Here is a 72089-nt window from a genome sequence, read left to right on the forward strand (position 1 = left end):
AGTTCAAAGAAAAAATGTGGTGTGTGAGAAAGATTTAGCAGCTAAAAGAAAAATAAGTTACTATAAGAAGGTCATCAACCCCACCCTAGAAGATCAAAAGTATCTCTCTATTCTAACTAGCTCAAAGAAGAAAATTAATATAGCGAAGATTAGAACAAACTCTCATGAGCTCCATACAGAAACAGGCCATTGGGCAGTTCCTAAAACACCGTGGATGGAAAGGATCTTCCATGTCTGTGAGAATAGGAACATCGAGGATGAAAACCACTTCCTCATAGAGTGCCCCGCATACAACCACATTAGATCTCAGTTTCATAATCTCTGTCGCAACACTGACCTTCTTAGCCTTTTACGATGTCAAAATTATAGTTAGCTCGGGAGGCTTCTCTCCAAGCTTTTTGAGCATAGGAATAAAATCTTAAATCGAACTAAATAATTTGTTTCTTTAGGTCTGATAGACCATAGTTTGGTCTCAGTGGACGTTAACCACCACCACCACCATCATCATCATCCTATATATTACTTTACATTAATATATATAATTTTTTATAATTAAATTTATTAAATATAGTTCTAATACAATAATAAGTTATCATAAATTGAAAATATGGAGAAAAAACTATCATTCATAAAAATGGAATAATAGAAAAAGAGAAAAATAAAATAAAATAATGAAATAAAACAAAAAATTAATAACTAATAGAAATAGAAGCTACTAAAAAACTCATAATAAGACCTCAACGAATCACCTTGCAAATAAATAAATTTGAATAATAATAAAAGATAACAAAAATTGAATTCTCAATGTTAAGTGATGGATACACACCATAAATTGTTGGTCAAAGACAAACTAATAGGCATTCTAAGGCAAAATTGAATGTGTAATACCATATCACAGATAATAACATATTAATCATATGGGAGAAAGAAAAAACATATTTTAAAATTTTAAAACCAAAAACAAAATTTGGAAAAATATATATATAATAAATAATAAATAAAACATATTATAAATTAATTTATATATATATATATATATATATATATATATATATATATATATATTATTTAAAAAATACAAATAAAAAATTAAAAAACTTTTCACACTTAGCAACTTTGCAGGCTCCCAAAAAGTATTTTTTTATTATATATATCTTGTAAATTGAAATTCTTTCAGTAAAAAATCACATGAAAATTTGTTTGTTTATGTGTTTCGAACCATCTAGTATGGTTCATCCTCGGGATGAACCATGGATGATTCGAAATCCGTAGACTCAAAAAAAATCATGTGATAAAAATTCAATTTACAAGATAAGAATCACAAAAGCCCGAATTCAAAAATATATGCATCTTTTTAATGAGATATTTTTTTGTTTTCATTTATTTGTCTTTTTAATTTTTAATTTTTTAATTCCTTCCCTATTTTTATTTTTTATGTGTGATTTTTTATGAATTATTTTTTGGTATTACTTATTCATGGTATTTTCTTTGACTATGTATTAGTTTGTCTTTGACCAAAAAATTCTGCCACTTATCCATAGTTTAACGTTGGGAATTCAATTTTTGTTATATTTTATTATTATTTAAATTTATTTATTTGTAAGGTGATTGGTTGAGATCTTATTATCAATTGTTTAGTAACTTCCATTTCTATTAGTTACTAATTTTTATTTTTATTTTTTTCATTTTCCTATTATTTCCATTTTCATGAATTATAATTTTTTTTTTTTTTTTTTTTTTTTTTTTTTTTTTTTCCGTATTTTCAATTTAAGATGACTTATTATTATATTAGAAACATATTTTAATAAATTTAATTATAAAAAATATATATATATATATATATATATATATATATATATATATATATATAATAAAAAATAAAACACACATACACACATATATAAAATAAACATATATATTAAATTACATATATGTGGTGAATTGGATAACAATCTTGGTATCTGGCAATGAGTGAAGAGGATGGCGTGATTGCACCCACTCTACAACGATTCTGAATTAGGGGAGTGCAACTAGATTTCTAATCAGTTATTGTGGTGAAGTAAAATTATAACTGTGGACACAAACAATTCCTCTAGCCTGATAGCGGGTCTAGCCACTAACAAGACATTCTATGGAATATTTCTTTAGGTTATAACCAATTAAGAGGGCCTGCCTCTTAGTACGCTTATCCCGTTTGGTCATGACCTTGCTTAAACACTCCAGCTATCTCCCGTTTCCTTCTTCGAACACTTGAAACAAGTAAACAACAAGAAACAACAACCATGATAATAGACAAATTGTAATTCAACCTACTTAACAAGTCAAGAAACATTAAGCCATAAACATGTGAGATGACACATTATGTAGGAAATCAATCGATAGTTGCATATATATTAAATCAAGAAGAGATTACAACCATTCTCTTGAGGTTGTTGTTCTCCTCCGACAAAAAGCAAGTTCCCACACACTTCTGTTAGCATTCCATGATGGCCTCAACAATGATAGTTTTAAGGCTCTTCCCTCTAGTCTTCACACTAAACCAAATTCACACTTCTCCCTCACAAACAACTAGAGAGCTACAACTATGAATAGCATGTTGTTTACTCCAAACTTAATTAGCACTGGCACACCAACATTAACACTAGCTTGTACATGGGAAAAATGGAGGTTTATATAGCATGAATGGATGGGAGATGGTTCCTCTTCTCATGGGAGAAGGTCTTATCTCTTGAGGTAGTTCCATCCTTATTGGGGAAAGGAGCCCAAACTGACATCCTTGACTCCATCTAGTCCAACCATTTACCGGACTTCCGTTATGAAGCTTCTAGAGTTGGAAGCTTTGGCTCCTTATTTAAAAAACTTTCCAAAAGAGGATCGGCGCGACTGAAACAAGGCTCAGTTGCTCTGGTTGACACAAGGGATAGTTTTAATCCTTGCATATCAGCATGAGGAGGACACTAGTCATTAGCGTCGGTCTTGTAAAATGGGAAAAACAAATGATTTTTGGGAAATGATGCAAAAGGGAATTGTTTTGCTCATGAAGAGGGACACAATGGGAGTTTATTCATGAAGGGGAAGCATGTAGGGTTCACTGTAGAGGTCCTCCAGGATCATGGAACGGGGAGTATAGGGACAGTGACAAAATGTTGTGTAACGGATGCCCCTAAAGCATGAAGGTCGAACTAGAGTGAGGGGTGAAATGCTTTATGAATCAATGCAGGGAACCGGAGTCTGTCTTCAGAAAAACTACAAGCAAGTACAAATACATATGAATTACTTAAAACTCTATCAAATGATACATGAATCATGGTATGGACACAACCATCTAGAGAATGATTATGTAAATGGATTTAGGCATGGACACAACCATCCAATGAAGAGGATCGTATCGAAACCAAGGTATGGTCACAGCCATCCAATAATGAGAAGGATCACATATGATAACTCATTGTATGGTCGTAGCCATCCATTTGAAAGAGACATGTATATCAACATGATCATGTCACACCGCCTTGCAACCTGGACTTTTGTAATCTGGGCCCAGGGTCTTGCGCTCCAACATGACCCAATCAAAGTACAAACTCTAACATGTGAATAGATGTGTTGACGTCAAACATACTAGAAAATAGCTTGATTACCAGTCGATGATGTGAATTGTTAACAAGCGCGAGAGAAACCACCAATAATGGCAATGGTCCTCAAGGTACTATCAGCACAATTCATGGAATGTGAATAGAGGAACTAAAGTCGAACACCCATGAAATCACTAAATCGAAAGCCAATGATGCAGACTTGTCGTTGAGTGCGAAGAACTTGCCATTATGACATGCAAGCTCTAAGGTACTGGAAGGGAGTCTCTCGGTCAACTTCCTGGATAATGAGTTGAAGTCGAAAAAAAGTGACCGTGTTGAAGGAGGGCCATAATGTTTCCCACATCATCGACACGAGACAAAGGGATGCAAAATGATTTTTGATGATACAGAGAATTAGGGGTAAGTGTAACTGCAGAAGGACAACTCTTGAACATATCGGCGACATGACTAGAATTTTGGCAGCTTTTGGATCGATAGGATCGGTGGTCATGATGGTGTGGCAGAGATCAAATGGAAGGCAAAAATGAATATCCCAACCCAGGAAGGTCAATGATAAAAAGGAGGCTATCCCATCTCGAAACGAAGCAGAGAATGTCATGTTAGAGAGTGAGTTGCTGACACAACTAATTAGATTTCCAAAATTTCCCCCACCATTCCTGGCAGGTACTCCAATTTTTTTTAATCGCAATCTAGAAGGGGATAGCATATGCTTGCATTGTAAGTTCATCCTTCAGATGAATCCGACCTAGTAAGTTTAACGAGCCCTAGGAAGGAGAAGCTCATGTTCGTCATGATGATGAATCTGATGTCGTTTAATATTTTAACGAGTCCGACAAAGGTGTAACTCGGTATCTTTTTCATGTTTAGAGAGTTTGAAAAAGGCACAAAAAAGAAAACTCCACATGGTCCCTTTTTATGCATTTGTGTCTCTTGAGCCTGAAAAGGTAGAAAACAATACTTGAGAGAACCGCTTGAATATTTCAGTCAAGGAGTACCTTTTTTGTAAATAGTGCATCCCAACCCAAAAAAGGGGTGAACATATAATGGGTGCACGACGTTTCACATCCTTTAACAAGTTTAAAATGATAAGAGCTCAACAATCTTTTCATGTTTAAAAGGTCGGAAAAGCGCTGAAAGCAGACCTTCTTGTTAGGTCCCTATACTACTAGTGTAACCCCTTATTGTTATTAGTACAACCCCCTTGTTATATTCTTGTGCCCATGTAGTCCCCATATTGTTATTATTGTGCCCCATAGACGCCCACTATTATTATTAGTGTGCCCTTAGATTATTATTGTTATGTCAGCTCTGATTATATTATGACCCCTTTAGACTCCTAAATATAGAAGGAGGTATTGTCATTTGTATCATCCAAGAATTGTTCATTTGTGTAATGTAAAGGAGGTTGCCCCCTCGAAGAGGATTATTTCTAAGGCATTCATCTATATTTTCTATCTTTTTGTGAGTTGGTTTCATAACATTTGGTATCAGAGCTTTGGATTCTAGGGTTTCGCTACTCCAAATAGGTCATCGTTGAATTTTCGCTATAACTTTCTTTCTGCTATGTTTCAAAAGCAAAACAAAAAACCCATTTGAGACAAACTCGTGCTAAACCTTAGGTCTGAATTTCAGAGCTTGTCTCACTATATTTTCGTAGATATGATCTGAGCAAGTTAGGGTTTTTGCAAGCTCCAACTAAAACAGGTCATTTTGGTATTTTCACTATAACTCTTTCCCTATAAAGTTTCAAATGCTAAAACAAAAACCCATTTGAGAAGAATTCGATATGAACCTCAGCCTCGAATTTCAGATCCTGTCTCACTACAGTTTCGAAGATATAGTCTGAGGAAGTTAGTGTTTTTACAAGCCCCCAAATTACATTCCAAACAGATCACCTTGGGAAAATCGTCATAACTGCCTCTCTGAGCATCAGATTGAAATTTCATGAGAAGTTACAAAAAGAGGACATACTGTATTTTCTTTTGTATATTTTTCAGATCCAAAGGTCAAAACAGTGACACGTGGCACTTCATACAAGTTCGCTCTTCTGAAAAGGTATATAATCAGGTCATCTTGGGAGATTGTTGATAACTCTTTGTTGGAGAATCCAATTTTGATTAGACTGGTGGCATTGGAAAGATGACACAGAGGGCTACTTCAGGTCATAATTTTAGAACTGGAAGAACTGAAATTACATATTTATAGTCGTTTCAAGATCAAGCTCCTAAAATCAAGAAAAGACGATATGAGGAAGTTTGATGGTAAGGATCCGATAAATTGGATACGACAAATGGAGCAATATTTTGATCTACATGAGGTGCAACTGTTACAAAAGGTACATATTACATCTTCATATTTAGAATCGGATCAATTTTTATGGTATAAAGGGCTTTGTTCTTGTAAACCACTTGTTATGTGGTCAATTTTCATGAAGGAAATGATAGCACATTATGAGGATACAAAGAGAAACACCTTCTTTAGCCAATTGATAAATCTCAAGCAAAAGTGTTCAATGGAAAAGCACATTGAGGACTTTCAAAAATTGAATATAAGAGTAAATGATATTTCAAAGAAGCAAAGGATTGATGTCTTCATAGTTACTTTAAAGGGTAACATTCAACATGAGGTTCATCTTTGGGAACCCGATTCATTGGAGAAGGCATTCAGGTGGGCAAGAAAAATTGAAAGTGAAATTATGGAGACAAGGAATACCACCACTCACGACTATAATTATGGAAGTGTTTCTTCTTCTAGCCTTCCACAACCTACAAGATTTACACCACAACAATTGGAAGAAAAAAGAGAAAACGGGTTTTGCTACAATTGTGATAGCAAATGCACTAAATGTCATAAGTGTGCTGAGAAGAAATTAGTTTACATAGAGTATGAAGAGGAGGAAGAAAAGGATCAAGAAACATCAAAAGAAGAGGATATACGCCAGGATCCAACCCCAGAGAAAGAAGAAATGAATTTGACCATATCTTGTAAAGCATTGGCAAGAATTACCACTCCTCAAACTCTTAAGATAGAAGGACATATCAAGAAGAAAAAGGTTCAAGAAGTGAAAGATCACATCAAGAAAAAAGAAATGAATCCAACCATATCTTGTAATGCATTGGCTGGAATTACCACTCCTCAAACTATCAAGATAGAAGGACATAACAAGAAGAAAAATGTTCAAGAAGTGAAAGATCACATCGAGCATCAAGAAATGAATCCGACCATATCTTGTAAAGCATTGGAAGAAATTACTACTCCTCAAACTCTTAACATAGAAGGACATATCAAGAAGAAAAAGGTTCAATTAGTGAAAGATCACATAGAGCATCAACAGCAAGTTCTCCAACTTTTAAAGGATAATGCCACTTTGGTGCAAAATCAAATGAAACAACAGGTAGATCAACATCGTAGTGAAAAAAAAATTGACGTAGGTGATTGGGTATTTTTACAGCTACATCTAAAGCAAGCTATTTATGAGAAGTAATGTTGGCAATACTACATGCACTTAAGAAATGGCGACCTTATCCAATGGGAAGACACTTCAAGGTAAAAATGGATCATGATAGTCTTAAATGCTTTTTAGAACAAATATTATGTTTAGAAGAACAGAAAAATGGGTCACAAATATGTTGGGTTATGACTTTGACATTATCTACAGAAAAGGGAAGAAAATTTTTGTTGCGGATGCACTCTCAAGAAAGGATGAGGATTTCGAAGCATTGTTTTGTGTTATTTCTATTATCGAACCAGATTTGTTTGGATGAATGGAAGAAGGAAAAAGAAGTTTGGCCACTCATTCAAAAGTTGCAGAATATCCCAATTCAAACAATATTGCCAGAACTTGAAGAGGAAGGAAAAATCATATTGGAACCTGGAGCAGTCATAGAAACAAGAACCCAGCAGCTATGAAATCGATCGATTTCAGAGTATCTCATCAAGTGGAAGAACTTACCCGTTGAAGATTCCACATGGGAGGACAAGAATTTTATACAGAAGCATCAAGAACTACTCAAGCGATGAGGACAACACTTTTTGAAGGAGAGGGGCATGTTAGGCCCCTATACTACTAGTGTAACCCCTTATTGTTATTAGTAAAACCCCCTTATTATATTGTTGTACCCATGTAGTCCCCATATTGTTATTATTGTGCCCCATAGAAGCCCACTATTGTTATTATTGTGCCCTTACATTATTATTGTTATGTCGGCTCTGATTATATTATGACCCCTTAGACTCCTATATATAGAAAGGAGGTCTTGTCATTTGTATCATCCAAGAATTGTTCATTTGTGTAATGTAAAGGAGGTTTCCCCCTCAAAGAGGCTGAATTCTAAGGAGTTTATCTTTCTTTCTTTTCTATCTTTTTGTGAGCTGGTTTCATAACACTCCTCATTTTATTTTCTTTAACAAGACAAAAGGGAAAATACTTGGTGATATTTTCATCTTTTACGAGTCAGAAAAGAGCTTAAAGGCAACTCGTCCTGGAGGAATGAGTGGTATAAAGGGAAGAAACTGGTTCCGACGATGGTGGAACTTCTCAAAACATGTAATGGTCAAGAGGCTAGCTAATAAAACCACTCATCGTTGCAGTCCCTTAGGAAAGGAAAAACAACCAAGTGAAAGCATATGATCGGCCAAAGAGATGGTGGCGATGGAATAAAACAACCAAGGTTCATCTAGCAGTAATCAGCTGATAAAAACAGCAATCACGAGATGTAAATTGGGCATGGGTTGATTTTTACACAAGCTTGAACCATGGAGAACTCTGCTTGGATTCGGTTTCATGTTTACACAAGCTTGAAACAAAAAAATATGCTTGCTATAAGTTTTCATGCCCCCAGAATAATGACTCAATCAAGGTACATGCCCCCCAAGCTTCATTTTAGTCAACTAGGTGGATGGACTGAAGGTTCACTTTCGAGATCTTGGAAAGACTCGACTGGGATTTTACGAGATCTTAATCAAAGACTCAATCTGGAAAAGGGAGTTTCTTAATTTTTTAATGAGGTTGACACAGTAAAAGAACTATCCTCGAGACCCTTGTTTCATTTTTTAATGAGCTTGACACAAGACAAAGAACTATGTTCATACTCCGTTGTTGCATTTTTTAACAAGGTTGACATAAGACAAGGAACTATCCTCATGACCCTCTGTTTCATTTTTTAACGAGGTTGACACAAGACTAAGAACTATCCTCACTCATATGTTCATGAACCATACGACAACATGGCTACCAAGAGGTCTTCACTAGACGGAAGAACCACACTCCGGGAGGAATACATGTCATTTGGTACCAAAGACAGATCAGGTTCCAATGCCTCCAGTACATAATGTACAATACCATCTGTGTGATCATCAACAGATGCGAAGACGAAACGGGTAGCCACATAATTTACCTGTGGTGGGGAAGGTACTTCTTGCAAACAAGAGCCGATAGGGGATGATAGTTGCAAAGGAGGTGCCTGGTGACCAATGAATGACAATTAATCAATGGTCACTATTATTTCTTCATGCGGAAAACAAACCACACGGAAAAGGGAAGAAACAAGAGCTCCCATGACATAAACATAGTCACGTCCAAGGAGAAGAATGAAATCTAAAGGACCTTGGACTACCATCACGTCTATATAGACAGTCTTCCCTTCAAAAGTAATAGGGAAATTTGGAAGGACCCCTAAGGGCTGACTGGTTCCTCTGTTGAAAGCCAACAGATTCTGGGTGACAAGCACAAGCTGTGGGGAAACTAAAGCTTGCCAAGTGGTAGAGGACATGATGCTAACAGATGAGCCTTCATCTAATATAGTTCCATGCACTACCATATTATAGGCTTGTATTGTAATCTGGAAAGGCACATAAGATGGAAGGCGGAATGTAGTCAATGGACTCCAATCGAAAGAGACGACAAAACTACTTGGTGGGGGTATCATATGGTTTCCCCCATGATCTGCAGGAATATGAGAAGGATTTTCCTAAACAACTGGGACGGGAGGGTCACTCTTCGATTCATGAGAATCTGAGGAGACGAGAAGAACATGTGCAGTATGATCACCACTCTCTTCCGGAATGGGGTGAGCAACTAGAGGCAGAGCCAAGTTAACACTCTTTCCAACCAATGGTTAGTCGAAAACATACACAAGAGAGTCTTGCTCAGGAAGGGTAGGACAGGAAAGAGATGAATCCAAGTCAATCTCTTTACCAATCGGGAGAGAGTCAGAAGAAAGCCTCTAATAACCAACAGGAAGTTAGGGTTGAGGAGCTGCAAGGTTTTCCAAAACTTTGGAAGCTTTATCCATAAGAGGACAAAGGTGAAGAAGATGTTCTCCTTCATATAACCTACTGGGGAATCTAATCTTTCCTTTCTGGATAACCGAGGGTGTAGCATTGACATGATCTCTAGAGGTCAATGGGGATGATCAATCTAGATTTTGAGACCATACCTCTAAGACTTTGGGAATGCCAAGATAGTCTCGAAGGATATGGTCACCCTTACACAGCCTGGAAGGGAATTTTACCTTCCGCGAAGGATCAGAAGGTTTGTCGACGGCGGGTGCATTTGGAGTAATAGTTGCACAGTTGGCCTCTCACTTATTTGACTTCTTCTTATTCGTCTTCTTCTTCTTCTTCTTAGCCTCCTAGTTACTGGATTTCAAACTTTCACCAAGCAAAGTAGAAGAGGAGGGTGAAGAAATGGAAGAAGAAGGTGAGGGGTCAACCTTAGAATCATCATGATTCGAATGAAGGAGATGGCGGGGTAGGAGTTGGGACACTCGGGACCACTGAGGTTGAAAATAACCAGATAGGTAAACCAATGGTTAACCCAGGGAGGGACAACATTGCCATATAAGGAGCACCAACGTTTCCAAAAGAAGGAAAAGGACCAGGATTCCCATCCGAGGGGAACCCTTGACTGGTAGACTCTGGGAATGTTTCATTGGAATCGACCCTAAAGAATCACTAAGGAAGATAACTTTAACCAGGAATATTTCGTGGGTAGTTAATTTTAAGACACTGAAAAAAAACTTTGCCTTTTCATATTTTAAGAGTCGAGAAAAGGACGAAAGGTGACTCTAGTCGCTTTCAAAATTAATGAGCTCAAAAGGAAAAGTGCTTGATGAACTTTTCAAATTTAAAGAGTCAATAAATATCAAAAGTGACTACTTAGGGTATTCTAGGCAAATGGATTCCCAGGTAACCGTGAACTGTAGAATACCTCCCAGCAAAACAAGAAGTACAGGCAAGCAATCTCCCCGAATGCTGTGTTTGGTGTATCACGTTTACAAGGTAGCAGACTCGGCTTCCTATGGATAAAGGGTTTACAACCTAGTGGGGTATCCCTTTATAAACTTGACAGTATAGGGAGCACAAGTCTGTACTATCATTGTCTAGTGTTGAAGCTAATGACAGTTGCAAGGTTTAAAGACACTGGAACACATCTCTAGCCTAGATCTTCTAGATGTAATCGTTAGGTTTGAATGCTTCCTTAGGTTAATTCAATAAATTTTAACAATTGATCATTCGGTCTCATTTTCAAGGCCCTATCATTGTCATCTGACAAAACTCCTACATGCAGCTGTATGAGAAAATAGATCTTTGTTTGATGAAAGTTAACACTAATTGAGAGATAGGGAACACAAAATCAATGCAACAATCAAAGAATGATATCTTTCTCTAATAAATATCCTAAATGCACTTAATCTTCCCTTAACAACAAAAGAAGTTTCATTTATTTTCCAATGCTTATGATGATGCAATTCTAGCTTCTCAATGACGCTACTAACACAATACTTTCACTTAAGTAAACTAGAATGATGTTCTTCTTTTCATAAAATGCAAAATGAATCTTTCAAATAAAGCACTTTAATGAAAATTTTCACAATTATGAACAAACAAGCATCGATAAAACCCAAAGCATGATAAATGAAACTAAAAGCAACTGCTTCCCTGAATCGAACAGACCATACACACAAATGTTTCAATCGACAAACCAAGCAATGTAATCTATGCGTGGAATGAGAAAAGAGACACTCGAAATAAGAGAAAAAAAGAGACTCTTTCACTCATTCAATTGAAAATGAAGCAAACAAAGCATCCTAGTCACTTTTGGGTGGAAGAAGAGAGTCTGAAGGTCAAGACACACTAGCACTGGAATGGGAGAAACTCTAATTTTTTTCTTAACTCAGAGACTAGAGCGACTGACTAACTGACAACTAGTGTCGATAGGTACAAACAACATGACTGACCAGTAATACAACTAGCATTGACGGCTTGATCGACGCGACTGCTTAACTAACAACTAGCGCTGATCGAGTGATTCAAATAAAAATAAAAAATAACTTCACACAAGGCTAGACTTAACACATCAGAGGGTGGGCTGAACCAAGCAAGCACATAAACCAAGCTAAATGAAGCTTTCTAGTTAGGGAGAACACAGTTATAACAAGCTAAGAGGCAGAAATCAAGAGAGCAAGACACACTAGTTGGGATCTAGGGTGGACCCTAATCTTCACCTATAGGCATCAGTGCGACTGCCTAACTAACAACAAGCGCCAAAAGGGGATCGATGCGATTGTTTCTAAGTATATCGCATTGATCGGCGTGACTGTCAGTGAAACAAGCACGCTGACCGAGGATGCAAGGAAAAAAAATCAAAGTCTGAGACCAGACTTGCTACTGTAAATTTTAGACCCAAAGCAATGAACAAGGCAAAGCAAACAGAACTAAAGGGAAATGGTGATACTAGAAAATTTCACAAAAAACCATGAAATTACAAACAAATAAACAGAAATATTGGTTCCCAGTGGAGTTGCCAATTTGTGGTGAAGTAAAATTATAAGTGCGGACACAAACAATTCCTCTAGCCCGATAGCAGGTCTAGCCACTAACAAGACATTCTATGGAAGATTTCCTTAGGTTAGAACCAATTAAGAGGGCCTACCTCTTAGTATGCTTATCCCATTTGGTGATGACCTTGCTTGCTCGCTCCAGCTATCTCCCGTTTCCTTCTTCGAACACCTGAAACAAGTAAACAACAACAAACAACAACCATGATAATAGACAAATTGTAATTCAACCTACTTAACAAGTCAAGAAACATTAAGCCATAAACATGTGAGATGACATATTATGTAGGAAATCAATCGATAGTTGCATATATATTAAATCAAGAAGATATTACAACCATTGTCTTGACGTTGTTGTTCTCCTCCGACAAAAACCAGGTTCCCATACACTTCCATTAGCATTCTATGATGGCCTCAACAATGATAGTTTTAAGGCTCTTCCCTTTAGTCTTCACACTAAACCAAATTCACACTTCTCCCTCACACACAACTAGAGAGCTACAACTATGAGTAGCTTGATGTTTACTCCAAACTTAATTAGCACTAGCACACCAACATTAACACTAGCTTGTGCTTGGGAAAAATGGAGGTTTATAGCGTGAATGGATGGGAGATGGTTCATCTTCTCATGGGAGAAGGTCTTATCTCTTGAGGTAGTTCCATCCCTATAGGGGAAAGGAGCCCAAACTCACATCCCCGACTCCATCCAGCCCAACCATTTACCAGAATTCTGTTATGAAGCTTTTAGAGCCGGAAGCTTCAGCTCCTTATTTAAAAAACTTTCCAAAAGAGGATCAACGCAACTGGAACAAGGCTCAGTCACTCCGGTCAGTGCTAGGGATAGTTTTAATCCTTGTGTATTAGTGCGAGGAGGACATGGGTCATTAGTGCCAGCCTTGTAAACTGGGAAAAACAAAAGATTTTTGGAAAATGATGCAAAAGGGAATTGTTTTTCTCATGAAGAAGGACACAATGGGAATTTCTTCATGAAGGGGAAGCATGTAGGGTTCACTGTAGAGGTCCTCCAGGATCATGGAACGAGGAGTACAGGGACAGTGACAAAATGATGTGTAACAGTTATCCAAGGAGGCCATGATCCAACCTAGGGGCCTACGGTTGATACAGGAATAGAGGGGAACATACTTCTATCAGTACTGCCATTGCCCATACATTGACCAGAGAATATAGGGGCCTGACAGGGCCTAATTTCATGAATTTTCGAGCTACTACTAGTACCTTTTTCTCCAAAACAATCTTATGTATATATTTATTTTTGGACATGTAATTTTGTACATACTACTAGTATTCCCTACGAGGTTTTTTGCACAAGAACATCTCAAGTTGGTTCACCACAACTTATAGCATATGCTTCTTTAAGCATCTAAATACAAATATTAATGGAAATCACAATTTTTCCTTGGGGAAAAAATACAGTACATATATGTTAATATAAACCATATTAGTTAATCATATTTATTTTCTTAATTTTTGGTGATGGCATTCAACAATACAATATAATATTTTATTAGTTCTTTTATTTTTGTGACGAAATCTTTGGTTTTATTATTTTTTAGTTTAATTAAGCTATAGTTAAGCTGAGCGGCAGGTACTAGCTACTATGTAGCCCTTTTTAAATTTTTTAACATTTTTTTAATATTAATTTTTATTTATCTATTTATTTTTAATTTTATTTTTTTTTTGTTTTTTTTCATTTTTTAAGTTATTTATTTATTTTTTCACTTTCACTTATTTATCTAATTTTTTTTATTTTTTTTGTAATAGGTAGTGTGTTTTTGACTAACAAACTAACCCCACTCAATGTCAATTTGCTAGTTGAATTTTAACTTTTCGTTATAATGAATCAAGTCCGTCCCCACTATGTTTCAATTTCATGGTTGACTTTTAAGTTTTCATTACAATGGGTCAAGTCGATCTTTGGTGCATGTCAATTTGATGGTTGTTTTTAACTTTTGGTTGCAATGTGTCATGTTGTCTTATGTTAAGATTTTTAAAGAACTATACTTTTAGCATTTAAAAAATATATATTCTTCGTATAATGACTCTTTGATTTACATATTCATTTTTTAGGATTTTTATAGTCATGATATTTGGCGTTAATTCAATGGCGAATTTTTTTGAAATTTTAAGGTTTCTCAAAGTTGTGATATTTTATCTTTAACGCCATGGGTTAAAAATGTCAAAATTTTAATGTTTCTCGAAGTCATGATATTCTTCTTCAATGTCATGGTTAAAAATGGTTGGAATTTTTAGGTTTTTTGGAGTCATCATATTTATCTTTAATGCTATTGTCGAAAATTAATGAAAATTTAAGGTTTTTTGAAGTCATGGTATTTTATTTTTAATGCCATTACAAAAAATGTTGGAATTTTAAACCCAAGAAAAAGCGTAGATGCAACAACAACACTTTTCAATTTCGAGGTTTTTTTCACATTTATTGCACACAAAAAATAGTTTTTAATGCCATTGTTAAAAAATAATGGGATTTTGACCCAAAAAAAAAACTTTTGCTTTTTGGGGTGTTTTTTCATTCTTATCGCACAAAAATTTGGTTTTTAATGTCGATGTTAATTTTTTTTTAAATTTTAACCCAAAAAAAATTGATGTAGCAACAACACTTTTCATTTTCACGGTGTTTTTGTTCATGTTTTTTGTGCAAAAATAGGGGTTTATTGGGCTAGAGTTCTTGTTTTGAGGATATAGTTCTCGTTAAGTCAGTAACTTTGTTTCACGAAAACTTCTGCGACCTGCGCAACTTTATAAGTAGATTGAACATGTATAAAATGAGCATCCATCGATATTTTTTTACAACCATAACCAAATCATGATGTTTTCTGGTTTTTAGTAAATACATAATAAAATCTAATTAAATTACCTCTCACTTCCATTCTAGTATAGGCAAGGGGTCCAATAGTGTTATCAGGTGTTGGTGCTCCACCTTTGCCAGCTAACATTCTTGGTATTTTTCCAAGTACTTAGCTACCTTCTTCTTCATATCAGGCCTAAAAAACTCCTTTCTAATTCTGAGTTGTAATTATTTTCTTATAACCAGGTGAGATGAAAAGGGTTTGTTGTGGTGCTCATCCAATATTATTTTTTTAAGTCTTGCCACATCAAGATCATAGATTCTAGTTCTAAATCTTAGTAAACCATTTTTATTAATTTTGTATTCTAACGATTCTCCTTAATCAGTTCTATTTTTCAGTCTTTCATGAATTTGATTATAATATTTACCTTTTAAAGTTGTTGTCTTAATTTGTTCTATAAAAAAAAATTTAGCACTAATTATTGTTACCTCACAAATATGATTCAAACTTCAACTTAGTGTGTCTGCGACGTTTTTTCCTTCTCTTTTATACGCTTAATGTCAAAGTCATATTCACTCAAGAAATCAATTTTATGTGGCTTGCCTAGCATTCATGTCAGGTTGGCTGAAACAAAAAATAAACTTAAATTATTAGTAATTAAAGTAAACTTCTTACCAATTAAGTAGTGTATCCACATCTTATGTGCATGAATGATTACAACTAATTCAAGGTCATACACTACATAATTTCTTTCGTGATTCTTTAATTTTTGAGATTCATAAGCTACCACATAATTTTCCTACATGATTACTCCTCTCAAACCTTCCAAACAAGCATCAATACAAACAATAAATTTTTTATCAAAGTCTTTTATTTTTAGCACAAGTGCAACAGTGAGTAGATGCTTTAACTGTTCAAAGCTCTCTTGAAATTTCCAAGTCCGTTGAAATTTAACGCCCTTCTTTAACAGAGAGGTTAAGGGGTAAGCCAATTTATAGAACCCCTATATAAATATTCGATAGTATCCTATGATACCCATGAATGATATAACATTTTCCACATCCTTAAGGATTGGCTAGTTAAGAATGGATTTTACCTTTCTGGGATCTACTGCTATTCCATCCTTAAATATTGTATTTTATCTTGATAGAATTTTCACTTGTTAAACTTAACACATAATTGATGTCTCTATAGAGTCTGTAGCACTATTTGTAAAGGTTGTTTGTGCCCCTCTGCTGTCTTCGAATAAATTAATATATCGTCTATAAAGATTAGGATGAATTTAATTGCTTAAAACACTATTCATCAAACACATAAAGGTAGATGGTGCATTCATAATTCCAAATAGAAGTATTTTAAATTCATAGTGCCTATATCAGGTTCAGAAAGTTGTTTTAGGAATATATTCTTCTTTAATCCTTAGTTGGTGATATCCAGATATTAGATCTATTTTCGATAGAATAGTTTCTCCCCTTACTTGGTCAAAAAAATTATCAATTCTAGGCAGTGGGTACTTATTCTTAATTGACAATTTATTCAGATGTCGCTAATCAATGCATAATCTGAGTGTTCCATCTTTTTTTTAACAAATAAGACCGGTGCACCCCACAGTGAAACACTCAATCTGATATGCCCTTTATATAATAACTCTAATAATTGCATTTTCAACTCCATTAATTCTTGTACACACATCTATTAAGGTGCCTTAGATACTATCGCAGCTCCCTGTATTAATTCTATAGCTAAGTTTGTCTCTTTTAGGTGGCAAACTAGGAATCTCATCCAGAAATACATCGTAGTAAATCCTAAATGATTTCTATATCATCTAAGGATATAGCCTTTGTTTCCTGTGAATGGCCTTCCACTTGAATAGAAAACTACTAACATCCAACCCTCTTTAATTGTAAATCATATATTTGTCAAATTGAAATGGGTCTAGGTATGCCCTTTACAAACTGAATTTCTCCATTATCCAAGATACAGGTAACAATTTTATTCAAGAAAATAGCAATCGCTCTATGGCACTTCAACCAATCCAACCCCATTAGTATTACATATGAACCTAACGACATAATGTTCAGATTCATAGTGGTTTTATTCCCATTTAAATCAACATGACATTTCCTTACCCAATTAGTGACTTTCCTCTTTGTGTCAGTAGCCAACTGGAGAAGCCACATTTTTTTGTACTTTTCTGAATTTAACTCACATTTTCTTATTATCTGGGTACTAATGTAATTCAAATTGGAATCAGGATCTATCAAACAAGAAATAGGTTGGTTTTAAATTGTACCTTTTGTCTCCACCATGGTGGATTGATGTTTTGACTTACGCTATTCCAATGCTACGTCAATCTAAGGAATATTCCTAGCCACATTGTTTATAGTGGAGACCTTTTGAATATTCTGTAAATTTTGCACAAACCTTACATTATAGGGGAAATTCTGCAAAAGATGGGGTTCTCCACAACCCCAACATTCTAATGGTTCCCATTCCTTCCCACTAAGTCCTTTATTGTTCAATTATATTTATGTAGATCCAGTCCGAATCTGAGTCTACATTCTTTGTGTCTAATTATTATTTTTGTTGAAATTATGACTCTAGTTTCCCTTACCAAAATTTTTAAAAAGACCAAGTTTTCCTCCTTTTCCGCCATGTGCAAATCTGTCTTTATTTTTATTAGGCCATGTTTTCCCATTTTTGTTTCTTTGTTTAGCTTATTCATAATATATTTTTCTTTTCTAATGGCCTTATCCATCATTTTGGGGTTATCGTATTCAATTCTCTCTTTAAAATAAAGAGGAAGGCAATTAATAAAGTGTTGTTCTTTATCTTTTTCTTCTCGTATATACGACACATATCTCAGAAGATGAGTAAATTTCTTCACCAACTCATCCATTAACATTTGACCAAGTTTCAAATCATGAAATTCTTTGGCCTTATCATCGAAGTAATGTTCAGTTAGATATGTTTCCTTGAAAATTCTTTGAAATTCCTCTCAGTTAACATTCTTATTATCCAAATTATGCATTGTTCTAACTTCCTCCCACCATATGGAAGCTTTACCTTGTAACTAGCATGCAGTTAATTTAGCTTTTAATTCACTAAAATAATAATAGACTTGAAAATATAGATTAATATTAAGTATCCACATATTTTTTGCTTCTTCAGACTCTCCATTATAGGCCGGGGGTCTAATTTTCTTGAATTCCCCTTATAGTTCCATTTTTTTGTCTCTTTACTTGATTCGAATGCAATTTTGTTGAGTTGTGCTCCTCTTCATCCTCATATTTATCTTCCTTAATTTTAGCCACATCATCATAGTTCTTCCACTTGGAAGTCTCTCCTCAGTCCTCTTCCTCCATTATTGTTTCCACAATCTTAGGATTTGTTCTATATGTTAAATTTTTAATGAGATTTTCCTGTTATGTGTTGATTTTTAACAATTTTTCATGCCCTACATGAAGGCTAACTAGTTTTGATATCACATTATAAGGAAACGCCTTATTACCATCTCAGTTTTATTTTTGTATCATGAAACATTGTAACATTTTTCATTCTCAATCTCACTTGAATCCCATGTTGAGACTAGATATGGTGCTTCTACTTCTCTCGACTACTCCCTAATGCTCATATTCATTCAAAACATACTCTTTGCTAAGCTCAAGATCATTACCATGCAAGGTAAATGACCTAACACAAGCCCAAATATAATATATTTGATAGTTATTAATTTTTTTATTATTCAACATATCTAACCCATATGGTGGCATTATAATGACTATATTAATGATTGCAAAATATCACCATTATTAAGTTTACCTTGGTTCCACCTCATGTATTGGTTATACATATATGTTTTGAGTTGTGAATGTTTTAAGTGTTGAATTTCTATTGTGGCACCTTGGCTCATACATGGAGGGTGGCACTAATTTTCATCCATGTGATGGGGCCACACAGTAGGAGACCACATGTCAAACCACACCCAAACCACGTGATCCCGCACTTCAGATGGTGTTTATTGATTCTGAATTGATCAATGATGGATGAAACCAGATATTGTTAGGTTAACTGTATACCCTCTACTCCTCCATCAAATGTGTTATTTGTGTTTTTCCTTATTCGAGAGAAGAGCTCTACAACTATGGAGGAAACTTGGGAATATAAAGTATAACCATCTATTCACAAAGCTACCTCCATGGATTTGTTTTGTTTAAAGTTTTTTAGAAGGTGACTACATCTATATCTACTAAAAAAGGCAGAATTACATACCAGGTTCTTACTGACCATGTCCTTCCCTCATTTGCTCTCTGTTTTTCCTTAAAGTTATGTTTTTTGCATGCACTTGGCATAGAGTTAACCTCCTAATTCTAGTTGTATTTAATTTTGCAGAGGAATGTGGACTATTTTTCTGGGGTCTCAGTCACAACTACGATATTTTTCATGGTGTTCTAGCCTCGACCTCCCTTCTCATGACTTCTGGAAGGTGATAATACTTTAACTAGTAACAAATTTTTTTTTAAGCCATAGCTCTATTTTCTTCACAATGAGGTTTCTTTCTTTCTTTATCATGCATACTAAGTGTAAACCCATTTTTTGTCTTGGAAACAACAAGGGGATTTTCTTACCCTCTAATGGTAAGGCACTTGTTCTCTACATAATTTCATTTGTATCTCTTTAATCAATTCATCATGACGCCAACATCTAACTAAGGGTTAATATATTTTCAAGTTAGTTGTTGATTGAACTTTATTGGGGTTTCATTTGAAGAGACACACTCGCAATTTAATTACTAGTGAAAGTTGCTTGTTTCTATTATCACACTTCCAAGTACTCATTCCTTTTCATGCCTTTCACGCATCTTGAAGTATTTTCCCAAAATTTTGGGCTTTGTCCCATATAGCTAAATTATATATGTGAGGGTTTTTGAATAGAGAGCTTTAATATTTAAGGGTTTGTCCCATTTGATTTGTGTAATTTATTTGAGAAGTTTGATCAGATACAAAGCATAGGGCCCAACCCCTATAGCCAGAGTAGTTATAAACTCTCTTGTATGAGGGTTTTGTTCTTTATGAAAATAGAATAGTCTATATATTTTAATTTTGGCTACGATCGAGAATTTATATGGTCGAATGTTTGAAATTCTTGTATGAAAAATGCCTATAATATATTTAATTTTTACTTTGATGCATATTTTATCGTAAATAACTATGGGTTCATGGAAAATATTAGATGTTACCTTTCCTTGGTCTATTTATGAGTATTATGCTTTCTTTAATAATTATTCTCTACATGTGTATAGATTTTATTATGTTATTTCTTCAAAGTAAATTATTTTATAGTCTTTACTATGCATAACGTACATGCACATACAATATATGTAATATCTTAGTTAAAGAGTAAGTTTATAGGCTTGGAAGCTTGCTAAACTCCTGTCATGGGTTTCTGCCTAAGGTTTCCTACAAAGCCACTATTATAATAGGTAAGGGTTGCATGCTCTTGGCAGGTTAGTGAGGTTTTCCTTTCTCACCAACGGCCTATGGTATGCTAACCCTCGCTCTAGTTTTTTTAATTCACATACGAATTTATAGTTTAATGATTTGTAATATTTCTCTCTAGAAACTTTGATATGTATATATATTCATAAACAAGTTGGATATTGTCCATTCAAGGTTGACTATAAACATGTATTCACTTATTATTTTCTAGGTAAAAATCTAATTTAACCAACACTCTTTGTGTTTCCTATCTTTATATCAACCATCGAATAACTTTCTATGTACAATGGGAATTAGTGTTGGGCTCGTCTATTGGGTTCCCTCACTCGAATTTCCATACTATGAGGAATATTTATGGTTTTAAATTTTCAAATGGCCCATCTTAAGTCTTCTTTCCTCAACTCCCAATTTTCTTGTACTGAAAAATACACAACAAAATATATATACATTTCCATTCCACAAAAATTATTAGTAGTGTTAACTATCCTCATCATTACTACACATAGTTGTAACATATGTTCATAACATAGTACTACTTTATAAAATCTCATTCTTAACTAAAAAATTAACCTATTTAATAAGAGATTCCAAAATAACTCATATATTTATCTAGAATTCTTGTAAATACATTAGAGGATACCAAGTTCCTCCGACCTATTAAACTAAAGTTCCATTAGTTCCCCCAAGTTGTGGGAACCTTTCCCACCAAGAAATAAATAAAAAATATTTCACAACTTACGCCTCCTTAACCCAAGCAATGTCTTGCTAGTTCTGGGGTCAAGTCCATATTTTCTCTCCCATTTGCACCTTGCTTTCTTTTAGTTCAAACTGGTGCATTGATCTCCCACAATTCTCTTCATACAACTTCCACCCATGAAATTTATATACAATCATGTTAATTTTTTGGTGGTTTGATTAGCCAACAAAACCTCTATGGACATAGTGGATGATTTTTTCTCTTTCTATGTTTTTACCGTCCCTTCTTGGACTATAACTAATTCTAACTGTTTCCTGACAATTAGGAGTCTAACCTTTCACGTGCTGGCCTCTATTATATTTCCAAAAATAATAATAAGTAAAACAATTTCATTTTATTAACATAAATAAATATTTACATTCTCATAAAATGTTTATTTTTTATTTTTTCGATTTCTGGCCACATGTCAAATTTATAAAATCATAAAAATCATGTTAAAACTAATTTACCAGGGGTATTACAAACCATGTCCCTATGCATGTGTAGGAAGAATTGACCAGGTATGAAAGGGAAGCTTCCTCTCAAAGAAATTCCCTCTCAAATTCTAAAGTGTTGGCAGAGTGGGCAAGATGAATCTCAGACTTGGGACATACATGTGGCAGAGCTAATCAATATATGCAAACAACAAATATGTACTAGAAGATTAAATTACTCTTGGGATGCACGTTATTGGAAAGGGACATGTTGCACTCCTTGGATCATATGCATGGTCACGTGAAACATTATTACTACAAGTTGGAAGAGATAAATCATTGGTTGGAAAGGATTGAACAACACCTCAACATCCCTCCAGCAGTTATTAGATCCTCAGTAGACCCTATTCCAGTTGTGGGCTCAGACTCTGAACCACTCCCCTGACTATGTGATGGATCAAGTTTATGGATTTAATTTTGTAACGGATTACGTATATGGCCAGATAGGCCAATGTCCTAGCACATATTTTTTTAATGTTAGTCCTTTCAATTTTCCTTTGTCTCTTATGTCCCTTTGAAGGGTACATTTTTTGTTGTGATCCTGTCTCCCTTGCGAGAGACCGATATGACTTTTGATAATTGTTGATGTAATTTCCTATTTTTAGTTAATAGAATATATGAACCATATATAATATACATAGTTGACATTGAAATATTTTACTTAACATGTTCATTGAAATATTTTATTATAGTCAATATTTTTTTTCCTTTCTCTCCATACATACATATACAAAGGTGATGTTAAAAGAAATTAGTTAAGATGGATAGTTTTAAATAGTATAACAATTATACATCTTCCTCACACTCCAAAAGTGAAATTATAAGTTTTTTTTTTTTTAATTACTCCGTCTTTCTCTAAAGTTGAATAACATATGGACATCCAAATATTTTATGTATGGTTGAGAGTCCACATCTCCTTTCATGCTCCTTTAATACTAGCTGTGAGTGTAATTATTGATATTTTATAATGCTTATAATTAAAATTAACCTAATATGTATATTCATTTTGATTTTTTATTATTACCAACCTTTTTCTTTTATTCAGAGAATATTTTCTTTCTATTTTAAAAGAGACACTTGTCAAGTTAGGGTTGAGCATAGAAAGAAACGCACATCTCCCTCATACTAGGCTATATAATGTGCATGTTGGCACAATTATTCCTCTATATGAAACAAATCAATCATTGTGCCAAGAGGCTCATTCTACCAACCATAGTGAGAGAGATGTGTAATTCCTTTTGCAACCTGGGGTTGACACATGTCCTTTTAAAATGAAAATAAAATATTCTCTTAATTTTATTTTTTGAATATATATGTGTGTGTGTGTGTGTGTGTGTTTTGGTGGGGCGGGGGGGAGAGTGGGGGTGGGGTGGTGGAGGGGGGATAATTGATATTACAATCTAGTCTGAAATAGATGTGGTAAAAAAATGTACACCTAGTCAAAATATTTCACTCATTTTCTCAACCATAATTAAAATATTTCAATGTCATAACATAATTTTGTATAAACTTTAGAGAAATAAAATAATTAAAAGTAAATGAAAATATTATAATTTCACTTTTAAATATGAGGATGATGTATAGTTCTTGTACTTTTTAAAAATATTTCAATACAAGGCTCAAATAAACTATTTGAATATCCATATTACTTATTTATTTCAATATCAACTTCCTATATGTGTATGAGTATCTAAAAAGATAAAGATAAGTAAAATGATTTCTTCTCTTCGGACAAAAATATTTTATTCTGGTCAACAATAAAAGAATGGAAAGAAATAAATCAAAGCAATACAAGTACGCAATGATATTTTCAAGGGGTTAAATCCATTTATGCATTTAAAAATGCAAAAATATATGTGTATGTGTGTGTGAGTGTGTGTGTGTGTGTGTGTGTCCATCTTAACGATGGATATATCTCAAATCTCTCAAAGTGCAAACCTTTCAACTTTTTCACTTTCAAAGAAGTTTTCACTTCAACAGATTTTATATCTATCAATGCTTGTTAGATCCATGGTTAAGACGGATCTACATTGGTTGATATTACAACCCAGTCTGAAATAAATGTCATAAAAATATTTCACTCTCAATCTCAACAATATAAAAAATATTTTAATGCCCTAACATAATTTTATACGAACTTTAGAGAAATAAAATAATTAAAAGAAAAAGAAAATCTTATATTTTCACTTTAAAATGTGAGGATGATGTATAGTTCTTATACCCCGTGATTGGGGTGACATCCCAAGGTGATCCAAAGATGCACATGAGGTTTTAAATGATATATGGGAGTGGGAGGTGATGGATCCACCATCGTTACCCCATTCAATTGAGGGGGGGAGGCATGGCCATGCCACCCTCCATATCTACTCTCACCTTACACAATTGTGAATAATAAAGCATCTAATGTTGGAGTCATCCAAACCATTGATTCTTCTCGAGGCTCACATATCAATTAATATGGCTTGGTTATCCCTTAATCTTATTTATGCAGAGGCAATTTGTAGAATACTTTCCCTGTGCATTATTGTCAATAATCTCTGTGAGAAATTACATCTCCTTGTATTTATTTCTATCTTTGTTGAGGAGTTTGGGCACAATCATCTTGACCTGGCCACCCCTACCATGGATTTTTTTTTGCTCGTCCTAGAAATTTTGTGTTACATTCAACCCTTGGTACACTCACTTCTTATCACCTCTAGTCTCTCCCTTCTAAGTGGGTGGTGTTTTTAAGTTTGAGGCAAAATAAAGTTGAACAATGGGATTGGAAGATGATTTGAGAGAACTTTGCACTACTCTTAATCCATCATCTCACATGTAAATAGTGTGCCTCCTTTACACTCCATCTTTCCTCTTGGTCAAAATCCATTTCTCTGTGCTCGGGTACTACTCTTCATAGTTTTTCCTTCATCCCCATTCATAAGCTTCTTACTCTCCCTATCGATTTAGGATTATTATAGTGAACCTTTCTCGATGTCAAGATAGAGAACAAGAATCCACAGAGGCTCCTCCCTTAGGGTGGAAGGGAGTGCTTGCACTCACCTTCACGTCGACGATAGTGCCATGCATTATTAAGCACAAAGCACTACTCCAATTCAACAAGAAATTGACCATGCAAATGAGGAAGTACATGATGATCATGAAGAATACACAGATGAGGAAATTCTTTCTTTGGTGGTCGAGTGGTTGCTAGACCTGGATTGCACCTAGGGGCACACAAATCAATATATATGTACAATTGAATTGTGTTGGAACATGAAATCCTTTTTCGACAAGGAATTAATGGAATGAAATGAGGTGAAGAGGGAGATCCTTATGCAAATTGATGAATTGCAATTAGGGCACTGCGACATGGGACTCGAACATAAAGATGTGTCCCTTTGATTGGATAGAACTGAAGCCCAACTATTTAAATTCAAGGGCCCTACCTTGCCAAGGACCCCTATAGACCCTATATATGTTTCTACATCCTCCTGAGTTCTCTTCATGGATAGTTGTTTATCTAATTTTGCTTTCATGTTGGTCATTTACAGACTATTTGTTAAGTTTAACTGTCCTTTCTTTTTCTTTCGATAAATATTATGTATTTTCGTATATACATCATCATCCTTGATAGCCATTATTATCCTAGACATTTATGTTTGTACTATTTTGGACTAAATATTTATTCTTTCGTTACTAGTATATTTCCCTAGTGGAAAACCACACAAGAGAACTAGGCAACCATGTATCTTTGATGACATATTAATAAAAACTTCTTATCTTACAAAAAATGAATGTATAGTTCTTATACTTTTCAAAAATATTTCAATACACCCACAAGGTGTAGAAGAGATGGTGACAGGATTCTTTATTAAGATACTCCATGTTGAAAAGGTCATCGATTTGAAATTCTGTGACCAAAAAACAAATCATGTTAAGAGTTGGGGTGGCCTAGGCCATGTGCAATCCTTGGGTGATTTTGACAGCTTAGATGCCCCTAGGGTGCAGTTACTCAAGTCACAAGTTGGGTGTGTTAGTCATCTAAGGACTGACTTTACCTAAAAAATTCAATACAATACTTATATAAACTATTTGAAGACCCATATTAACTAATTAATTTCAATATCAACTTCTTATATCTATATATATATATATATATATATATATATATATATATATATATATATATATATATATATATACATACAAGAATAAAATGTTTTAATGTTCAAAGAAAAAAAGTAATTAAAAGTAAAAAAAATCAACTACTTCTTCTCTTTGGATCTTGAGATATTTTATTGTTGTCAACATTAAAATATTTGAAATAAATAAATTAAAACACCAAGGAAATTTTCAAAGCTTTAAATTTATTTATGCATTAAAAAATGTAGTTTAAACAATGCAATATATATATATATATATATAAACTATGGATATATTTCAAATTTCCTTTCAAGTTTTGCACTATAAAAGAGGGAGATTTTATCCTTCTTAGCATTTTCTAGATCCCTCATGGTTAAGATGGATCTATATTGGTTCCCTTCTTCTGTGTGGGGTAATATCTCTATGTCTTTAACCTTTTCTGCGTGTCATTATAGTTGGAGAATTTTAGCTTTGTGTTTGGTGGCTGCTCCCTTGTTGGCTCTATGTTAGCAGTTCTTTCTGGTTTCCACTGGTGTGGGGGTGTTATCTCGGTCTCTGGTTGGTCAGTTATGTTAGTGGTCCGAATGCCCACTCTAGGTCGATGTCACTAAAATTATCCAATTGGGGTTGTATTGTTTGTTTTAACGGAATAATTGGGTCACGGGCAGGGTCAGCCCAGCTCAACTCTCAGGCCTGGGTGAATTCTTGCCCATTTTGTCTCACTACTCATTGTGTCGGTCTTCGGGCATATACTCTTTCATAGCAGTGGTTTCATGGTATTGGGAACTTCATTTTCTCTTACAGGTTTTGTGAAGGCATTTCCTTGGCCTCTACTCTCAGCTGGTCATCAACCTCTGTCAATTTCGATATGCCCCGCCAACGGGGTTGACCTTGCCAAGGGAGGGGCTAACATGCCCAGGAAGGGCGTCCCGAGCCAGGTCATAGTTCATGCTATGCCAACTCAGTCAGCTGGGAAATAGAGGATGTTGAAGCTATTTCTCCAACTCGTTGTCTAGTCAATTTAACGTCTTAAATTGCTCTACATAAATTATCAATCCGGGTATCGTAAACTGATGAAGTGTGGTGCACCATATGTGCTTAGTTAACCTTTCTCTTACTTCGTTGTTTTATAGTTTATGTTGTTTTTGGGGTTTTGTTCTTGGTGGTTTTCTAAAGTGTTTAATGCAAATGGAAATCCTATTCTAAGGTCTTAAGAATACTTTTAAAGGACAAGTATGGATAAAGATTTCAAGACAATGCCTATGTCCCTAATGGTAACTTCCAAAACTTAGCACTTTAAAAGAACTTAAAACATGTTATTGATGGAATTAGTATTTAAACAAAAGTGTAAATATACAGCTAGTTCAATCAAAATAAAATGCAATAACCAAACAATGAGCTAGTGACTATGAGACCCAGTATCCTTGCTGCTTCAGCAGAAGGACAAGATGATTCTATCATGTCATTAGTCATTAAAAGGCTATGTGCATCACTAATCTACAATCAACCAGTTGAACACACTTGCATGAATTAAAATTGCATGAATGAAAAATCTAATCTATCAAACTTGAAAGCAATTTATGTGCAGCTAATATACAGAAGCATAACAAAATTAATGTAAAACAACAGTAATCAAAACAGCTTGTTATGTACAGCTAATGTACAGAAGCATAACAAAATTAAATGCAGAATTAAATGAAAACTATACAAGGCTTTAGTGTGCAGGGGCCCTCTGCCACTTGCATGAATGAAAAATCTAATCTATCAAACTTGAAAGCAATTAAATAACATAATGAAATCAAAGCAATATTTACAAAATGAAATCTACTCTACCTTACATTCTACAAAGCAATATTTAAAAAATGAAATATACTCTACCTTACATTCTAATATGCTCCATGAAATCTACTTCACATCTCTTTCCATGTTGAGAACATCAAAGCTTTATTCAATTTCTTCAAAAGTACAAAGTACAACAAAGTTCTCCAAAGCTTTCAAAAGCCATCAAGGAAGAATTACAAACTTAAGAACTAGGGACTAACAAGCTTAAGCTAAAATAGACTAGCAAATGAAGGAGAGAAATCTCCTATTTATACAAAAAGATGAGAGCCATCTCATCAATGAGAATCCATGAATCTCTCCCTCTACCTCTAGAGTCCTAATCAAAATAGGAACTGATAAGACACATGTCTTATTAGAGTTACAATACAATTAGGAGATGTGACACGTATCCTCATGATCCCATGATTCTTTCCAACCAAATTCGAATTTGGCCTTAGAGTGCCACATAAGGGTCTTCTAGAAGTCTCCTTTCAACCTACACATGTCAACAACCTCAACCCATTTGTTAGGTATAAGCATATGCACATTATTTTCTAATTTTTAACCACAAATTCACTTAAAAGACTTAGAATTAATAAAGATTGGAAAAACATAAATATGGCCCAATGATAATGAAAGTGGGATGAATGTGGTGACATAGTAGTGAAGTGGAGGTGATATAATGGACATAATAGTGAAAGTGTAATGGAAATGAATGACATTTTCAAGGCTCAACACTCGCTCTCTAAGAAACATTATGAACCCTAATGCAATGGAGTCCAGTACAGAGAAACTACGACATATTCAAATCGATATGTACATCCTCAGGGACCACAGGTATGAATACCATAATGAAATAATGGCCTTTCTTACTGATATCCAATATAGTCAAAATAAAATTCTTGAATAATGGGACAACCTCTACAACAGTCATCTTTGCACAAATGATCACCTCCGCAGCTTAGAAGCGAAGGTGGAACACCTTGATTCCCATATTCATGATCATGTTGGTTACTTTGCAGCTCCCTCTGTACTTCCCCCCCGCCGCCCTCCTTGATAGGATGTTGTTAGTTCTGGTCCCCTTTTTGGTTACTCCTAGTATGCTAAGGCTTCAATGCCTTCCAGAAATAATGTATGTCAAGTGTATTTTTTGGTATTCTCCGACCCCCAATCTCAACAAGTCTGGTTGGAATAAGAGAGTAATGAAAGTTTTTTGAATGAAAAAAATAAGAAGATGGATCTATATTGGTTGATATTCCAATCTAGCTTGAAATATATGTGGTAAAAATATTTCACTCCCACTTTCAGCGATAAACCAGCATAGATCCATTTTAAGCACAGATCTAAGCCGAGAGGGATCAATTTTTTTTTTTGGGTGCAAACTTATTTTAGAGTGAAAAAACAATGCATATTTTTTTATTGTTTAAATGGTATTTTTGAATGTTATAGAGATTGCATAACATGTGTATTAAATTTTTTTGTTATTAATATATATTTTTAGTATGCATCAATATTAATTAATATTAAAATATTTTAATCTATACAACATTAAAAAAATAATTTATAACATATATATATATGAAGTTGATGTCACATGTTAAAATATTTTTGAAAAGTATATTTTTATTTTAAGGGGAGTAACATACTTACACATCGCCTTCATAGTGGGTTGTAGAATGAGCCTCTCGGCTCAATAAAATATTTTGACTTTGTAACATCATTTTATTTGAACTTTAAAGAGATAAAATAATTAAAAGTGTTTACACACACACTTTTAGATGTGAAAACGATGTAGAGAGAGAATAAAATATTACCAGCCTAGATCCATTATAACTCTAGATTTACCATGCATTGAGAGGGATCAAGCCTATTTTCACTCTAAAAGAGGTTTGCACCTCAAGATATTTTATCTCTCTAGGCACTTGGTAGATCTGGAGTTAAGATGGACTTAGGGCTTGTAGAATATATATATATATATATATATATATATATATATGCTTGCATAAAAATACAATTGGCAAAACCATGGGTTGTAAAAATTTAAAGCCCAAAATTAGCCAATGGTTGATTGTTTTACTTCAATTTTATTTTTATTATTTTTATTATTATTATTACTAGCAATTGCCTCTAAAAATTCAAAAGTACACCTAAGGAACATAATATTTGTGAAGATCACCTCATCACAAATAGAGTCTATAATTGAATACATCACCAAACTCTCCAATACAAATGCCACAATGCAAACTGATAGCTCACAACCTATGCATAAGCACAAAGCGTTGACAAACCTTGCCCCAAGTGTGTCACGCCCAAATATTTGTCTTTTGTCCACCACACAATGTCGGAGTTAAATAAAAATAATACATTTATAAAATTGGTTAGTAAAATACTTATAATATTTAGTAAAAATAAAAGATTATTTTATTAAAAAACTAGTTAACCTTTAAATTTTAAAAGATATAAAAAAAATTACAAATATTATTTAATATTAATGCATCACATTTGACAATATCTCAACTTAATTAATCATAAAAAATTTGGGGCTCTTTTTTCCCTTGCATTGAAAAACATGAAACAAAAATGCAGACTTCGTACAACATAAGTCTTATATTCACCTTAGAGGGTTTTTTGGTTAAGAAAGTGAATCAAAATTCATTGCTTAATAATATGTTTCTCTTTTTGTTGAGAAAACAAAAGCAAATAATAAAATATTGCCAAAGCCATATAACCAAATGGCCAAAAAAATATTTATCCTCCAATGTTGAAATAAAAATCACAATTTCCTTTTCCTCCAATGTTACTTCCAGCTGTCCCCAAAGTTCCTCGGTTTATTGTGGTGAAAGTACAGTGATGTGTGGTTTGACGATAAGTCACATGGGCGAAGCCCTGGGAGACCGAAGTTCAAATCTCATTGAGTACAATGACCTGCTGTGGTGGCGGCTAGAGGGGTGGATTCCCCTTTCCCGTGAGTCTGGTCTTGCTAAAATCATAGGAACTTAGTATACCCGACTTGCAGGTGGTTGGTTATGCTCTTGGTGTTATAGTGGCAGCTATGAGGTTTGATCCTAGGTCTCCCATAGATTAGGCCTGGCAGTTACTGATTCACCATGTGGTTAAAAAAAAAAAGTTCCTCGGTTTCATTGTGCAGATATTTTATCTGTCGAGTTGAAGTTGTAAAAGCCAATATACATTTTTCCGGCGGATTTTTCCAAGCATGTTGAACTCCATAACACTGTAGGGAATAACTCTGGTGCCAATCGAGGGAGTTGTGAGATCTTTCCATGTGGTAAAAAATGATTGGATGAAGGAGCGCAAAAATTGAAAGATTTGATTGGTCAAATTTGTCCACGTAAAACTTGCAAAGGAATACCTTTGGTGTAATTATTATTTTATGATGTAATTTGACCAAATTAAAATGTTACATAATAAAACAAGTCAAGACATTACATCTCTGATATGGAGAGCCCCTGTTAAGACAATAATGTTCAAAGAGAAGAAATATTTAAATATGAGAAAAATCACTTACAACTTTTCTTTTGACATAAAAATATTTTTTTTGGTTAATATTAAAATAATGAAAAACAAATTAAAACAATCTAAATATCCAAAAGACAGTTTTCAAAGAATTAAATCCATTAATATTTACTTTGGATATATTTCAAATACTTTGTGATTGTTTTCACTGGAAACATCAATACTTTTTTTTAACCGAAAAGAGTAGGAGATTATGTATTAATTTGTGCTTGTACATGGCCAAAAACCAGGAGATTTACAAAAATACTTTAGAGCCACCTACGGGCATCATAATTTGTATTTTGTTCTACCAAGCCCAAATTTTTCTTTCCCAAAATTACAAAATTCTCCCTTACTACTTGACTATGGCTATAAATCCTACAAAGCTGGCTCAACAAAGATTTACATTTATAATTTGACATCATAAAACAGGAAAAAAAGGCACATGGTACTATTTACTCCTCCATAGGCATCGGGCGGTTAAGATCGATTCCAATATTTTCTTCATCCGACCTTGGGCTTTTCTCAACTAGATTGAGCTACAGGTGCTTAATTTGCAGACGTAGAGCGTCAACTTTGTCTTCCAAGTGACAATTTCTCTCGTTTTTTCCAACTGTTGCTCCTTCATTTCAAGAGTCTCCTTCTGTTTTTGATGAATGCACCTTTGGATTATCACTAACCCTTCTTTGATTTCCACATGCTCTTTATCACAGAAACTCCAAGCATGGTGGAACATGTTGGTTCCTAATTTTGCTTACTTTTTACCCACCTTTTTATCCCTTTTCTATGCTCATTTCATGCCTTTGTTGGTTGATTTTCATTCTAAACAACGAAGGTACACCTATTGTCATGTCTTTGTGAATTGTTAATCATTGAAGTGTATTCATAGGGAATTGATGCCTAAAGCGACTTACTAACTTAAGTTTTCGTGGAGATTTGAAGGAATGATGATCCAAGGCATGATTCAGCGTATGATGACTATTGAATTGACAACGCTATCTTTGGATATCAGCTGCAATGGTGGATCAACCTCTCGACCAGCACAAGTGCTATCTTTGAATTCTATTGTATCTCAAGAAACCAATGTGTATTTACAGGCAGACAGCGGTTGTAATCTTAGGCACTGTCAGTTGATTTATGAAATGTATAAGTAGTGATTATGAGGTTGGGAAAGCCACTGCTAGGAGATATACGATATTTTTGAGCTGTAACAGTAGACCTATGTAATGATATTTTGATTAATACAATTGTTGATCCTTTGAATATTTTATAGATCTCAATCTTGCCACAGCCCTGATCAGGGAGTTGGGCCCACTCTCCTCACCAGGTGTTGTTGGATTATATGTGTGTGTATGTTTATTTTATGTTGTGTTATCTCTTTGTTGTGTAATGATTTTAGTGTGTTGTTGTGAGTCTTAACCTGTTGTTACTTTTATTTGTTGTTATGATTATAACTTTTTGTTACACATTGTTATGTTATGATTGAATGTTCAATGTTGGGTACGGAACTTGTGGCCTGCATATATCTTGCATGGTAGCCTTGAAATAACCAATTGAGCCTTGGGTTGGCAATTAATGTGGAATTGGGTGAGTTGTATGATTCATATCTGAACACCAACATTTTAGTGCCATTTCCACAGAGGCTATTAAAGGCGCGAAAGTACGACTAGTATTAATCATAGGACCATTCTCTCATCCTTGAGAGGGTAGTTTTTTTCACCCTGCTTCACGCCTTGAGCATTATATTGTTTGTTTGTTTCATAAGAACCATTCTCTCGTCCTAGGAAGGGAAGTTTTTTTCACCTTGTTTCAAGTCCTGAGCTTAGAATTTTGTGGTTGGTTTTCTTTCCTTCTTTTGCTTTCTTTTTAGGGGCCACTCTCTCGTCCCGGGGAGGGAAGTTTTCACCCTACTCTAGGTGTCTTGAGCTTTCAATTTATTTGAATCTTTTCCTTTTATTTTTTGATTGCATGAACAGAGATACAAATAAAAGGGGCAGAGAAAGACCTCAAAAAATAGGAAGGAAAGATCTAGGCAGAATAAGTATATCCAAGATATCGTTTCAGGAGTTGAATCAGGAGCATCATTGCAAGTTGTTGTTAGGGTGATATCTCATACACGATCTGGAGGGCAGTCATTTTCACAACCAGAACCTCCCCCAATAACCGAAGCACAATTCAGGGAAGAAGAAGTAGTAAGCAGAGGATTGGGACAATTGAAAACTGTGAGTTCAGAAGAAGAACAAGACTTGAGGGAATTCACTGCACCGTTTGATCGAGAGAGTGTTGTTAAACAGACTTAGCCATGCGTTATAGAACAACCAGTACATGTTGAGATTCCAAGTGAATATTGGAATATATTCATGGCTCCTTCAACTTCTTCGATCGAGTTCCTAATTAGTGATATTAGGGGTGATGCACTTATGAAGCCTATTCCTCTTAAAGAAGCTAACTTTCATGGTATTTCTTCTGAAGATCAAACACCTTCCTGTTTGAATTCAACGTTGTCTGTCGAGGATATGACTATATTTCTCGTTCATAGAAATTGAAGATATTCCCCACCACTTTGAGATGGTTCATGGATTTAGGAGGGAAATCTATTACTACATGGGATGATATGAAGACGATTTTCCTCAAAAAGTATCAAGACTACTGCAAATCTCGAGATGTTAAGGAAGAAATATTTAAGATTATGCATAAAGAGGATGAGAACATGGAGGACTTTGTGGAACGTTTCTAATATAGTTTGCATAGATCACACCATAGTGATCTAGATAAGGACATCTTGAAAATAATTTTTCTCCGGGCACTAAAGGAGGAATCTTTGGAAATTTTGAACGTAGTAGGAAAGGGAGATATATCAAAGGAAGATTTTGACACCATCTGCGAATTGTGCATTAAGTGTTCATGTGGAGCTGCAAGGTAGAGGTAGGGGATCTGAACCCTCAAGACATCCAATGGTGGAGTTACAAAAGAAAAAATTGGAAACTTGTTGGACAACTTGAGGACTGATATCTTGAGTACACTATCCTCACAATTAGATGTTTTACAGGTGAAATAGAAGTAGATGGAAGCAGAGAAGGCCATGTCTATTTTCTGCCCTCAATGTAGAAAGAAGCACCCGCTGAAGGAATGTCCATTGAATATTGTCAAGACCTGTGTAATATGTGAACAGAGCCATTCCACTAACACCTGTCCATCTCTTCCTGGGTTGAAGGTAGTTTTTCAGGGAGAAAATGAAGAAGTAGATCAGTTGTACTTCATGGGATCAAGGAAACCATGGCAACCACAGCCACAGAACTTGAATCAAGATATGCCTCAAGATGCTTCTCAGTATTTTAATAATTTGAATTTTGGGCCTCATTCTATACCTTTTTCACCTTCATGTTCGTAGTCCTGTCAATATCCAATGCCCTGGCAACCATGATTCCCTCAGCCTGTTCCAACTCCTTCATGGTCCCAGAATTGGTGTGGACCTCCTCTTCCTTCAGGACAATTCTCCCATCCTATGCCATAACAACAGTTACAATTTCCCTCTAATGCCTCCACTAGTAATCCTTCTCTTCGTCCAGAATTACATGTTCAATCCAACCCGAATCCAAACAATAGGGTGGCTCAAAAGGTTGAGACACTCAACCTTCCTGCATACAGTATCTCCACCACGAAATGTAATGAATTAAATTTTTGGTCTGGTGAGGTGGTAAATACTCAGACTTCACCAATACTTGTTGAACATACTGACGCTGATGTCTCAGAACCAGAACCTAGGAATTCATTTGGAACAACTGGGGATCAAAAAACACATATTCCTATGGATCAACAACCCCCTTCTCAAACAAATGTTACTAGAGGATGTCAGGCTGGTACACCATATCCTGAGAGACTATCCTTAAGAAAACAGAATCCTCGTCCTAAATTTCACTATTTCAGGGAATTGAGAAATTTATTTGTCAAAATCCCCTTACTTCAGGCCATGAAGTACGTACCGATTTATGCCAAAACAATTAAAGAATACTGCTCTAAGAAACCTGGAAGAAAACCAAAGGATCCACTCACTATTCATGTTATGGGAAAAATATTAGATATAATGTTGGGGAAGTCGATACCTATTAAGTACGAAGATCCAGGGAACCTGATTCTTACAATATAGATTAATGGAGTTGATATCCCAAATGTTCTGGCAGATTTAAGGGTAGAAATTAATGTTATAACTTATGCAACCGTGATTACCTTGGGTCTATGAAACCTTAAACCAATTCCCATCATCCTATAATTGGCAGATCGGTCTACTATAAGACTAGTAGGGAAGTTGGAAGATATAACTATTTCAGTAGACTCATGACCGTCCCCTATTGATCTTTTAGTATTACATACCCAATCCCCATCCGGTGGGCATCCTTTGATTTTAGGAATACCTTGGCTTGCGACCACAGATGCTTACATCGGGTGTCGGTTGGGAAATATGGTGATATCCAATGGGGAAGTTACAAAGAATCTTATTCTTTATCCCCCTGTAGAACTGGGTTCATCAGATAAATCATGATTAACCTTAACACAAAAACCTCTACCTGTGAAAGGGCTTCAACCTGAAAAAGAAGAAATTAGACCAGTTCTTACTATTGGTGAAGCCCTCTGTTTTAAGGATGAAATAAAAGATGATGTCATTAGTGTTTTTATCAGCAGTCCCAATTCCATTTCTGATTCAACCCGTTAGCTATTAGAATATGTATATGAATTGCAATGTTTAGGAAGCTATTGAACTAGAGGCTGAAGTTGAAAACGTTCCTATAATTGTGCCTTGTAACAGTATTCCTGTAGAAATTGAACCAAGGAAGACATTGAACATTAATCTTCACCTTTTACCTTCCTAGTCTGAATGGTTAATAAAAGTCCTTTGGGAACAGGGGGAAGCCTTTGCTTGGGAATATACAGACATGGAAGGGATCCCTGCTGATTTATGTACTCATCACATATAAATTAAAGAAGAATGTCGACCTGTTAGGCAACCACAAAGAAGAATGAATCCTGCTTTAAATAACATTGTCAAAGAGGAATTATAGAAACTATTGGATGTGGGATTTATTTACTCAATCTTGAATAGTCAATGGGCATCCCCACTAGTCATTGTTCCAAAAAAGAATGGCAAGTGGTGTATTTGTGTTGATTATAGGGAATTAAATCAAGAAACTCGAAAGGATCATTTTCCCTTACCTTTTATTGACCATGTCCTTGATACATTAGCCGGGAAGAAGTTCTTCTCCTTTCTGGATGGATTTAGTGGGTACAACCAGATCCAAATAGCCCCTGAGGGTCAAGATAAAACTACCTTCACATGCTCCTGGGGAACCTTTGCATATCGATTCCTCCCATTTGGTCTCTGTAATGCACCTGCTACCTTCCAATGGGCAATGCTAGGAATTTTTTCTAATCTAGTCAATGATAGTGTTGAAATATACATGGATGACTTCACCCCATATGGGGATTCCGTTGAATAATATCTAGAAAACTGGGAGAAAGTACTTAAAAGATCTAAGCAAACACATGTTTCTCTTGGTACAATAAAATTCCATATGATGATGAAGGAAGGAATAGTGATGGGACATTTGCTTTCAGTTGCAGGAATTCTGGTTGATCCTACCAAGGTAGAGGTAATATTAAATTTTCCTACACCTAAGACACTGAAACAGGTATGTAGTTTCATCAGTTATGCTGGATATTATAAACATTTTATAGAAAAAAATTCTAAGAAAACATTTCCACTTTTTTTAATTGTTACCTAAGGATGCAGAATTTGTGGGGACAGAGGAATGTGAAACAACCATTGTGAAAATCAAAGAACTAGTTTGCAAGGCTCCGATATTACGTGGTCCTGACTGGAAGCTCCCGCTTCATATCCCTACAGATGCTTCTCACACAGCAGTAGGGGCAGTCTTGGGATAGCAGGAGGACAATAAACCGTATGTGATTTATTATGTCAGCAAGAATTTGACTCCTATTGAACTAAACTACACGGTAACTGAAAATGAGTTTTTGGTTGTTATTTATGTTATTAATAGGTTTTTGCATGACATTATAAGGTATCCCACTTTCGTGCACACTGATCATATAACCATTAGGTATCTGATGAATAAATCGATAACTCCTGCACGTATTACGAGATGGTTATTATTAATTCGAGAGTTTGATATTACCATTGTAGATAAGCCACAGAAAGATAATGTAGTTACAGATTTCGTGTCTAGGTTGGATACCAGCGATGAAGGTGCACTTGTAGAGGACAATTTTCCATATGAACATATTTTTTCAATTTCTACTCACACTCCATGGTATGCAGATATTGCTAACTATCTTGCTACAAAAAATTACCTCAACACTTACAATACATAGAGCATCAAAGGATTATCCATCATAGTTCTCACTATTCGTGGATAGAGGGATACCTCTTTTATATAGGACTTGATAAAAAAATATGGCACTACATAGGCGAATATAACATCTATGATGTCTTGAAAGATTCTCACAATGGCCCCTGTGGAGAGAATTTTGCATATAAGAGGACAAGTCATAAGGTGTTACAGATGGGGTACTATTGGCCCTCTATTTTTCTTGATGCAAGGAAATATGTTCAAGGGTGCAATAGCTGCCAATGGATGGGATAGCTTGGTCAGTCAGATGAGATGGCGTTACAGCCTCAACTAGTTCTTGAGCCCTTTGAGAAATAAGTTATCGATTTTGTTGGGCCATTCAATCCATCCTCACATCAGAAAGTTCACATTCTTGTCTGCATGGATTATGTGACAAAGTGGGTAGAGTCCAAGGCTGTTGTGAAAGCAATAGAATAGGTTGTCTCAAATTTCTTATTTGAATAATTTTTTTCTCGGTATGGAGCTCCTAGAGAGATAGTTTCATATGGATGGGCGTAGTTCACAACACATCTGATAGCAGCACTTATGAATAAGTATGGAATCAAGCACAAGGTGACATATCTATATCATCCTCAGGTAAATGGTCAAGTCGAGAGTACGAAAAAAGTGTTGGAGAATATCCTTACGAAGACTCTAGCAAACCATCTCCAGAACTGGGTTGAAAAGCTTCATAAGGAATTTTGGGCATATAGAACAACATGGCAGAACGCAACAGGATTTTCACTATACGAGCTTCTCTATGGGAAATCCCCTTTGTTTTTAGTGGAAATTGAAATTAAGATGCTCGAGATAGCCCTTGAAGTAGGTTTGGATCTTTCAAAATCCCAGAAACACCAACTGGAACAATTAAATGAGTTAGATGAAATTCAGTTGGTAGTTGTTGAGAACACTGCTACGATTCAGCAGCAACAAACTAAATGGCATGATAAATTTATCAAGAAAAGGGTGTTTCAAAAAGGAGATTGGGCGTATAACTGCCTCGCTTGATATTCACAGATCTACAAATGTTCAATTTGAATGCATTGTATATCAAGCGAGGCAGAGATTGAAGATTGAGCAGCGCTAGTATATCTAACCTTCATTATGCCGAAGTCACATGGAAGGATCTACAGAAAGGAAAGAGCACAGATCAGGGAGATGTTTGAGGAATGAAACTGAAGGTTTAGACCTTATCTTGAAGAACATAGAAGTTGAGCACGCGTTCAAGCAGGTTGGATGTTGGAATTTTTGTGAGAAACTCCAGGGAGGTCATGCACAAATCACCAAGGAATTTGCTTTGAATTTCACAGGACTGAATTCAAAGGTTGGGATGCTCGAATTGCAAGTCTCACCAGAGGTAATATCCACAGTTACTGAGATTCCAAGGGGACAAGAAACTTGGTTTAAGAATTTCAAATTTGATATGACCCCCTGCAATGAATTTCTGAAGCCCAAGTTAATTGACTCAGATTTAAACAAGTCTGTGCCTAGAAATTATGTCAAGGACTCATATGCCAATTTGCTTACCTGCATACAGAGGTACCTTACCTGTGAAGGGAGATACAATAAGGTGTATTCATATCATTTTAAGCTTCTGCTGCATTTCACAGGAAAGATATCTCTTGATTTACCTTTCTACTTATTTCGTAGTTTAAGCAAAATGTGTGACAAGGTGCAGCTAAGGAAAGAAGCTTGTGAGACCTCATTGTTTCACCATGGCTTAGTTAAGTTGATCGTGCTGCATGAACTCCAGAAAGTAGGTAGGGACTAGCCCACATTCATGTTTATGTCTAGTTTCAAGAATGAGACTGGTCTTAGTCCTCAAGCTGCAAAAGATCTTCCAACAACAACTAGTCATCAAGCAGAAACGAGATCCAAGAGGTTTGCAAAGTTGAAGGCTAGGAAACAAGTAAGGGAATCCACCAAGCCACTGATTATCCAAGATACACCCCAACAGTCCCTTAAAGAGAAAACTCAGGTCAAAGAAGGTGCACATGAATCAAACACAAGTGAAGGAGTCCAAAGAAGGACTAGGAGCCAGGTAGCTAAAGAAAAAGGCAAGTCAGTGATTATTGAGGAATGCCCTGTTTCAAAGGGAGACTTGAATGATTTACTACAAGCCATTGATATTGAAGAATCTCCCCTGGTTCAAGCAGATTTGATAGAGTCAGGAAAAGACAAGGCTAAGAGAATCAAAGCCTCAAAAAAACTCAAGTTTGATGATCAGGTTGCTCAATTTGTCTTTAAACCAAGAAGACCCATAACGAGGAATTTCAAACACATACAAGAGATACTGCCAGGAGCAGATGAAACAGACGATATAACACAGTCTCATGAAGGAAAAGATAAAGGTAAAGCAGTTACCCTTCAAGAAGAAGATAGTGTTGAAGAGTTGAAAAGAAAGTTGGAATTGGCAAACTTTGAAATTGCTAGACTGAAGAAAGCCTCCAGGAAACATGCAATCAAGGAAGCTTATTTTAACCAAATGCAAGCTCGGTGGGAGGACAAAACATTTCAAATGCCCAAGGTAGTCGACTGTAATGTTCAATTCCGTAGCTGGATTGTCCCTGCAATAAAGGAAGCACAATTCATCAGAAAGGTCAATACAAAGCTAAGAGCTCGGATCAGAGTCATGAAGAAGCAAATTGAGGACTTAAAGATGCAGTTAAGCCAGCAGAAAGAATCTCCTTAAGGAAGTCACACATCAAGTAAGGTTATGTTCCAAATTTTGATGGTTTTCCTTGTTATAATTTTTCTTGAAGAATCATATATTTCCTCTCAGTTTTGAAAAGCTTTGGAGCAGTTGAAAAGAATGTTTGAATATAAAGAAGCTCAAGATAGAAAATTTTTGGTATTAGGCTATGTCTTGCTGATCACACAGCAGTTTTGTAGCGCGCTACGAAACTACTGAAGATGATGCCTAACGCACAGCAGTTTCGTAGCGCGCTACGAAACTGCTGTAACTACATAATTAAAACTCAGTCAATCAATTTTGAGGGACCGAGGGGAAATTTTTGAAAAAGGAATCTCTTCAAAGGATCATGTAACTGATGTCAAAATTCAACAAGGGAAGAAACATGTGGAAGAAACATATATTCGAAATCTAAAATTTTTGTTATAAAGTGACCAGAGTTACTACAGTTCATGATATGTCAGACAGCTTGGAGGAGGTCTTGTCTTCACACATGGAAAAAGTCGACAGCACATCAAGGACGTGGCATTCTAATATATTTTTGTATCACCAAAGAAGAAGGACATGGTTCATTGGTTTCGAATATCTTTGAGGAAAGCCAAAAACAGATAAACAGGGGCAGTTTCCTACTTTTCAAGAGCAATGGAGAAGATGTGACATTAAGGGCCAGCAGGCAGCTACAAAAACCTACCACAGCTAAACTAAAAGAGACCACTTTTCAAAGAACGAGAATTGATTGTAATTAATGTTATTCTTAGCATGATATGGAGTTAGACTCCTATTTGCCTTAGATCTCTAAAAAGTCTAGTTAGCAGTATGTTACATTTAATAGGTAGTTAAAGTTTGAATAGGTGTCATAAGAAGTAGAATTCGAGTTCCCCTCATGTTGGACAAGGAATCTCAGCCTTGTAAAAGAATTATATATATAGGAGAGAAGGCAATGTACCAAGGGTTGGAAAATGATTCAGAAAAGCTCTGATATTTGGCTTTATGTAAAGACTCTATTTTAGTAATACAAGATTGGCTTTGCTTCTCAGGACTCAGGAGGGATTCGATGTTCAGAATGTGTTGTATTGTTCTTTTCCCAATATTTACAGCGATATGAATGTGTAATCACTTAGGACTCACTCATGGTGCTCTAATTTCCTATATACATTCATAGACTGTGTGGTCCTATATGTTTCTGGAATGTTCTAAATGTGTTGAATCCTGAATGCCTGACTTCCATTAAGGTTGATATCATTGTTATACTGAAATGATGTTGACTCCATAAGCCCAATGGATAGTTTCTAATTGTGTTTCCACCACTCACATTTTACCTTTGTTTCACAAGAGTTAGCCATCTTATTCATTATCCAAATCTTTAATCTTGTGAGAGAGCCCTCTCAGGTTGGGGAGGCTAAGCCTCAGCCTAAAGTAGGTTTGAAATAGTCACTTAAAGTCTGCCTGATCACAGCAGCCTATCAGGGCCTGATTTTGAGATAACATTGCAAATGTTGATTTCGTCTAAGTACTTCACTGGTGTTGTTACTCCACTAGTGTTTTTATTCCTGTGGTGTTGATACTTTGCAAATGTTTATTTCGTTTATGTACTTCAATGGTGTTTTTACATGACCGGTGTTGTTACTCTGTTGTCACGATTTCATCTAAATACACCGGTGTTGTTATTCCCCCGGTGTTGTTACTTCGTTTGTCATGATTTCATCTAAGTACACTGGTTTTATTACTCATCCAATGTCGTTACTCTATTTGTCACGATTTCGTCTAAGTAGTTGTTACTTCTCCAGTGTTGTTACTCCATTCGTCGTGATTTCGTCTAGGTACACTGGTGTTGTTACTCCTCTGTTGTTGTTATTCCTCCGATGTTGTTACTCCTCGGTGCTTAAGGTAAGTCACCAGGTACATCCCCAACTGACTACGTGGATTTGATTAACATTTCAGCTATGACATGACTAAACATGACTGCGAACAGTTATCCCTTAGTTGGGGGAGATACTATATTAATGTTAAACGTGTCATATTTAACAACAATAATGATTCACAATAATTACTGTTGAACCTCGCTCTAACTCGTACACTTCACATTAACATTTTGATCTTCACCATACCTTGCGCAATTATCTATATGCATTGGAACTTGAACTATGTACGATTGAATTGAATGATGATCCTTTCCAATGCATTGTAATAATTGCCATTATTTACCATAACCCACCATAAATTTTTCCATAATATTCATTCGGATTTTCCTTTCACCGCATCCCTTTCAACCACAATTCGTCATCGCAACTTTACCAGCTAACGCTCTCCTCAATGTGTTTTCTACTACTATGAGTGCTGCTACAGAGAAATTTGCAGAATGGGTAGGCAAGTTGTTAGGCATGAACTTGAAGACATAGCGCAAGTCCGACACCATCCAGATGTATGGCAGGTTTTTCATAATGAAGGGTTTCATACCTATTTTGAGAGGCTGCAGGGATTCGATGAATCCGTTACAGTCGAATTTGTGTTGAACTTGGATGGGAGTTATTCTAGAGTTTGTGGGTTGGACATTCATGTCACAGAGGAAGTTATTTCGACTATTAGAGGATTTCCGCAAGGTGGGCAAAAATGGTTTTCCCAGAAATTGCCTCTACCAGAATTTCCAAAATTATTCTTGTAGGCATGGGAGACCCTGGTTCAAAAGGGAAGGGGATATGATTGGAATTTCTCACCACATCCATGGGCTGAGGTCGCATATTTCGTGGTGTGATACATCACTTGTGAAGGGCAGCTTGATACCCTGTTCAAATACCATTTCAAATTTTTTGCATGCCTTCAGTTCCATCATGTGCATTCTATGGATATGCCACATTTCTTATGGAATAATCTATATTTAATGGAATAGTCTGCTCGTCAGTCACAGAAACCATTGGTGGTCCTCACAAACCACGGGCTTCTCTGGCTGTTGTTGGTGCATGCCCTATCACAAACTTATGTGGCTTGGCCATAATTCAGTGAATTGGCAGAAGAAGAACCTATGGCCATGATGCCAGCAAGCGAGGAAGTGTGATTATAGGTCAGAAGAAGAAGCTGCAGATGACATTGTTACACAAGAACTAGCGTTGGGTACCGAACAAGTGGAAGCATTGGTGATGGAGCAAGCTGCAGCAGAATCACCAATTGAGAAAGGGGTCGTAGACGATGTTGTTACACAAGAACCAGCATCGACTGCTGACTTGGAAGAAGAAGAAATGGAGGGAGAAAGGGGTGTAGACGGCAATGCTACACAGGAACCAGAGTTGACTGCCAACTTGGAAATAGGAGCGATGGAAGTTGAAGGAAGTGCAATTGACGTTGTTACACAAGAACCAACGTCGACCACTAAGCTGATGGAAGAATTTCCAGTAGTCGAAGAAATTGCAGGTGGTGTTGTTACACAAAAACTAGCATCGCCTGCCAAAGTGATGGAGAAACCAGTGGAAGTCATGGTCAACATTGTTAAACAAGAACCAGTGTCGACTATCGAACAAGTAGCCAAATTGGAAAAACAAGTGGCATAGGAAAAGGAGAAGGAAAGTGCAGAAAAACCAAGGGAAGGAGAAGGAATTAAAGTAGTAGGTGCAAAAAGGATGGAAATCGAGGAGGATATCCCTCGTTCTCCATTTTATACTTCCCTTCTAAGAGGGGCAAGGAAGTTTCACACTCCTAGCACTCAGTGAAAGAAAATATCTCTCCCTCGATACTCAAATTTGTAGGGATAGCTAGAGGCACCATTGTCGAGATTGTCACATATCAAGAACCAGTGTCGACTAGTGGGCAAATTGGACAAATCGAAGGACTAGTGGTCGACATTGTTACACAAGGACTGGTGTCGACCAAGGGGCAATATGAAGAAACTATGGCTAGTTCTATTCACACAGAGTCGTTAGAAGAAAACATTGCTATTGGTTTCAACCTGCAAGGATCAAAACCAATTTTTGAGCAAATAATTGAAGAAATTGTGGTTGGTGTTTTTCACACCGAGTCATTGGAAGAAATTGTTGTTTTTGGTATCGATCCGCAAGGGCCAAAACAGATTTTTGAGAAGATGGAGGAGGATAATCGGACAACAAAGCAACCATAGGAAAAAGGTGTCGAAAATGATGCTCCACAAGGGCCTGCAATGGCTCTGGAGTCACTCAAAGAAAATGTAGAGGTTTCAAGACCTGCGGAGGAAAATGTTGGGGTCACCCCCTGAGTTGACGAGCGGAGAGAGGAAATAAGGGTGAAGCAGGAACCGATGGACGAGTTTCCTGACATCAACCCACCAAGTACAACACTAGTCATGAGACCAGTGGAGGAGGTCATTATCAAGCAATAATTTATTGAACAGTGCGTAAAAAGAAGGACCCCCATCCAAGAGAGGTATTGGTCGCAATTCAAATAAAATATGCAATTAAAATTGGAGATTATTAAGTTAAGGATGCAGGTGTTATTCTTACAAACACGGGTGAAGATGCACAAGAATAATACTGGCCAGGGTTCTACAAATCCTAGAGTTGAAACCACTTCAGCAGCAATACAGACCGAACCATTGTCGCATATGTTTGAGTCGCAAGAATTCTTATTCACCGCTAAAATCCAGAAATGGCAGGCTACCACATCTCGTCTTCAACGGGGGTCTATTTCTTTGGAAGCCCACCAGGAAGGAGTGCAAGGGATTTAAGAACAAGCTTCCAAAGTAGTGACCGATTACATGACTCAGATGGATAAATCTAAGCAGCAACAAGAAAAGCAGAAGAAAAGGATTGAGTAACTAGAAGAACAAGTGCAACAACTAAAGGTTGACAAAGATAAAATGTTCCCTCTGGCATAGCAGGTAATGGCGTGCCGACCTACTGCTCATAGTTATGCTCTATTCGTCCAAAAACAGTACACGTTCTTCTATTTGGAGAGCATCCATCAGGAGATAAGTCACGAAATCGAAGATCCAATACAATTTCTACAAATCTTGAAGGGGCACAATATTCTGAACCAAAATTTGATGTGCGAACTCTACATGCATGGTTATTTTCTGGGAACTGATCAATCATTCAATCTAGTTCAATATGTGGGAGATATTCAATTGAGAGCCTTCACCTCCTTCATACTCAACTAGGTTAACTGGAATAAATCCTTCAACACCTTCGAAGAGAACCAAGCAAACATGCCACTTGTAGTTCGGGCAAAGCATTGTTAGGATGTGAATATTTTTAACAAACATTGTACCTTCTTGGGAATAGAAGGATGGAGGGGTTAGATGCTAGCGATGGAGAACTGGTGTTCTGACATATGTACAAAGCAAACTTTTACTTGCCAGGCGGAGGCCTGGGCCGGCTGTCAAAAACGATGGGTGATGTCGTTAACTGCAGTAAGAATACGCGAACCTTTTGGGACCCCTAATTTTGTTCGGCCTTTGGATAGAGTACCATGGTATATCACATGGATTCAGACCTGTGGGACCCGATTGATGGGTCTGAGATTTTGTTTTCCTGTTATTTGGTTTCTAGCTAAAGAGTACACATTAGCTTACGTGGTACATAAGGATTGGTGGAAGGAAGTCCTTCACACAGATGGATACAAGGTTCCTGGAACAGAAATGGCTGCGAAGTATGACCTTGCATAACTCCATGCTGACCACAGTGGCTTCAACACAGATTTGCACAAGAGACGAGATGCATGAGGACATGCAGAAAAGCTAGTTGGGGGGATATGTTGGTTTTTAATTTTTCCCACTTTTTACCCACCCTTTTATCCCTTTTTTGTACTCATTGCATGCCCTTGTTGGTTGATTTTCATTCTAAACAGCGAAGGTACACCTATTGTCATGTCTTTGTGAATTGTTAATCATTAAAGAGTAGTCATAGGGGATTTCTACCTAAAGAGACTTGTTAAATTAAGTTTTCATGCAGATTTGGAGGAATGATGATCAAAGGCATGATTCAACTTATGATGACTATTGAGCTGGCAAAGCTATCTTTGGATATCAACTGCAACAATGGATCAACCTCTCAACTAGCACAAGTGCTAACTTTGAATTATGTTGCATCTCAAGAAACCGATGTGTATTTACAGGCAAATAGTTGTGGTAATCTTAGGCACTGTCAGTTGATTTATGAAATATATAAGTAGTGATTATGGGGCTAGTAAAGCCACCACTAGGAGATATACAATATTTTTTAGCTATAACAACAAACCTCTGTAATGATATTTTAATTAATACAATTGCTAATCGTTTGAGTATTTTATAGATCTCGATCTGGCCACAACCCTGATCAGGGAGTTGGACCCTCTCCTGACCAGGTGTTGTTTGATTAGATGTTTGTGTAGGTTTATTTTCTGTTGTGTTATCTCTTTTTTGCGTAATGATTTCAGTGTGTTGTTGTGAGTCTCAACATGTTGTTACTCTTATTTGTTGTTACACATTGTTATGTTATGATTGAATGTTCAATGTTCAGTAGGGAACTTGTGGCCTGCATATATCTTGCATGATAGCCTTAAAATAACCAGTCGAACCACAGGTTGACAATTAATTTGGAATTAGGTGGATTGTATGATTCATATCTGAACACTAATAGAACGTCCCTCGATCATTCACAATCCACTTAGAAGTTCTGCCCAAACGAAGTTGGCGGCAACCCCATGATCCCAATACTGAGTTATCATCCTCTGCATTACTCAAAGCTTCCATCTTGACCGTGGGGAGTGACTACAATGCACATGGAGAAAGAGGACAACAGACCCAAGAGAGGACTTACTATTCTTATGTAAGAATACACAGAACTAATGAAAGTAACTGACTTCCAACAACAATCAACTCACACTCACAAACTCCTTTTTGCCTAAATTTCCAATTATGCCACCCTTAGCAACGACCAACTCATTCCCATGACTACCCTCTGAAACCACCACCATGCAAATTACACAGACTCTGCCACTACCCAAACTCCCCAGAATTTCCTTCTCAACCACTGGGTCCTTAAGCTGGAAACCCCCAAAGCAACAACAAACCAATTCTTGTGACAAAAGAACTTACCATTACTGTTCCTTATATAGAGATTGATGTACCTAATCCTAATGCAAAGCATATGAAAAGTACTCATACTTCTTAAATCCTGACAATCTTCCATAATCCCTCTGCTCATGGAAACAACCACCAACTTGTCCAACACCAGCTTCCCTCACATGAATTGACCACATGTTGACAAGGTTAATCCTCTCTACAGACAGAGACAATCTCTCTAGCCCAATGAGTGGGTCTAGCAACTGAAGTGACAATCAACTAGACATCTTCCTATATTATAATTGAAAAGTAGAATGAAAGAGATGGCCTACCTCGTTCTGATGCTATTCTAATTTCCTTTGTTGAGGGCGTCAAACTGCTTGTGTTGCGAACTTGTTCCTGCTTCTCTCAGCATTTATGTACTTGCACAAGTGATCAAGAGATAACAAATCATACCAAAACCAATAGAAAATCCAATAATAACCTGCTTAACTGATCAGGGAATGTCAAGCCAAATAATAAATGAACATATATATTTTGGGAAGATGGTCTAGCATTTGTATATTATTACGAAATAAATGGAAGATTACAACCAAAGCCTTGATGTTGAAAGGCTCTCCTTGAATGGGAATCCAAGCCCAAGCCAAGAATTTTCCAAGCACTCCTTCTCCAAGTCTAATGAATAGCCTCTAGGCACAAGCTTAGCATAAGGGTACAAATAGACATAGACCAACCCAGCCTCTAAGCTAACCAACCATTTAGGAATGGGAGAAGAAGAATTTATAGGCTGGGAGAGGGAGTTAGGACTTCTCCAAAGATAGGATTAAGCCCACATCTCAAGGAGGTAGCTCATTGGAATAAGACAAAGAGACCAAGTTGGGACAATTCGAGCTCATCTACGTCGAACAACCTTCAGATCGCCGCTCCTGAAGCTTCTAGATCACAAAGCTTCTCATCCTCCTTAAGAAAATTTCCTTTTGGGATCATCTCAGGTATACAAGTAAATGGAGTGATGACATCGCGGTTCTTGAATAGTGCAACATGCGATCATTGCGATTTTTGGCCTCATAAGAGCGATGATCCTCAAATTAGGGTTTAAGAGTTATTTCCTTCAGGGGAAGCTCAAGGCATTTTCCAATCAATGTATTAGGAGGGATCTGAGTTGTATACATGAATGAGTACACTGTATAATGGTCAAGTTTCGAGCACTTTGGGTTGTGTCACATGGAAGTGCAAGAGGTGTGACAAAAATGTAACAGATGCCCCCTAAAGCATGAAGGCAGAATGAGGAGTGATGGCTGAGATGCTTTACGAGTTTTTGCAAGGACGATGACACGCACTGTCAAGAGATATGCAAATCAAGGATGCATATACATATACATATATTATATTAAGACATGAATCTACGATATGGGCGCAACCATCTGGATGATGAAGATTATATGAAAAGATCCATGGTATGAGCACAACCATCCAGATAAGAAGGATCATTTATAAATCTAATATCCAAGGTATGGACGTAGCCATCCGATATAGAAGGATCATCATAAATGTAAAGTCCCATGGTATGGTCACAACCATCCATATAGCATAAACATGTGTACAATCATGAATGACATATAACTCTATGCACCTTGAGTCATATCAGACAAGACTCAGGGTCTTGTGCTCCATGCCGACCCGATAAAAGTAAGAATTCTAACATGTGAATGAACACATCACAGTCAAACATGCTAGAAAACCAATCATTACCGGCCATTGATGTAGACCGTTAACGGGCACGAGAGGAACCACCCATAATGGCAATGGCTCTGAAGGTACGATAGTACAATCCATGAATGTGATAACGAAGTTGAAGTTGAACACTCGTGGAATCACCCAATCCAAGGCTAATAGTGAAAACCTGTCATCGGATGCGAAGAACTTTCCATTAAGGCATGCAAGATCTAAGGCATTGAAAGGGATTTCCTAAGTCATGTTCCTGGGTAATGAGATGAAGTCGACAGGAAGTGACCCTATGAGGAAGGTTCATAATGAATCCCCCATCATCAACACAAAACAAGGAATAAAGCGGAATGAAATGAGTAGGATCCAATACTATAGCAAAGAGTTAGAGAATGTATAGGTAAATAACTGTAGATAGGACTTCACTTGAACAATGGCAACACGACTCCAGAGTGTGGCAGCATTACACTCAACATAGGACTAAGGGTCACAATGACAAAGTGGAATATTCAGACGAGAAGAAAAATGAATAACCCAAACCCAGAAGGACAAGTGATTGAGTGAGAATGTCCCAGACCCGACATGAGAAACAGATGAGTGTCATGTTCAAGAGCAACATGCTGCCTATACAATGGATGTTTCATCTTCATTTTTCCCCATTATTTCTAGAGAGTACCTCTATATTTTTACACAAGCTTGAAGAGGATACCATATGCTTTTCATATAAATTCATTCCTCGAATGAATCCATCCTAGTAGGTTTTACGAGCCTTAGGAAGGAGAAGCTCGGTCTCATCATGGTGACGAGTCTTTCATCGTAAAAAATTTAACGAGTCCAACAGAAGAATAACTCGGTATATTTTTCATATTTAGAGATTTTGAAGAGGAAATGAAATAGAAAACTTCATTAGGTCCCTTTTCGTGATTTGTCCCTCGAACCCGAAAAGGTAGAAAACAATATTCGAGAGAACCTCTTAACCATATCGACCAAGGTGTTCCTTTTCATAAATAGTCAATCTCAACCCGAAAAAGGGGTAAATGTATACTGAGACGACGTGAATCCATTTAATTTAACGAGTTCGAAATGACAAGTGATCGGTGATCTTTTCAAATCGCGAAAGTCAGAAAAGAGCTGAGAGATGACTCCTCCTGGAGGAACGAGTGGTATAAAGGATAGCAACTAGTTCCGGTCACAATGGAAATTCTCAAAACATGTAATGGTCAAGAGGATGGCTAATAAGACCACTCATCACAAATGTTCCTTAGGCAGGGGTAAAACAACCAAGTGAAATCATATGATCGGCCAAATATATGGTGACAATGGAATGAAAAAAAAAAAGCTCATCTGACAAAAATTGACTGATAGAAATAGAAATCACAAGATGTAAAGGGAGAAATGGTTTCATGTTTAGAAAAGTTTGAAACATGGGAAACTATGCTTGAGTATACTTGAAGATGGTTTCATTTTTCACAAGCTTGAAATGTAAACAAACTATGCTTGGATTTGGTTTCATTTTTACACAAGCTTGAAATGGAAACAAACTATGCTTGGATTTGGTTTCATTTTAACACAAGCTTGAAACAAAAATAAACTGTGCTTGAGATTTGGTTTCATTTTTATACAAACTTGAAACAGAAACAAACTATTCTTGGGTTTGGTTTCATTTTTACACAAGCTTGAAACAAAGATAAACTATGCTTGAGATAAGTTTGCATGCCCCCAACATAAAGACTCAATTCAAGGTACATTCCCCCCAAGATTCATTTCATACGCCTTAGTAGACTACAGGTTACTAACGGGTGGATGGAATGAAGGTTCACTTACGAGATGGAATGAAGGTTCATTTTTCACTATCCTAAATGCAACTTTTTGAAAGCAAAATGATTTTGACTTTACAAAGATGCACTTATATGAATTATGCTTTTCTTTTCATTTTGAATTATTTGATACACATAATACAGTTTTTAGCTTTTAATCATTGAAAAATGTGATCTATTTTCAATGATGAATCTCAAAAAATAAATTTTCAATGCAATTAATCTAATGCATTTTCATGAAAAGTAAATTTTGAAATACAAGAAAAAAGAAATGCAAAACAATGTTTTCAATGAATTCTACAGAAAACAACACTCAATCAATCAAAAAAACAAACATCTCAATGACATCAACAAGCAGTAAGAAATGAACAATGACTAGCAACCCTAGAATTCAGTCAGATTTCACTTTTATGCCAACAAGAAAATTTTGTAAATTAATCAAGGCAATCAATCAAAACATTGACAAATCCAAACATACAGGATGGGAAAAGACCTTAGGGGCCAAGACACACTGGATTCTAAGGAAGAAATCTTAAAAATTCTCATATTCAAGGATCATCGCTACTTTACATACTCAAACCTGAGATTATCGCTACTTTTCATAGGGAACCCGACAATGGCATCACTACTTTGTATAGAAAAAGTAGTGATGATTTCAGCGCAACCAAAAAATGAAGAAAAAAAAAATTCATCGTGACTGTAATGGTAAAATCGCGATGCCATCGTGACTGTTAAGGTTAAATCCACAATGGGCAAGGAATATGAGAAAAAAATTAAAAATATTCCAAGAAACAATCCAGACTTAGCACTCTAAGGCAGTAATCAGTGATGGTATAAACCCAGACTGATGCAGACAAGCCGAAAAATCGACGGTTGGTCAAACTAGTCAAAAGATCAGGGTGAAGGATTGGATGGAAAGGATCATAGGCTCCCCAGCGGAGTCACCATTTTGTTGACAAGGTTAATCCTCTCTGTGGATAGAGATGATCCCTCTATCCCAATGAGTGGGTCTAGCAACTGAAGTGACAATAAACTAGACATCTTCCTAGGTTATAATTGAAAAGTAGAACGAAAGAGATGACCTACCTTGTTCTGATGCTATTCTGATTTCCTTTGTTGAGGGCCTTGAACCGCTTGTGTCACAGACTTGTTCTTGCTTCTCTTAGTGTTTATGTACCTACACAAGTGATCAAGAGACAACAAAGCATACCAAAACCAACAGAAAATCCAATAACAACCTACTTAACTAACCAAGGAATGTCAAGCTAAATAATACATGAACATATATATTTTGGGAAGATGGACCAGTAGTTGTATATTATTAAGAAATAAAGGGAAGCTTACAACCAAAGCCTTGATGTTGAAAGGCTCTCCTTGAGTGGTAATCCAAGTCCAAGCCAAGAATTCTCCAAGCACTCCTTCTCCAAGTCTAATGAATAGCCTCTAGGCACAAGCTTAGCATAAGGATGCAAATAGACATAGACCAACCCAACCTCTAAGCTTACCAACCATTTGGGAATGGGAGAAGAATAATTTATAGGTTGGGAGAGGGAGTTAGGACTTATCCAAAGATAGGATTAGGCCCACATCTCAAGGAGGTAGCTCATAGGGATAAGACAAAGAGGCCAAGTTGGGATAATTCGACCTTATCTATGCTGAGCAACGTCCAGCTTGCTGCTCTGGAAGCTTCTAAATCACCAAGATTCTCATCCTCTTGGAAAAATTGCCTTTTTGGGATCATCACAGGTATACAAGTAAATAGAACGATGACATCGTGGGTCTTGAATAGTGCAACACGCGATCATCGCGGCTTTTTGCCTCATAAGAGCGATGATCCTCAAATTAGGGTTTAAGAGCTATTTCCTTCAGGGGAAGCTCAAGGCATTTTCCAATCAATGTCTTAGGAGGGATCTAAGTTGTATACATTAATGAATACACTGCATAATGGTCATGTTTCGGGCACTTCAGGGTATGTCACAGGGTAGTGTAGGAGGTGTGAAAAAATACTGTGTAACACCACCCCTAACCAGAAGGATTAATTTCTCCTCGCACTCACCATTATTTCACATTATTTCATCTCAATTTCACTAGTTGTTGTGACTAATACAAGGAGAAATTACTAGGGTTCCCACACCTAAAGTTATCCATATTCCAAGTGGAGTACTAGCCCAAGGACAACAGAAACGATGCATCGTAGGCCAAATGTCAAGGGTGCCACGACACAAGAGGAGGGGTCAGGGGATATGAATGTCGATGGGATAGGGACAAGGTAAGAAGGGAATAGGGGGCAAGGAAATTGTTTCCAAGGTGGTTAAGGCGAAAGGTGAAGGGAGAAGAGGAGGGTGAGGTGGAAGGGAGGAGAGGTAGAGGGGAAGAAAGGGGGAGCAGGGGGGAAGGGAGTCAAGCTAGAGGACAAAGGGAAATTAAAATCCATGTGTTCCCTCTTATTATAACTCTTTTTCCTACCCATACCACACTCAACTATCAAAAGTTTGAGATTCATAACAACCATTAGGGGATGGTGATCGATCCCACAATGCCATTCACCTTGATGCTTTCTTCTTTCATCCTACATGCAATATTGGCTTGCTTCTCTGCTTCCTTATTATTACCTCTCAGGATATGGAAAAACTTAACTTGTTCAAAGACAGGTGTCATTCCTTGGGTTCTCTTGATGATATGGTTTGGTTTGATGTTTTGAGTGAATGAGTTGTAGTTCATATGATTTATAATCAACATGGAATCCCCTAGGATATTCATATCCTTGATTCCCTTTTTTTGGGCCAAAGAGAGCCCGAGGAACAACCCATAAGCCTCTGCTTGATTATTTATATCCATTCTCAAACCCCAAGCATATCTATCTTCTATTATTCCTTCGGGATTAATGAGAATCCCTCCCCCTCCTACCACCCCAGGATTTCCTTTTGATTCACCATCAAATTGGAGAGTCCATTTTTTCGATGATCGAATCCAACACCAGCCCTTCAGAATACAATATAAGGATCCATGAAGGACACAAAGGAGATGCTTTTGTAGAGAGTTGTGGAGTTGGGGGCCAAACCCAAGGAGCAATCCATGTTGCTTCAACTTGATCCAAAAAGGGGTCGATTGTCGGGCAATGTAGTTCCATACAAGACAAAAGGGCTTTCAGAGTTGTGGTACTTCCTATCATGCAGTACATTCTAAAGATCTCTTTGTTCCTTGTTAGCCATATTTGCTAATAGACATACTTGGGTAAAGTGGTCCATATCTCCTTGAAGGTGCTTTTGGCATGAAGGGAACCCGAATAGAATTTGGGCCAAGAGTTAAATAATTGAGGGGGATCAAAAGGCCATTTTGTTCCGAAGAAAAGTGGACCAAAAGACACCGAACAAACTTCCTTTACCACCTGATAATGGTGAAAGATATGGGATATAAACTCTTCAGAATTTTCACATAGAGGACATCTGGATGGCCCAATGTGACCTCGTTACTAGAGGTTCTCAGCTATGAGAATCTTTTTATGAGCTAACAACTAGCAAAAAAATTTACCTTTGGAATAGCATTTGATTTCCAAATTTTATTCTAAATTCAGGATTTTGGAGGGACTTGAGCATTGAATAACAGGTGAGAGTATCCTTCTTTTACCGTGAAATTGGTGTTTTTCCATCCCCACTTGTCTGCCATTAAATATGTTATAGGTGCACAACCTCTTTATTTTTTTATAAGGTTTTCTCTTAATGGTAACAAATCGGTCGAGATGTTATCTATCTTCCACCCCTTCCACAGAACCTAAAGATCCCACTCCAAAATTTGGTCCAAATATAGCACCCCAATATGACCCAGGTAGATATGAAGAGCGTAAAAGGAATGGTACAAAACCAGAGGTTGGAGCCCCATAATTGAATTTGAAAAAAAATTGTAGTGTCTCCTTTCCACTTAATTTTACATAATTTATTCCCTATAATGTCTGAAGATGATCTCATCAGTTTCTAGCTTGGAGAGCCCTGAGCCTCCTCCATTCTCACCTCTATACGGTTCTACTATTTGATATACTTTTCTCTCATCACTTGCATCCACCATTGATTCAGATTTGTGGTCATGATCCAGAAGAGCTTGGCCCCCATCACCATATTCATCATCTTTGGGTCCCTTATTCCAAGCCCTCCATGTTGTTTAGGTGCTCTAACAATTTACCAAATGGTATTTTTTGGTTTCTGTCTTTCCTCCCTCCCACATAAATTTTCTAATATAAATCCCCAATTGATGCAAAACGAACTTGGGAGCTTGCAGGGTAGAGAACTGATACAAAGGGATTGTTGAAAGCACCAACTTCACCAGGGTTTCCCTTCCCGCATGGTTGAGCCAGATTCCTCCCCAATTCACTATTTTAGTTTTGATTTTGTCAAGGAATTTTTGCCAGGCATAGGGAGCAGCTCGTCTTAGGAAAATAGGAACCCCTAAATAATTAAAGTCTTTCCAGTCCCTTACTAATTTGAACCCCATAATTTATTCATTTTATTTTTATTTTTGAGGGGATATGTTCCAGCTATATATATGGTTTTTGTTGTCATTGATAGCACCTCTCAATGCACTTAGGAACCTATTGAGATTTCCTTTAGATCGCCTTGAAATAACAACAAAGTCACCTCCCAACAAAACTGTGTCATCTGCAAACTGTCTATTATTAATACTTATTATTCCATCTTTATATTTGATCCCTGGAACGAGAATAGAGTCTCTATCTTGTTCTAATTTTCTACTCAAAGCGTTAACCATCATGATATAAAGAAAGGGGGAGAGAGTGCAGCCTTGGTGCCACCCCATTATGGCTTTGAAGAGACCTGACACTCTTCCATTAACTAATAGTACAATCCAAGAAGAATAAATACAAAGGGTCATCCACCTGATGAATGTCTCACCGAACCCCAATTTTTCTAATACTTTTAACATAAAGTTGTGCCTAACTTTGTCGAAAGAATTTTCCATGTCTAGATTTATTATCATTCCTTGATCACCTCTTTGCTAGCTCGAGTCGGTGGCATCCTACAACAAAATAATATCATCAAAAATTTTCCTCCCCGAAACAAACCCCCCCCTGGTTAGCAGAAATCAAATTAGACAAGAGAGGTTTGAACCTCGAGGCCAGCAACTTTGAGAAAATTTTATAAGAAACATTGTAGAGGGATATCAAATGGAATCTAGAAAATGAGGAAGGATTTGACTCTTTGGGGATTAAGGCTAAGAAGGAAGTATTTATTTCCCCACCCATTATACATCTCTTAAAGGAGTATCCAACCATTCTACAAAGATCTTTCTTGATTACTTCCTAGAATTTTTAATAGAAGCTGGTCAAGAACCCATCCAGACCAAGGGCATTATCAAGGGGGAATGAGAATACTATAACCTTTATCTCCTCCACCAATGGAACATATATCAAAGCATTGTCCATGTCCAACATGACCATATTAGGGATACCTTCCAGGAAATAGTCCTCATTCTCAAAATCCCTCAGTGGATCCTCCCTATAGAGGCTTCCAAAATTCTCCACCGCTGCTCTCTTTATTTCTTCAAAAATCTTTATGGTCTGCCCTCCAAAATTTATCTAAGCGATGTTGTTTTCAGTTTCCCTGAAATAGCTTGCTTATGGAAGAACTTTTTGTTCCTATCCCTAGCCATCAGCGAATTGTTTCTCGATTTTAGTCTCCAATACTCTTCTTCTCTTATGAGATTAGTGTGGAGGGCCTTGAAGGTCTCAACTTCTTTTTGGAAGTCTAATAAGTTTACCTGAGAGGTTTCCATTTGTCCCTATATTGAGGCTAGGTTTTATTCCATTTCCTTTATGTCATATTGTCTTTCAGGTTTATTTTATTTTAGCCATTTTTTTATGTCTCCTTTCAACCTTTAATTTTTTATTCCCAAATAGTGACCGGGTTGCAATCCACCCACCCCAACCAGGAGAGGGAGACCACACCTAGGAACGCAGGAGAGTCCAACCATAAAGGGGAGAACCAGAAGGGGATAGGGCCCAAGTTAATGGACAGGGAAATCGAGAGGTTGATCGGGTGATGGTCTGAACCACACCACGACAAAATGCAAGACTTTAGGTAGATGCTCAAAACTAAAACGTTGTCTGAGGCTAGAAAATGGTCGAGCCTAGCAGCAATGTGACCCAGGTCGGATCTTTTATTGTTCCAAGTGTAGAGAAATTTCTTAGGCTTGAAATCAAATAGATTTATGTTTAGGATAAGATCTTCCATATTCTCCTGAAAGTCATCTCTTACAATTGAGCCACCCCTTTTCTCATGTCTGCCCATTGTGGTATTAAAATCTCCTCCCAAAATGCACTTTTGACCAAACTCTAAACCTTTTAACTCCATCAAAGATTTCTAGCATTCTTGTTTTTCTCATAAATGTGCAGGCATATATACATTGATCACGGTGAAAATTTGTTGCATCTCTATAATATTAAAAGAGGTCGAATGGGTGGTTTTTAAAGAGCTTACTAGATGAAGTTTTGTTGGATTCCACATCGTACATATCCCTCTGGATGCTCCTCTCGAGCTTACTGCTACCATATTACTTCGACCCCAGATTTTATAGTGGAGTGAGTGAAGGTCAGACTCATCCAACTTTGTCTCCTGGAGGAGTGTGACTACTGGTCTTTCCTTTTGAATTAGGGATTTCACTTCTGAAATTCTTTTCCCAGATCTTAGTCCCCTACAACCCCAAGAGATTATATTCACTTATCACTTTTTTGTGGATGTCGTCCCCTTGCCAGGGCCCATATTACTTCCTTTTTTTCCTCCTTTGTTCCCCAAGCCAACTAGCTGGCAAGGTATTGTATGTTGGAATCCAAACTCTTTGTCTTTTTCTGTTTTTTCCTGCCTTATTTCTTTGTTTGATTTCCTTCCTAATATTCTGACCTTCCTATCTATTTCCTTGGCCCTTGTGCCTTCTAACTTTTCATCTATTGAGCTCTGAGTTATTGTCATTCCTAGTACTTCCTTTGATGATAAAAAACCTTCCTCATCCTCCTTTTGTTCCGGAGATCTTCTATGTTGCTAGCTATTTCCAGACTATGGCTTATTTCCCTTTGTTTTTTCGAGGCATAGGAGGGAAAGACGATCATAGTAGCATTTTCCGCGGGGGTGATTTGAGGGGGGAGGGGTGAGGGGGGCAAAGATTTCAACCTTGGGAGCAGAATCCAGAACTTCAAATCGATTTTCTTCCTCCAGTCTCGAACTACCCACCACAGGCGGACGCAAAGGGGGGGAGGGGTCAATCCAACTTGGACCAACATACTTGGATGTCAATTTGTGACTTGGGGCAGTCCCATTATTCTGCATTTGGTTTCCCTTTCTTCTTTTTACTTGCTTCCATTGTTCATTTGATTCTCCTGGTTGTTTTTCCAAGCTATCTTGGATTTTTGGGCAACTTTTAGCGAAGTGTCCATATTCATGACAAAGCTTACATTTAAATGGGAGTTGATCATAGTCAAATTCCTGCACATGCATCCATATATCCATACAGAGATTAACTACCATCGGGAGGCATTTCTCTAAGTCAACCTCCACACAGACCTTAGGACATGAGAAAAGGCCATTCTTCGGATCGGAACAGTCGATATACTTCCTGAGGGAGTTCCCTATTAGCTAAAAAATAACATCGTTCCAACAATATGGGGGGGATACGACAACTTCACCTAGACTGGAACTATGGAAGGCACATCGCTTTCTGGATTAAAGCTTGGACTTCAGCGATCCAAATACAGCCCCTGGACCCCCATAAAGTATGGACCACTTCTGAACACTAAATATTTGTCCAACCCGTTCTCGAAATAAAATTTATAGAAACCTTTGTCACAAAAAGAAGATATCACCTCACCTTTAATGAGAGGTTTCGAGTGCTTCTCTATCCAAGATTTAGCCGTCTATGGAGACGACGAAAGGCACATGAACTGGTCCATAAGCCCTCGATCTACAAGCACAAATCACGAGAGTAGGCTTGAGGGGCGTTAATCTCTATATTTCGGATCTCCTCGGCCTGTTTCACAAACTTGGACGTGCCCTGCTTCAGAAACTTGGGAGCTTACGCCACCAAGGAATTGAACGCATTGATATATGCCAGAAGAGGCTTCGCCTGGGCCAACACTGCCATTGTGGCCTAGACCAAAAATATATGTGCTCCAAGACCAACAACAACCGAGAGAAAACGTTGGGGAAGGGAGGGGGAACTTTAGCAAGACACTGAGAGGAGCCTTACTTGCAAGCAAAAGAAGGGTAGAGGACCCTAAGCAAGAGGTCAAAAGATTAGCCACAAGCAAAACCAGAGAATCATGCCATTCCTTAGTTTTACTTGTTTGCAAAATTCACCCTCCCCCATTTCATGCAACTTTAATGAATTGAAAACACAAGTACTTTTACCCATCAACACTTCACTGAATTACTAGAGGTCGATTAAAAAGTACCCTATCATTCCATTCATCGATTGTGGGTCGGCACCACTTTTTCCTTAAATGGTACCCAGTCAACACTTGATGTGGGCTCCCCTTATTGTCATTTCCACACGTGCAGCTCTGATTGCAATGCGATGTAAGTGGTGGCCTTCGTGCTCTGTAGTTTCCTTCACATTGTTGGTCTTATGTTTCCATAGTTGTTTCCTTTTAACACGTAGATTATCACTTACACGTGGCATTTAAAATGGGATTCTTGCACCCAATACTTTCACATGATCACTTGCACGTGGAATTTAAAATGAGGTTACCCAAAGAAAGAAACAACAATCATATTGGAGAGTTGAAAGGGTCACCTAAGGAAGTCACCCCAAGAGGTTAAATTTGACGGGTGCCCCTACCCATCAATGAATTTTTTTTTTATTGTTTTATTTTTAAACTGCACATCATATGACTTTTAATATCTATTTTTACCAATTTTATATAACTTCTTCAAATTATATTCACCAAACTAGCTCGGCCCTTAATAAATATAGAGTTAAGATGGATCTAAACTAGTTGGTAAATAGAAAAACTTCAAATCTTACAAAATATGTCTAAACCTTAAACTATTGACTTATTTAAAAAAACTAATTTTAATCAAATTAATGAACCTCTTGACCTTTAAAGGTAGTAAGAAGAGAAACACTCTTATTCAGAAAATTAGAGAGCAGTTGAGCAGTTTGAAGGCTTGGGAATTAAAGTCATGAATTGCCATGAACAACATTCACATGCAAAGTCGGGAGTTAACCACAGCCTGGGATAAGCCAACGTGCATCCAGAGCAATAAATTTTCTCTTTCTAGTTAAAATTGTTTTTCCGATATATAGTTGTAATGGGTCAGTGAGTTAAACAATATAGTTGTAGTATTTTAAATTGGAGGTCTTAGTTTTGTATAGTCAGCATTGCCCTGGACAGTTTCTAATTCTTCTTAGAATGTGGAAATAACATTTTAGAATCTTGCAAATCATTGTATGGTTTCAGTAGAAGTGGGTTTTAATGAAATCCAATAACCATTATTTTGAAAAAAAAACAATGGAGGCTTGGTTGTCAACGGGGCAGTGGTCAAGTGGTGAAATCAAAGCACTTCCAATAATGCTCAGGCCTTGTTTCAATGCCATGTTAATGCGAACAATAGAGCTAAGTACAATCAGAAATCGGGTGAAAACCCTGTTGAAGCACTTTCAAAGGAGTTAACTACCACTACCACATCCAAGACCAGGTGAAAATCCTAGTGGCCTTGATGGCCCACAAATGTGGTGTATCTCAAAGGACAAGGCTAAGTGCCAGTCCTGGTGAATTTGACATAATAAAACCACTTGGTCATTGGCATTTAAACTGAAGATAAAGCCACTTCAATAATAAGGGACTATTTACTAACCAATAAAGGACAATAGAGGTCGGGTTAAGGTATCTCTGTCATATTTGGCTAGTGCATCTATGCTCATTCTTCGTTTCAAAACTGTAACACAAATGTGCATATGCATATATTTCAGGGATTCCTATTAAAAATAAGGCGTTTGTACAAAATGGTTAAGGGAATTTCAAGGACTCGGAGGCTTTGGCGTAAATTTAACAAACGCGTCAAAGTGAAGGTTGTGCATGAATTTAACAGAAGCATCAAAGTAAATATTCAACTAAGAAATGCACAAGGAAAAATATGGTTCAAATTTGGGAAGACAACAAATTCTAGTGTACCTTTGACAAAACAGGTTCTAGGGGTGCAATTGCCTCATGTATACATCGTTTTATTGAACCATGGCCTTGAAATACCCTTGTAAACCTTGATTTTAACTTTGAAGAAGCATCATAAACAATGGACGTGGATTTGTTCAGCAGCAAGTGCACTGAATTCGAGACTTTTCCCTCGATATGGGTTCTCAATTTAACTCGGCGGCCACTTGAACAACATAACTCAGTGTGCAATTGGATGCTGAGACCCCAAATAGAATCTATGAAAGACAAGGACGGGTGCCGACATCCAAAGGATCTCTTTGTTCCTATTATTTCACCAAGCTGTGGAAGAGAGAATTATATAGATAAATCTTTACAGAAGCAAAAACTAGTTTATATTATAAACTAGAGAATAAATGAATGGATGAACCAACCTGTGTAGACTAGTAATTAAGTGGAATAGAGGAGATGGTTGCAAGCTTGAGTAGTTGTGGACTTGCGATTTGCCAGCTCTTTTCTTTAATAGACTCTGCAATATCATGTATTCTCTCTACAAAACTGAGAAAGCTCCAGGCTCCAGCACTGTGATGGGCATTGGGCATTGACTGCATAATCTTGCCAAATCTTCCGAGTTCCACCACATACGATTTGAGATTATGATAAAATTGGGACGAAATTTGTAGGAGATCGATGTCAGATTAGATGGTAAAAAAAGGTTAGAGTGGTACAATATCAGCGAGTCATCAACATAACGAAAATTTTCATAAATATTTGAACTCCATAATCAATGCCTTACCAAACCAAACAATGTTGTCTCAATTAATGTGTTAAGGTGAGTTCCGTAGTTTTCACTGTGTGCGTATATGATATTAAGATCTAGATATACTGCCAAGACAAAATAGATATAGACTCTAGAATCTCGTCGCATTGATAATTATCATAAGTTCACATAATTACAGGAAGCATAAAATAACAATAACATAAAAATCATATAAAGTGATAGCAAGTACTTACCACTACCAACTTAAAAATAAATAAATAAATAAATTCTCATTTTATTACATGCCCATTATTATTGACAGATTCATAAATTATTCACACGTTAATAATAACGTGCATATTTTATTGCCTGTAATTTACGGCTATAAAAAATCAAAACGTGCATGCGGGCGTAAATTTTAACCCCAGACACCGCATTTTTGTCGAGTAGGAGTCCCAGAAGTCACTCACGTGGGACCCACGTATGATACCTTGCCGAATGCCGCAGGTCCCCACTTATTTTCGTTCAGTCCCAACGTACGCTTTGTCGCCACGTATGATACCTTGCCAAATACTGCGGGTCCCACTTATTTTCATTCAGTCCCATCGTATGCTTTGTCGCCACGTATGAAATTCAACGCCCCGACCTCTTTAAAAACTATTGTACTTCCTCCTCAACATACGACCCCACACCTTTCACGGAGATGATGACAACGCAGAAACCGATCTGTTTGTTGCTTACGTGCCCTCCTTTTTGCTGCCAGTTGTTTCCGTAGTACAGTTTGTTTCTGCTGACTGGCCTCCATTGCCTCCTAATACAGGCGGGCCCAATCTGATTGCGTTCTAGAAAATCCGATGGTTAAGATGTGACGGCGGTTAAAGATAACAAATATTTCTCCACTTTAAGTGACATCAGTACGACCTGCACAGCTGGAATAAGAATTGAAGCCTTCTAAAGTTGTTGGAAGGTTAACATACATAAAACTATAGAAAATGTAACGTCAATTAAACAAGTTGAGAAACTAAGGACGCCACTAGAAGCAACGTTAAAAGTGAGATTTGAATTTCAATAAAAGCATCATGATCTGAGTCGGACTTTCACGTGATTATCATTTTATGTTGATAACTCGCTCATATTGTATAATATTATTTTTTTTTCTATATGATGATGATTTGGCATCGATCCCTTACAAATTTCGTTTCAATTTTCTCATAATCTCAAATTGTATGTGGTGGAACTTCCAGGATTGGGCAATATTATGCGGTCAATGCCCAATGCCCATCACAACGCTGGACTTTGGAGTTTTCTCAGTTTTGTAGAGAGAATATGGAGAGTCTGTAAAAGAAACAAATTGGCAAGTCGCAAGTCCACAACTACTCAAGCTCGCAACCATTTCCTCTATTCCCCTTAGTTACTAGTCTACACAGGTTGGTTCATCCATTCATTTATTTTTTAGTTTATAATATAAACTAGCAAGATAAATATGGTTGATATAAGCGGATAAGCATATATATCAATCACATTTTTCTAATGTGGTTGATATACACGGATAAACTTATATCAACTACATTAATAATTATTATGGGTATTTAGGATTATTAATAATTATATAAGATTATTAATAACTATATAAATATTTGCAAACAGATTATTTATATATATTACTGTATAAATATTATATTAATATTATAATAAGTATATAAACTCCTAATATATATATTAATTAATAATAAGAATAACTCATAATAATATTAGATTATTTTTATATTATTTAAATAATAATAATAAGAACCATAAAGACCAATTATTTATTATTTATGATAATTAATAACTATACACATAATAGCAACTATATTCTTATATTTTTTATATATTTATGATTATTATATTAATATTGTTATAATAACATAAACTCATAATAGTATTAGTATTTTTAATATTTATTTTAGCGTTTGTATACATAGGGTTAATTATTATCAGTGTTTAGCATTATTAATAACTCTATAAATAACTATATAGGATTATTAATAATATTATATTATCATTATATTATTTAAATAATCTAATAATATAAAATTATAAAAAAATAATAACAATTATATTGTATTATAATTATAATTATAATATTAATATTAATATTAATATTAATATTGATAATAATAATAATAATAATATTAATATTGATTATATTAATATTATACTAATAATTATATTGGTATATTATTAATATTATTATTATTATTTTTAGGCTTTGATATTTTTAATATTTATTTTAGGGTTTGTATACATAGGGTTAATTATTATTAGTATTTAGGATTATTAATAACTATATAAATATTAACAACAAGATTATTAAGGAATTTAGACTTCTGTGATCCATAATATGTTAGATAATCTTCGGCATAATCACATAATCAATCTTGTGTCGACGCGTTTCGAACCAACCAGTGTGGTTCATCGTCAGGACAAGTTGAGGAACTAATCTGGCTTAGCGTGAATAAATAGCGTGTGCAGAGACTCCAACGGCTATAATGCTAACGGCTACTTTTGACCGAATGAACTTGGTCAAACCACCAACCTCGGTAATAGGTATAATATTATTATTATCCAAAAATCAAATTCCGTTGGTCATTATATATAGTAATTAATCTATATTTAATTCCTATAAAATACAAGAACTAATCTATATTTAAATAGGATGGTCATTATATTTTATTAATATATGTTACAAAATATAATGACCATCCTATTTAAATATAGATTAGTTCTTGTATTTTATAGGAATTAAATATAGATTAATTACTATATATAATGACCAACGGAATTTGATTTTTGGATAATAATAATATTATACCTATTACCGAGGTTGGTGGTTTGACCAAGTTCATTCGGTCAAAAGTAGCCGTTAGCATTATAGCCGTTGGAGTCTCTGCACACGCTATTTATTCACGCTAAGCCAGATTAGTTCCTCAACTTGTCCTGACGATGAACCACACTGGTTGGTTCGAAACGCGTCGACACAAGATTGATTATGTGATTATGCCGAAGATTATCTAACAAGATTATTTCTATATATTACTATATAAATATTATAATAATAATATAAATTCCTAATATGTATTAATTAATAATAAGAATAGCTCATAATAATATTAGATTATCATTATATTATTAAAATAATATAATAATATAAAATTATAAAAAAATTAATAATAATAATAATAATTGTTTCTATATATTATTATATAAATATTATAATAATAATATAAATTCCTAATATATATTAATTAATAATAACAATAGCTCATAATAATATTAGATTATCATTATATTATTAAAATAATATAATAATATAAAATTATAAAAAAAATTAATAATAATAATAATATTGATTATAATATTATTATAATATTATAATAATATAGGCAAGAATTAAATCAACTGATAATATAAGAAGTCATATGGAGTGGTTCCCTTATATATATATATATATTACTAATGCAGATAAATCGCAATCACAAAAATGCAGCGGGCAAGTTATTACCACAGGAATCACCGATTCCCGATTGCGATGAGCAGTGCGGACCCGAAACACATTTATATTTTGTTGTAAAGTCCTAGCGGGTACTCAGTGATATGTATGTACATATATAAAGATTGCCGATTTCGATTAATGGTGGCGGACCCGAAAATATTAACGTTATGTTTAAAAGCCCAGCAGGTCCATAAGGCGTTAAATATAGGCAAGAATTAAATCAAGTCATAATATAAGAAGTTATATGGAGTGGTCCCCTTATATATATATATATATATATATATATATATACAAATAAATCGCAACCGCAAAAGTGCAGCGCGCAGGTTATTACCACAGGAATCAGCGATTCCCGATTACGATGAGCAGTGCAGACCCGAAACACATTTATATTTTGTTGTAAAGTCCCGGCGGGTCCGCAGTTATATGTATGCACACATATAAAGATTGACGATTATGATTAATAGTGGCGGACCCGAAACAGATTTACATTATGTTTAAAAGCCTGACGGGTCCATAAGGCACTAAATACAGGCAAGAATTAAATCAACTCATAATATAAGAAGTTATATGAATTGGTTTCCTTATATATATATATATATATATATATATAATGCAAATAAATGGCAATCGCAAAAGTGCAGTGGGTAGGTTATTGCCATAGGAATCACCGATTCCCGATTGCGATGAGCAGTGTAGACCCAAAACACATTTATATTCTGTTGTAAAGTCTCAACGGGTCCACAATTATATGTATGTACATATATAAAGATTGCCAATTGCGATTAATGGTGGCGGACCCGAAACATATTTACGTTATGTTTAAAAGCCCGGCGGGTCCGTAAGGCGCTGAATACGTATGTTGGTGCATTCAATGATTGCCGATTGCGATATGGGTAAGCCGGACCCGAAAGGTATATTCATTATGGTTGTAAGTCCCATTAGGTCCAGCATGTCGAAAAGTCTTTTTATGATTGCACATTTTATATATTTCAATTATAAAGAGATTATAATAGAAATGATTGTCGATTGCGATATGGGTAAGCCGGACCTGAAAGCCTATGTATTACGTTTCATGACTGTGGCGGGTCCATCATATCAACAATATAATATATATATATATATATATATATATGGGGAAACGCTGATTGCCGATTACGATGAGGGGTATGCCTCGACAGTCATGCTAACAATATTAAAAGTGAGAAAAGACCCCAAGGGTTTATGAACCCAAGGAAATAATATTAAATCCATGGGACTAATATTATAAACCCAAATATAAACACTACAAACACTAAAATAAACATGGTTTATTTTCATGGTGAGTCAATCTTTGTCAAAATGCGACATTCAACCAAGGAACTAATATTATAAAACCAACATTGGTAAACCCAAATATAAATACTACAAACACTAAAATAAACATGGTTTATTTTGATGGTGAGACAATTCTTGTCACAATGCGACATTCAACCATGATTGACCATGTTTGGCTATGATTGACAATGGTTTACAATGATTGATATTGATGATGATGATGATGATGATGGTTAACGTCCACTGAGACCAAATTGGTCTATCGGACCTACAATTTTCTTAATTTTTACTTGTCTGGCTCCTCGTCTTTCTTGGCGAGATTGGTGTTGTAGCTTTCTTTCTTTTCTCTACGGTCTTCCAACTTCCTTTGTCTTGCATCTCCTTCATCTCTTCTGGTTCTTGGGACATTGGTGTCTTAGCTTCGCGATCTATAGTCGGAGAAGTTTGGTTCAGGAGATCTGCTTTGCTGTTAAATGAAGATTTATTTTCTGCGGTATTCAAATCCTCATAACTGTTGATTTGTTGGGGCGGGCTTTCTCCTTGCTTGCTTTGAGAGTTGTTTCCTTCTTCCTTGATTTCTTGTGACTCAGAGTTTTCTCTAGAATATTCTTCTTTGATGACAGTGTAGTGTTCTTTTTGTGCTCCTTCCCACCATGTAGATCTGTGGTGGTTTTTTCTAGCAAAATTTTTCGCAGAGGCTTTTGGGCAATTTTTGGCTAGATGCCCCGTCTCAAAGCACGATCGACATCTAAAGAGGACACTTTCATAATCAAGCTTCTGGTTCCACACATAGTCTTTACTTGTTAGGTTTATTTCAGCTGGGAATCCGGCGCTGAAATCCATTTCCACACAGATGCGTGCATAGGTGGTTCTGGCATATTCCTCTGTTTCTGGGCACCTGCAGTAAAATTTCCCAATTGCATTTCCGATGGCTTTTAGCGAGGAGAGATTCCAGAGATGCAAGGGTAGGCTTGGCAATCTCACCCAAACTGGTGCTGAGGTTATCACTGCTGTAGAGGGATCGAATGATGGGTTCCATGGCTTCATGAATAGGCCTGATTTTTCCCAAAACCAAGGGCCGAAATCTAGAATACATTGTCTGCTTTCAGGATTTTCAAAATCTACTATAAAGAAACCTCTAGCACAGGGGTAGATATTAATTTCATCAGAAATGATAGGCTTCCATACCTCCGAGATCCAATTGTGGAGTGCTATCAGCCGCGGCCAAAAACCATTGAACCGGCAAATTAGGGCACTTTCGGAGAACTTCAAAGCTTCATCGAGTGAGTCCTGGACCACTTGGATAGTGGGAGTTGGGGCTTCACTCACGATATGGGCAGGAGATTGCCCTCCAGAGGCGGATGAGCCACCAGTTATTTTTGCGAAGCTCGGAGCCATATTTTATGCAGATCTGCACCAGATCGTGCCCACCACAGAGACGAGAAGATATCGAGCCACCGCAGAGATGAGAAGATATTAATACTAAAATCCCAAGGGATTATAAACCAAACGCAATAATGAACCCAAGGGATTGATATTATCAACCCAAATGAACAATTAACCCAAGGGATTAATACTAAAACCCCAATGAACAATAAACCCAAGGGATTAATACTAAAAGCCCAAGGGATTATGAACCGAATGGAATAATATTAAACCAAAGGGCCTAATAGTATAGACCCAACAACATTGATGCATGGGACTAATATTATAAACCCAATATTGGTAAACCCAAATATAAATACTACAAACACTAAAATAAACATCGTTTATTTTGATGGTGAGACAATTCTTGTCACAATGCGACATTCAACCATGATTGACCATGTTTGGCTATGATTGGCAATGGTTTACAATGATTGATATTATAAACCAAATGGAAAAATGAACCCAAGGGATTGATATCATAAATCCAAATGAACAATAAACCTAAGGGATTAATACTAAAACCCCAATGAACAATAAACCCAAGGTATTAATACTAAAATCCCAAGGGATTATAAACCCAAGGTATTGATATAATAAACCCAAGGGATTATTATTTATTTTCATGGTGAGACAATCATTGTCACAATGTGACATTGAACCATGATTGGCTATGATTAACAATGGTTTACCATGATCGATATTATAAACCGAAGGGAATAATAAACCCAAGGGATTGATATTATAAACCTAAAGGAATAATAAACAAAGGGATCAATACTAAAACCCCAAGGGTTTATGAACCCAAGGAAATAATATTAAACCCATGAGACTAATATTATAAACCCAACATTGTTAAACCCAAATATAAACACTACAAACACTAAAATAAACATGGTTTATTTTCATGGTGAGTCAATCTTTGTCAAAATACGACATTCAACCAAGGGACTAATATTATAAAACCAACATTGGTAAACCCAAATATAAATACTACAAACACTAAAATAAACATGGTTTATTTTGATGGTGAGACAATTCTTGTCACAATGCGACATTCAACCATGATTGACCATGTTTGGCTATGATTGACAGTGGTTACAATGATTGATATTATAAACCAAACGCAATAATGAACCCAAGGGATTGATATTATAAACCCAAATGAACAATAAACCCAAGGGATTAATACTAAAACCCCAGTGAACAATAAACCCAAGGGATTAATACTAAAAGCCCAAGGGATTATGAACCCAATGGAATAATGTTAAACCAAAGGCCCTAATAGTATAGACCCAACAACATTGAAGCATGGGACTAATATTATAAACCCAACATTGCTAAACCCAAATATAAATACTACAAACACTAAAATAAACATCGTTTATTTCAATGGTGAGACAATTCTTATCACAATGCGACATTCAACCATGATTGACCATGTTTGGCTATGATTGGCAATGGTTTACAATTATTGATATTATAAACCAAATGGAATAATGAACCCAAGGGATTGATATCATAAACCCAAATGAAAAATAAACCCAAGGGATTAATACTAAAACCCCAATGAACAATAAACCCAAGGGATTAATACTAAAAGCCCAAGGGATTATAAACCCAAGGGAATAATAAACCCAAGGTATTGATATAATAAACCCAAAGGAATAATAAACCCAAGGGATTATTATTTATTTTCATGGTGAGACAATCGTTGTCACAATGTGACATTGAACCATGGTTGGCTATGATTGACAATGGTTTACCATGATCGATATTATAAACCGAAGGGAATAATAAACCCAAGGGATTGATATTATAAACCTAAAGGAATAATAAACAAAGGGATCAATACTAAAACCCCAAGGGTTTATGAACCCAAGGAAATAATATTAAACCCATGGGACTAATATTATAAACCCAACATTGTTAAACCCAAATATAAACACTACAAACACTAAAATAAACATGGTTTATTTTCATGGTGAGTCAATCTTTGTCAAAATGCAACATTCAACCAAGGGACTAATATTATAAAACCAACATTGGTAAACCCAAATATAAATACTACAAACACTAAAATAAACATGGTTTATTTTGATGGTGAGACAATTCTTGTCACAATGCGACATTCAACCATGATTAACCATGTTTGGCTATGATTGACAATGGTTTACAATGATTGATATTATAAACCAAACGCAATAATGAACCCAAGGGATTGATATTATAAACCCAAATGAACAATAAACCCAAGGGATTAATACTAAAACCCCAATGAACAATAAACCCAAGGGATTAATACTAAAAGCCCAGGGGATTATGAACCGAATGGAATAATATTAAACCAAAGGGCCTAATACTATAGACCCAACAACATTGAAGCATGGGACTAATATTATAAACCCAACATTTATAAACCCAAATATAAATACTACAAACACTAAAATAAACATGGTTTATTTTGATGGTGAGACAATTCTTGTCACAATGCGACATTCAACCATGATTGACCATGTTTGGCTATGATCAGCAATGGTTTACAATGATTGATATTATAAACCAAATGGAATAATGAACCCAAGGGATTGATATTATAAACCCAAATGAACAATAAACCCAAGGGATTAATACTAAAACCCCAATGAACAAGAAACCCAAGGGATTAATACTAAAACCCCAAGGGATTATGAACCCAATGGAATAATATTAAACCAAAGGGCATAATACTATAATCCCAACAATGGTAAACCCAAATGTAAATACTACAAACATCAAAATAAACATGATTTAGTTTGATGGTGAGACAATCATTGTCAGAATGCGAGAATCAACCATGGTTTACCATGATGGATATTATAAACCTAAGTGAATAATAAACCCTTGGGATTAATATGAGAAACCCAAAGGAATAATAAAATAAAGCAATTAATACTAAGACCCCAAGGGATATGAACCCAAGGGAATAATATTAAATCCAAGGGACTAATATTATAATAAACATGATCGACCATCATTGATTTACATATTGAGACAATTCCTATCACAATTCCATGTTGGGCCATGGTCAACATTATAATAAACCATGTTTGACTCACGAATAATAAACCCAAGCGATTGATATTATAAACCCAAGGGATTAATACTAAAACCCCAAGAGATTATGAACCTAAGGCAATATTATTAAACAAAAGGGACTAATAATATAAACCCAAGGGAATAATGAACCCAAGGGATTGATATAATAAACCCAAACGAATAATAAACCCAAGGGATTAACAATAAAACCTCAAGGGATTATAAACCCAAGGAATTATTAATATTAAAAAGTTGAAGAACAAAGAAAACCAATAATTTGATATTATAAACCATTGGGAATTAATAAACCCAAGGGAAAAATATTAGAAACCTATTGTGCTATACAACAACCCTCCCCATTTCAAAATTTTTATATAAATTTTTTAACAAGAAATGGGTCCCTTTTTTAATAAACTTAGCTAAAATCAATAGTTCTAAATAATAAGTCTTTTTGCTTTTAGGATAACTTCAATAATAATCACATTTTGCAAAAAAATCTATATGATACATGAAAATCCTTATGATGAGGCTCAATCCAATGTAAACGTGAAACAAAAACCTTGTCATAAGATAAACTATAAATGAAACATATTGCATCGTGCACATCCTTTGGCTAAAAGATGGACTTAACATTTCCTTTGGCATTCCCCGATGTGATAACACAATCGGAAAGTGCAAATCGCAAATTTCTTAAGGAAACATTCCATGGGGTCATACAACTTCGCCGATGCGACAAGCCGATCACAA

Source organism: Pinus tabuliformis, chromosome 1_1 (genome assembly GCF_031772625.1).
Source record: "Pinus tabuliformis cultivar Carrire ecotype Pingquan chromosome 1_1, CPIR1, whole genome shotgun sequence".
Taxonomy (NCBI): Eukaryota; Viridiplantae; Streptophyta; class Pinopsida; order Pinales; family Pinaceae; genus Pinus; species Pinus tabuliformis.